The sequence below is a fragment of the Brienomyrus brachyistius genome, unplaced genomic scaffold (assembly GCF_023856365.1).
Source record: "Brienomyrus brachyistius isolate T26 unplaced genomic scaffold, BBRACH_0.4 scaffold104, whole genome shotgun sequence".
NCBI lineage: Eukaryota > Metazoa > Chordata > Actinopteri > Osteoglossiformes > Mormyridae > Brienomyrus > Brienomyrus brachyistius.
Window position 1 is genome coordinate 12,443 of NW_026042379.1, and position 60,948 is coordinate 73,390.

The following is a 60,948-nucleotide window of genomic DNA, read 5'->3' on the forward strand; positions in this document are numbered from 1 at the left end:
GTCTGGAATACTCAGACATGCATTAATACCGACTGGCAACCGCTTAGCGAGCCAAAAAAAATCAAGTACTCGGCCCGTAATTGCTAAGTTTAAACAGTGAGATTGCTGAACCTTTATTCTCCGCAGAAATATGGTAGAATAAGCCATAGAACATGTAGGCAGATAATTTCTCTCTCTCTCTCTCTCTCTCTCTCTCTCTCTCTCTCTCTCTCTCTCTCCCTCACACACACACACACACACACACACACACACACACACACACACAGGTTAAAATAAAAAAGAAGTAGGCCTACAAAGACCGAAGAAATGAATGCATGGTCGATTTTGTGTTATACATAAGTTGGCTACATGTGTAAACTTTATATACGGCAATCGGAGTTACGCGCAAGTTAAACGAACCAGATTTTCTATACAGCTGTTTAATATAACATGATAAATTAATTTTACTCGCATGAATCCAGCTTAAACGACTATCGGATAAAATCATTGTGTACAATTACTTCGTATTTAGGGACATTTTTCACAATCAATAATTTTAACACGAAAATGATTGTTCTGCCCACATTTTGGTTACAGAGAACATTAACACTTTAACAATTAAGGATTTAACTCTTTACTGTATTTTCAGTACATCTGTTGACATATAGATCAAAATCTTGGCCACTAATTCACAATGATTGTATCTTCTTTATCACAATGACTTCTTCCTGAGAACAAAATTTTAATGTCTTTGTCTGGAATTTATATATGCTGCTAAAACGATAAGCACATGCAAAATATGTCAACATCAAACGATATATTTGCCACTGTTACTCTCTCTACCTCAAACTCTGCAGCGTTTAAGTTTTTAAAAACAAACTTTTTATTGCAGTTATTTTACACGCAATTCATGATTGCGCCACTGCACGCGTACTCAATTCTTGATTTCAAACTAATGAAACGCATTCCACACCAATTAGCGCTGTTTTGCACGCCTCTTTCATGTTATCTATTAAAGGATATCACACTGTGGCAAAAAAATTCTGCAATATGATACTCAAAATTATTTTTTCCGTAAACGGGTATTATTTTCAATTTGGATTGGTAGCGGGGACTGTACATCTGGAAGTTTCTGACTGGCAAAAGTTCATATTTTAATGCAGGTATTAACTTTTTATTCTTACCAAAGAATGATTTTTAAAAATTAAACCCCTTCAAATTTTTATTCAAATGTGCCTTTTTGTGCATTTTCCATATTTTGACAATGTATTAATAAGCAATGCCTACTACAAATAGTTACCTTTCAGCTGGCCATGGGGTACACAGAAGTTAAACTGGTGTGCGCTTGAACCCTGCGCCCAGAATAGTTGTTTTTAATTTGCAAGTTTGGTTTAAAGCTATTGCTTTTGGTGTATTTCATATCACACACTTGCTATAGTTCGCCTCGAAGAACGCTTAGCATAACTGGCCAGTAACGAGATATAGTACTGCCACTTCTGTTACTGAGTAATTTGTCTTCGAAATACGGGAGTTTTAACACTATGGTGCTGGAAAATTACCGTCGGAAAGTTTACATGATCTATTTCTTCGTCATTACCCATGTTACCAATGTTTAGTTAATGTCAAAAACTCAGAGGGCTATATGTAGTGTTTTAATGTACTATCAGCACTGGCTCTGTCCTTGGTGCTGAAGCGTTTTTTTTCCCTCAGCAATTGTTTCGATTCAGCAACCAGCCTCTCGTGAAAGTGCTACAGTTCACAGCAAATTCGGAGAATAAGGCTAATTTTGGCTGAAAAACAGACAAAATAATATATCTTACATGTTAGCTTTGTTTTATCACAAGAAACACAATTCAGACTAATTAGGATTTTTTTCTGCCGGATAGGTAGCTTAAATGTAAACAGGAATATATAGTTTAATGTCATTCCCAGGCTGTATAATTCGGAAAAAAATAGTTGCGTAGCATATTAAACAGCGGAGTGACTACCGAGCCATAGCACGAGGTCTGCCAGGAAGTCTAAAGCAGTAAGAGGCAGCAAAAAAACCCTTTCGATTGTAACCTGGATGGATGAACTGCAGAGGTAAAGCAGGGCCCACCAAAAGGCAGGAAATAATTTAACTAAAGAATATCATATCCGTAAATATGTACCAAATATTTCAATCCTGCATACAAGACACTTCAGCTACACTAGCGATAGAACGGGCATTTCAAGATGAGGACACAAATGGCATATCAAATCAAATAATAAAAATAAAATGTTCACATTATTTCAATTTCCATTTCTCTTTTTTAGGATATTCTTTTACAATATTTACTAGACCTATAGGCCTAGATATATACGTAGGCCTATATTTGATTCCTGTAGTAGGTGCAACCATGACGTGCAGCTCTGTTAAAGACGGGGAAATAAATGAAAGAAATAACTACTTCTACCCATGCATCTACACTATAATATATAAAACGGATATCAATGTAGGATACAGTTTTTTTTTTTTTTTTTTTTTACAGATAATTCACACAAGGGTACAGCAAATTCGAACAAGTCCGTACAAAATTATTTCGGTGATGTCACCACACGTCATGAATGTTCTAATCTGCAAACCCTCGGACTGCCAATATGTAGTCCCATAAACGCAGAAAAATGCAAACAATTATTGAAGGACCTCTTAAGGGAGGGGCAATTCTTTGTCGGGAAAGGATGTTGATCACGTGTTTCGCTTTTCCATCATTTTAATGCATCGATTTGCTACACTTTAAATATATGCTTTGTCTTATTTAAATTTTCCTAATACGTCATTTGCCTGTGGAATGATAAATGACCACTTCGATGTAAATTCAGATATAAAACATATAAAAACAAAAACATGAATGCCGAACACTACTCATCATTTAAACGCCACATGACGTTAAAAGTGCTATATTTAGCTCACGAAACGACAGCCTTCATTTTCAGCACCTGTTGCCCGTAAAATATGCATATAAAATACTCTACATAAAAACTCGACAATTTCTCAAAGAAATAACAGCGAGCAACTTTACTTGTTTTAATGTTATAATTATTGATGTTATTAATATCACTTCAGCTATTATACGAATATGAACTATAATATTTACAAGCAACATTTCACAGATGTTTTAACTGAATCCTTGAATTCCTTAAAAACCTCACATCTGTCATTATTATTTAAAAAGAGGAAATTTTGAGTGTACACATTTCTCAAAAAAATGTAATGAGAAAGTTCATATAAAATTGGTGATATCGTTTGTTCTGTATAATATTTGAAATCACACAGGCACGCTCTCCCCATTACACACAGGCGTAGACCCTCATTTTCGAAACCGTTTGGGAAGTTCATTGCAACGTTTGAAGTCCTGTATACCATTTCGAAATCCACAGCACTGCTCCATTAATAACTAGTAAATAACTGTGTAGATCGAGAAAATAAAATACAAAACTTTCAAGTCGTTGTTTTGAAAGAAAAAAATGCATGCTATCAGTGCAGAAACCAGTTTAACCCTAAACAGACACCCAGGAAACGATATATTTTGGGTCCTTTCTTAGCTTATTATAATAAAATATATATTTTAAAATACTGATCTTTTGTACCTTTCCACGATCCTTTCGGTTCTATTGTTACCCTTTCCAAAAGGCCCGATTAATTAATTTCACACTGTAGCTCTATAGAGAAGATTTTCCCACAAACAAGTGACCGAGAAAAATGTAGTCCGAAAGAAAAAAGTCAACATCAAGTTCAACAACGCGCTGGCGCTCATTACCATGACAATAACGTCTGGGAGCACTGAAGTCTTCTTAACAAGAGGGTCTGGCGTCAAGACACTCCACCTCCCAGACCCTGAAACATTTTCCCAGGCTCCTATAACAATCGCACAACTGTTTGCTTTAAGCGCGAGCGCAGAGGCCACCAAGTTCGCCTCGTGATTACTTAGCAAAGGACTTAGAGAAAGATTTGGCTAAGGCTGCATTATTTATTGTGCCACATTTCTCTGACAAGAATGACAAAATCACAAAAATAAAAATAACATCAACAATGCCAGCAATAAACTGAAGGATAAACACCATTCATACATTTTACTACAAGCACCAGTAGCGGAAAAAAATGTGCTCACTCTTTCCCACTAAATTTTTTAATTTTGAAATTCAACTATTCCTTTCAAGTTATTCTGCATATAAATGCATAGACTTGTGAATCTTATCAAGGCAAGGGCATAGTCGTTACCAAAAAAATCTGTTATTAAATTAAATATAAAACGCATATACTTACTCGTCGAGGCGTTTTGGGATAATCCACCATAATGTGCATTATTGAAATAATGTCCATAAATAACACAAGTTTGATATTTTTTTCCTTACTGTTAGAAATATATATGAAAAAAAATAAGCGGCGTGTGTAGTTTACTAGGCTGAACGTGAAAATAACCAATGACATCCCGTGTTAGAAGTTCTCCGTAATCGATGAAGTGCAAGACCCCAAAAACTATATTGAAAAATACATCCCATCCTGAACAGCGAATTTTGGACTCCGCCATTACTTGTGGCTGACTGACCTGAGACCGACGAAGTTGGAAGCAAAGAAGACTCCCTGATTTCTGTTAGCATCCGGCCTGGCGTTATGTTTTCCCATAGTCGAGCAGAGTATCTGTCCAAGTCCGTTATTAGTGCCCTCCACTGGCCCGGCTGCTGTGAACGTGTACAGAACCTCAAACAGCGCAGCTCTTCTATTCATTGTCCATTGTGAACTGATGCCTATTGTTCCAACTCAGCGTGAACGGTTCCCCCTCCTCTCCCCCAAGTACGCCTTATATCTTTTCATTATATCTTATCAATCATTTAGAAATAAGAAAGAGAGACAGACATATAAATAGGCAGACAAAAAGACACGGCATACATAGATATATCAGACATAAATATAGAAAGGGTGGAAGGAGGAAAAATGTTACATTAAAAATCGGAAATGAGTAACGTACAAGGCATCAAGCGTTGCAAAAATTTACAATTACCCACAGTAGTATGCCTTAGCATAGTTCATCTTTGAGCGACCAGTTAAGATCATTTATATACTTTCGCGCCTCCCCTAAATTTATTTCACTTGAAAAAGAAAAAACTTTATGCCTTTGCCATCATACGTAAAATAAATCATTTAACCAAAATATATAATTCACCCGTCTTCTCATTAGGTTTCCCGTTTACTTTATTTCTCCATTCACTGATGACGGCTGCCGTTGCCACAGGCGTGGCGGCACTCTTCCAAGGAGCTGATGGTGAAATTACTCGTGCCTTAAGTCTTGCACCAGCGCAAGGACGAAAAGGGGGCTGCCGTGTACGTCGTCTGCATTATCTGCACATCGTCGCCTAAAGTATCACTTGCATCAACTGCACTTTGAAGACCGGAATCACGCAGAGAACGAAATGATCATAACAACGGCGACGAATCGGTCCGGTTATAAACGACGCGCACCGTCTGACTTATGAAAAGATGCGCAGGATAACAGAACGGTACAGAGAGCTGCATTCCAAATAAAATAAGGGCGGACACGAGAGCCAAGTGAAGGTGCTTGTAATACGCTTCTGTGTCAATACTGCAAGATGGCATTGAAAACTATAGGCTCTGGACAACGTTGTCTATCCGTAAGGAGAAACACGCCGCATTATTTTATAGCGCATTCGTGTGCTGATTAACACTAGTTTTATGCTCTAATCGCGCACGCTACCCTAGCGATTCTTCGTCTCAGCGCACAGCAAAAGACCTGCGTTTCGACTCACCGTTGACTTGGCAGATACCAAAATAGTGTTGACTCAAGATGTCCACATTTTACTACGTGCGTGATTGCGTCCTGACGTCAAGCACTGGGATAGGTCATTTTTATCCATAATTTTACAACATTCTGAAAGGTGTGTATTGCTTAAACCTCGTACATTAACGTCGGTCCGGCATTTATATCTGCGAAAAGGCGATTCTTACCAACTTACCAGTTTGTTTTTTATATAAATATGCATAATAACGGTTTTCAAATTGCCATCCTCTGATATAACATGTATTACAAAATTATATATATATTTTATCCGCCTTCACACGAGAATGTGGTTAAATGTGGTGATTTCGGTATAGTAAAGACAGCTTTTAAGTTACATTTTCAATGGTTTAACTATAGTCAGTTAGTTTAAAATTTCAGAGTATCTATCTTAGGTTTATGAATCGTCTTCCGAACTTTGCAAATTGATTTTTTATTGTGAACCGATTTAATTTATAACTGTACCTAAACTACATGATTACTACATTACTTGCCGCATAGATTCTTTACAAGAGACCCTTACAACCCTAAGATAACCTTGGCGATAATAACCGGCTCTCTCTCTCCCCCTCTCTCTTTGACACACACACACACACACAGCTATTAAATCACAGCCAGCACTGTTTTTAAACATTACAACACTGAGATCCGCTTGAAATTGAGCAGCCTTCAATCATACTAGCATGAAACCGAACCGAGTCACACGGATTTGAATGTGTATTCGAGTATGTTGCCGAATATGACATATGTATAAACTGTCGTGTAAAAGACGTGATATAATGTAAGAAAGAAATAATAATGAAAATATTTTATGGGGCAATACAGACTCACATACGCATAAAATTGATAGAAATTTCGGATGTGTGCATTACCCAGCAGTTCCTTTTTGACGAAGTGTATTTTGATGGCTACAGTGCACTGGTACAGATATCCACGCAATTTATGATCACAGTGATCGCGCGCCACTTTATTTCAAGTGTGACTAGAAGCACATTGATTTAAGAGAGTAAAATAGTTTTAGTAAGAACAGGACAACCGCAAAATACGTTTTTACTGGAATCGTATGATTTTTTTTACTATTATAAACCTCTGCCTGCATGCTCAACAAACAATGATTTCAATGGCAGTGACGATATAAAAACAACTCATAACGAATTCCAGGAGAATTAATCTATTAACCCAAATTAAAGACGTTTTTTGTGTTCCCTGGAAGTGTAGTGTTGAAGCACACGAATAGATGAATTCCAGGCCCGTTTTTGCAGCAATTTTTGGCACTGGATAGCTTGGTTTATTCATTGGATGCGTTTTAAAATACGCTTTACAACCAAATTCAATTCATTCCATATTATTATGCTGTTATACGATAGCTAGGCGCCAGAATCGTCTGTAAATTGAGCATTACTTTGAATACTATAAAACAACAGAACAGTGTCCAGGTGCGCGTCACTGTGAAAAGGCGCCAACTCGCTGTCCAGACAGAAGGTTCGTCATACATTTGTGTACGAAACACAAAGGAATATGAACATTTCAAAATAATTCCAAGAGTTACCCCCCGTGGAGACAAAAAAAATATATAGTGCTTGTTTTTTTCCTGCAGCTTTCATAAATTAATGTTTAGAGATATTTTCTACAGGTAAAAAAGGGCAATCACACTGCCGTAAAATTCCAAAATTTAATTAGGATGTGGCTTCGAAATGTGAGAAAATGTTTAGTTGTTAATGTGTTATACTAATTTAGTTAAAAAAAATTCACCATTTAAAAAAGCATTAGCATGACATGTCTCAGCTATAGGAAAAGATGAACGGTAACGAAATGAATTCATAAACCAAACTAAATAACTGGGCACGATTTACGTTTAAAAGCATGGCGACAAACGAATGGCTCGAAAAGGACCAAAATTTTGAGCTAGTCACGTTCGAAAAAATCTAGACAACTGCAACTGGTCAAGACTACCTAATGAAGTAAACCTGCAGTTCTATAAAAGGCACAGGTGTTAAAATATTTTGCTCCTGTGAGAATCTGTATTAATATAAACACGTGTACAGATGCACCTTAGGAAAAAAGGCTAAAATCAACAACGTCCAGCACAGCTATCAAAACTTTAATAGTTAAACACACAAAAGTATCATTTAAAATTTTATTGTGATTATCCATTTCAAGCGTACAACTGAAGACTGTTACTTAGACTGACATTTGGTGTGTTTAGCGATTAGGCTACACCTGTGATTACTCTGATAGATTGTATATACACTTGTTTAATTGCACCCAGATTTTTATTGAAAATTGCATTAATATTTTAATTGTAGATAACTGCAGTATTTTGACTGAAGTAACAAGCTAAAAGGTCAACGTGTCCTTACTCGTTTCTTTAATAACCCAAAAGTGACCGCTGAGACGCAACAAACCGCCGCCTTGGATAAGCGATCTAACCGGGACATTGTTACAATAAAGAAACAGCGACACTCTATGGAAGTTGCCGTAGTGACCATTTAAGCCCCATTCCACTGGATAGCACTCTCGCAGTGCTTAAAAACTGCAATCTGGCGTATCTGAAAGCTTTGTCAATATATCAACCAGCATACAGACTGTGCCAATCAAATCTCAAATATAGTGATAAATGTAGGTCTAAGTACGACGAATTCCAGTATCCTAAACAACGAAGCTATGAAAAGCTATAACGTTTGGATTCTTTCACTTAGAACGTCGTAGTTGTGGAAAAATAGATATTTTAAAACTACATTAAAAGAATTATTTTATTTAATGGTGACTATGATTTCTTATGAATCCAAAACTTCAAAATTACTTGGAAAGATGGGCCTGTGGCAATGAAAAATATATTGTGTTGATATAAAATTGTTATATTGAAAATCTCAGTGACGCAAAATAGAGAAATTCATAGTCCCAGCTCAACAGATAAGTTTAACAAAGACAACCAATTAAAAATAAAAGCTACGTTTTGAGAACGCTAAACTGCACGTGTTTACTTCTGAAGGATTCCATTTTCATCGGCAATGCAGCAATTACGTTTAGCGTATCAGATTTTCCTAGAGCAAAACTGAAAGCATGCAATAGTTTAATTTAAAATTGCTAATAAAAACTTTACATGGAAATTACGCTCGTTACAAGAATTAGAACGTCACTGAGACGTACCGTATTTTCTGCTTTTAAGTCACTAAAACATCTAGCACAAGCAAAAAATAACGCGCATTTTACCATACAACATTTGAGAATTCAGTTTCAATCGAAAAATGCGTTATGCAATTATGTAAAAGAAAGAATTGCTGGAAATATGCACTAAGTAAACGATTCATAAAGATACACATGAAACCCGGTTTTTAAATCTATTCCGAGCCCTTATTTCTGTATAAAATTAAGAATGTCAAAGATTGAGTAAACAAAACTATATATAGAATTTCAGAGCTCCTGTAACAGATTTTTAAACATTGCACTTCATAGATTTTAGGCTTGACAAACACGCTATTTCCATGGATATTCTAGCAAAGGGTGTTATAGGTTTGTACAAGGATACACCGCGGCATGACTGCCTGGCCACTATTTATTTTGTTAGCGTCGAGATAGCCCTACTCAATTATGCGACGTTGGTTTACTCGGTTGTTTAAGATCATGGGTATTATTTAAACAGTATTTTAACAACTGGTTTAAGATAGGTTGCTTGTTATAACAGTACATTTGAGCAGTACATAATATTTATGTAATATTTACTCCTGAGACTGAGACCTTCAGGCAGGTGGAAACTATTCTGTTTCGGAACTTTACAGTGTAGCTCATTTCTGGAAACGGTAAGCTTGAAATGCTGCAACCAATCACTGATTAAAGTTTGCGCCCCGAACTGCAGATAACTTAATTCCACTTTTCGTTACAAAACACCAGGTATTTCCCAGTTCCCCGTGCGAGATTCTTTGGACAGTGAAAAAAATGAAAAACAGAAACGGGATACATGTCTTGACAGTGAATTTCGTTCCGAATTTCACTACATACGGGACTCTGCATATTCTGAACTCTGTCAGTCCGTCACAAAACGCTTTCCTTCATCAGGTTTTCTAACCACTAAGGGGGCTGATCAGGTCACCAAACATTCGGTGCGTGGGTTTGATGGCAGAGCCAAACCCTTGTCTTCAATTACACAAAACGGGTAACTCGGGCCACAGTTACTTAATTCAGATTCTCTTAGTCAAGTCCCACATTCTGCATCAACAGGAATCTCAAGCGAGGTTTCCATTTCTGCCAATTCCAATATTCGGCTACGTCATTCAACTATGATCACGTGGAAAAACATTTGCGAGCTACGTTAAGTAGTGTCAGTAGTTCTCCAGGCTATACACGTGCAGAAACTCCCCTGTGGCTCCCTTTCTGATATTAGCCTTCTAGTTACACACATGATGCATCTCAAGAACATTGCCATGCTAAAAAAAGAATAGGAAAAAATATTCCATGTAAACTTACTAATACATGTGTAACAAAGAAAAAGTAACATTTAATGGTATTGTAATCCAAGTAAAATCTTTCAAAACAGTAAAAAAAAATGTTAAATACAAATGAAAGTATTATGTAGCCTATATATCAATGTTGCAGAGCGGTATTTCTCAACCCAGTCCGGAGACCACCAGACAGTCCACATTTTAGCTTCCTCCCAGTTTCCACCGCACCTGTACAAGGTATTAAATGCTCTTGATTGGCTGCTTTAGGGGTCCCCGGGGACTGGGTTGAGAAACACTGTTGTAGAGCAAGGCAGCGTGTATATATAAAGGAATCAAATTCTGATCATCATCTTAACATTGTGACATCAGAAATCAGGGTCTGACAGAAGACCGACTTCGAGTTAATATATTAACTATTCTTTTACATTTGCGCAACACTGAAGCCATCAAAATAAAGTTTTATGCAAATTTACAGTACTTAAGACAACCAAACAAATGGCAAAATCGCGCAGAAAATCGCGGCCGGCATGATGGTGGAGTGGTTAGCACCGGGCTCGAGTCTCCGCCTGGTTCACATGCGTGCGGAGTTTGCATGTTCTCCCCATGTCGTCGTGGGGTTCGCTCCGGGTACTCTGGTTTCCAAATACATGTTGAGGTAATAGCTGGAGTTGCTAAAATTGCCCATAGGTGTGCATGCGTGAGTGAATAGGGGCTGGCCCACCATCCAGGGTTGTTGCCCATTGATTCCGGGATAGGCTCCGGACCCCCGCGACCCAGTAGGATAAGCGGTTTGGAAAACGGATGGATGGAAAATCGTGGCGTGCACAACCAGTACCTCTCTCCGCCACGTGCGGCGCTATGCCATGTTTGTCATCAGATCAGGCAGGATAAAACGTTTTGCAAGGGTATCTAACAATCAAAGCAAAATCGGTCTTTGTGGATTTCTCGTATGCATGTTGTTTTAATCCATTTACCAACGAGAAAAGTCGGCCTATATCGATAACGCATGTATTTTCGTTGATCAGACGTAAAATGAGCGAGGGATGCCAACACCTATCAATTATAATAGGAGACCAACTGGCAAAATTATACCAACATGTTCATTCTTTTCCATTATGGCCCTGAGGGGAGGAGCCACTGTAGCCAAACCAGTTAATAAAAATGGATATAATTCTTTTTTTTCTCAACTTATGACAATTCATTTATTGCCAACCCCCCCCCCCCCCCCACGTGCTGCACGAGGGTTCCGTGTCTGTCAATCTCAGTGCGACCATCACAGGTCAACTACTAAATTTAAGTTACTCTACGCAAATAATTATATGTATCAAATCTTTCGACTATAGGCCTTAGAAGCGTGGGAAATCTTGTATTCCAAAAGGCTTCGAATATTTAAAAGAAAAATGTCGGGAAATGTAACAGTGAGTGAAAAGTTTGTCAACGAAATAACATTCGAAGACGGATCCTACATATTTCATACTTTTTACAAATTTATTTATTACCTATAAAAGCATGAGTCATAACTTATAAAATGCGTAAAGGCGTCCGGTATTGTAAGTTATCCGAAAAGTTAATGACTTCACATGTATCACGCGGAGCAGGAGTTAGTCTCACTCATTTGCAGAAATGTATACCTTGCCTGCACCCATCAGCTAATTGAACTGTCCCACTAAATTAACGGCGTTTATAAAGAGACGACTAATTAATTAGTACCCACACAACCATTCCCCTGGTTGGGAAGGTAAAGTTCAGGTACAAAACTGACCCTTGTATAGTAATAACAATACTTCTGAAAAGTACTCAATGTACTCAGCTGGGAAGCAGCACACTTGAAATATGACAATTAAGCAACAATCAGCGTTTCAACTCCACTCCAATGGTGATAAAAGAGAGGCCATAATATCACAATGATACATTTACGTACGGGCTAACTATAATTTACGCAATTAGCCATAATTTTGTTACCATGCCTTCTTGTCAATTCAAGCTTTATACGACACAGTCACACCAATCACATGGTTAAAGTAAATAAACTTCGTTATGCAACATCTCCCGATCATGCGCGGATTTCAGATAAATTCTTTATAAATATGCCCTAGAACGTAACATTTTAAATAATTATAATGCTACAGCAGTTTACCAAAATAGCGACTATAGCAAAAAACTATGTAGCCAGTGAATATTAAATAGTTTGTGGCATAACAGAGAATACCTAGCAATGTATCGAATCTGTTTTTACAAACTGACAAAAACAAGTAATGCTTATTTTTATTCCTGAAATTAATTAAGCAAAAACATCTATAAATTTGATTAAATACACAAGCAAACAATAACCTTTACTTCTCTGATTTCGGTAGCCTCCCGGAAATGACAAGCAAGTGGTCCGGTAAGCAGCTTGGGACAATTTTCTTACAAACACAAATAAAATACATTATTACATACCGGTAAAAATATTTGTTACTCCGATTACAAAGGAACAAGTCGTCGTAGCCTGCAATTTCGTGGAAAAGACTAGCGCCCAACTGCTTGTGCCTTTTAATTGAAAACAGGCTGAATTTTATGGTAATTAGGATCCCCATCAGACTTAACAACATGTTCGGAAGAAAAGGAAAGAGCAAGGGGCAAATTCGCGACTCCGGTTCCCATTCACATCCGACGGTCAAGTTCAAGCGCACAGTCTTTTGACTGCAACTTCTGGCCAATTGCAATGCAGACCGCGTGCGTGTAAAAGCCCCCGGCTGCGTTTCGGTAAACTGCAGGGAGGGATGCGTGACAACGTGGTCGTGGTGGTGGGGTGAGGAGGTGGGGGGGTATTACGGACAAAAAGTATAAAGAGTATAAATTAATGCCATGTGGCTGCCCACCAATGTACTGATATAGACTTATTAATATATACTATACAAGATAAACACTTATATATAAGATAAACACTACTATATATAATATATATAAGATAAACACTAATACCATGCAGCCAATGAATTTTATTAAATGTAAAATTCAGGACATGCGTCAAAAATAAGTCGCTACTCTACATATGAAGTATATTCTAATAAACCTCTGTAACACCACAAGCACATAAAAAATGTCTACGTGTATAATTAAACATCGTGACCTTTACGGGTATGGGGTACCTTATCCACACTCATTGCACTAAATGAAGATTTCCAGGCAAAACAAACAGACAAAAATAAATAAAGTTGTATTTTATAAACGAAACTATCGCGCACGATAGCAAGCATAATCATAGACTTCTGTTAATGTTTAGCTACGTTTGCATTTTCGGTTACATTTGCAGAAAATACTGTGTCAATGATGAATGAATCTTCTATAGTCAAATTAACCGGAACAAAAATCCAACCATGTTTAAAACAAGACAATATAGGATAAAGCTGAAATACTTTCCCTTTAATCTGATGATGATGAAGGTGATGGTGATGATGATTATGGTTGTTGGAGTAGTTGCTTTAGCTCAATAGACTGTCCATGTGACTATTCCCGTCTTGGAGTAACGAACATAAAGGATTTGATTAACATTATGAATGCAGTGGGGAAAAAACAGTATCAGCGATAAATATTTACTATAAAATGTCTAAAACCAGAGGGAAATTGTTCCTTTTATGTCTATAATATAGACATATAACATATTAAAATTAGAACTGCGATAGTCGCCATCTTTATAACGAGCATTATCTAGTATTTTAACAGGCTATAATGCTTATTGTTTAATATTCTAGTAAATTATATAGACCCGGTTTATCTTAAATAACTTAATTTATTGAATATATGCTTCTCGAGTTTGTAATACAGTAGTACATTGCTACAGAGGTTAATCAATAATCCACTACCTTGGCCACATTCCTCCACAAGCATCCTGCGAAGTGCAAGAATCTGAGATCAACAGAAATTCGATTACGAAATAATAATGGAAAAAAAGATAATGAAACGAACAGGGCCTTTACTTTCCAAAACAAAATATACGAATACCGATTATATATTCGTCTCGCAATTAATAAAACGAAATTACTAAACAAAACAACACTACCTTTCCATGAAAAGCAAAAGTTACAGATAATTTACAATGAAGTAATAACAAAATGGCAGAATACACACACACAAACACACACACACATATATGTATGTGTGTGTGTATGTATATTATATATATATATATATATATATATATATATATATGTGTGTGTGTGTGTGTGTGTGTGTGTGCGTGTGTGTGTGTGTGTGTGTGTGTGTGTGGCTGACAGTGAAAATAGAAATGGTCAGGCAGTATCACGGTGCAAGATGAACACTGGCAGTCGTCTGAAGCCACGTCAGCGCGTCGCTAGAATACATTACATGCACAAGGAACAATTCAGAATACGTCATAGGTTGCTTCCTAGAATATACAAGAAACATAACAAAAAAGCTGACGAATTAAAGTTCGACCAAACATTAACAAGTATGTATTCAACTGTAAGCAGTACACCGCAGTCAACGTCTTTACATTCGCAGTATGTTGACAAAAACGGTGAATATTGCAACCGGAATATTCAATTTTTTTAAACAGAATTTGTTACTGCATCTTGTGACTTCTCTCCAGTAGCCTGATAAACTGCATCCTTTCTATTAATCCTGTCCTCTAGTTCAGCTACTTGGAGAGAAGCAGCACGACGAAGGACATCAGAGAAGCGCCCTCTACAGGCTATTCATATGTAGCATCCTATTAAGAACAGATTAATCGAATGAGCATCTTTTCCAGGTAGCCTAAGAGAACTGAGGGCTACAATTAGATTTGTAGAATTTTGTAGCAGTTTGAAGATACATGGCTGGTAGCAAGGACCATGCATGTTAGTATAATCGCTTGCCAAACGAGTATAATTTTTTTTTTTTAAATATTAATTTAAAAAAAGATTATAGAAGGTTTGACTGGAACTGGAGTATCTGTGTATTGTGCCTGCATTCGCAGTGATATCTGCCACCTGTCTGTTAGCTGGTCCCAGGGGTGTCAGAAGCATTTGAATGTGTGGGGGGGACACACTGAGATAAAACTAATATTTTATGTTAAATGTGGGGGGGGGGGGGGGTCCAAACGAATAATTATGAAATGTGATGGGTACATTTAATGGCGGCGACGCTCATGGCTGGTCCTCAATAAATGAGACCTTCAGTGCACGTCGAGACCAGCTTACGGTGCCCGCAGCAATGCAGAGGGACGGAGACCCGCTTCCCCGAGACCTGTCCTGTCTCGGCCTCCCTCCCTCCCTCCCCTGTCCCCACATCTGCTCATGTCTGTCTGGTTGCCATGGTTATCCGCCGGTTATGCACACGTGGCGCGACGCGAGGGGCGCGCGAGCGAGCGTGCGAGCGCAGGCGGCGGCGACAGAAGGCGGCCCCTCGCAGGCTGCAGCATTTGCATATACACAGATGAGGCGCGGAGAGCATGCGGCCGGGACACAAAGGGGCGGCGGGGGCGCCGTCACTCAGCCTCTGACCCCCGTCCCGAATGCGGCGGCTCCGGAGTGTGGGAACCGCGAGAGCCCTGAGGGAGGAGGCAGGACGCCGTCTGCGCCGCGTGGAAACGCTGCTCTTCCCAATGCCCCGCCCCGGTAGCCAGGGCTCATTACTTGTTTACAGACAAAGCGGTTTTTAAAAAATACAACCAGACACACAAGACGGATAGATGGATGGATGGATGGATGGATAATGAAACTCCAGAGGGAAAATCGGAGTTAGAAACATCAGATGTAATGAATATTACTTGCAAATGGAAAAGTGCTAGAATTAGAATACTGTTTATAAATGCATTTATAAATCAATCAATGAAATTTATTCATTGAACTAATGCGATTCCATGTATTTAAGCGTGACATGAACACATGATCAGGTCTGGCGTACATGTTCCAGAGAGCACATGAGGAGTCCTCAGACGTGCAGCTTACGTCATTCAGGATCCAAACGCATTGTTGCGGCGTCTGTCAGGAGAAGCATGCATCGTGCCGTTTTTTTTTTTTTGCTGCCTAGCTTGACCGCGATAGCACCATTTGTTTGGATAGCCTGGGGTGTGATGTGGACCCTTCTTCCCGATACTCACCGAAGGCTGTCCTCACTGGTCTTGATCAGAAACCTTCAGGGAGGATCAACAATGTTGTACAATCCTGACAAAAGCAAGACCGAGGGAAGCAGCCTCCAAGAGTGTATATATTTCTCTAGATTTATGAGTTTTGCTTATCCAGGGAACAGATTTCACCTGTATCTCGTGCTGGAGGTGTCCTGTGTTGCGTTCATAGCACTATTTTCTTTGTGATCACACAGTGAGTGCAAAAGGAAACATCTTTCTAAAAAAGTGTGCAATTTAACGGTGTTATTTCGTCTTTCTGTCTGCCAGTAAAAAAGTAGTTGTTTCATAACCCTTATGTAACACTTTCTAGTATGTACGTTTTTTCATGGTTAACATCATGCACTTTGAAGATATGAGAAACTCTCAGTGAAAAAGTCCAAACCTAAGTAGACTGGGAAGTTGAAAGGTAAGTGACGGTTATCGGATACCAGTTAACAGCCCTTTTTGGAGCACCCTGTGGCCTCGAAATCCACACACACACAGCGGTAAGTACATCGCCGGTGTTTCATGCCACTCAATGTTATTACAGTCCTGTAAATGCTCTCCTCGCTCCCCAAGCATTGCTGCTTTACGCCAGATCAGCCATTCAAAACCCAGCTGCTGGTCATATGAACATTGCGGGATTAAAACCCCTGACACCGGAAGTGTATGGGTACAGTGCCTGTATTTATGGGAGAAATGTAAATGAAGGGTAGCTTTCCCCACCTAGCACTCTGTGTCTGAGCTAGGTAGACTCCCGCACTAATACAGGCGATCTGAGTGGAAATAAATAAGCAAAAATCAGGGTCTAAGTCCCCCCTCCCTCTATCAGTGTCACCTCACTGCTGCTGGAAAGCCATTTTCCCAGGGTACGTATAACAGCAAACCTCCATCACTCCTCCGCTTTCTGCCATCAGCCATTATAAAAGTGCATCCAGGATCTCCGAGACATCAACACGACCTCCTACCAAAATTCCCGGAGAATTTGAGCCTCCGATAAACCTCAATAGGTCTCCAGCTCACCCCCGGGAATCTGCTGCCACCGCACAGCCTTCCATTGGTGCCCTTGGTGTAAATCTTCTGTCTTTCCAGATATCATTCCAGCCTCCATTAGCCATCTAAGCCTGGCTGCTGCATGCATTCCACAAAAACAATCTGTTTTGCCCTAAATATTCTCTCTCTGTCCCTCTGCAGGGCAGGTAGAGAAATCGACTGCCATTATGGGAAAAAAGTACCCCGGAAGATGGCCCTCCACCTGTCTATGTCTCACTCGTCATCCTACCCAGCACGTAACCACGTAAAGGAGCAGTATGTAGCGTAATAGTTAAGGGAACAGCTGAGGGTGATTGGCTCCAGTGCAACGACCACATCAACTTGACTGACACATTTAACCTGAAATTCTACCGTTGAGTAAGACTCTTGAATAAAACTGGAACACTTAACATAAAGAGGATGTACTAAATTACAAGAATCTCATCCAAAACATCACTGATGCACAACCAGTCCCAGCACATAGCAGTAAGTGCAATCAGAGAACAACTAACAACTTTCACTCTGGAGATACAGCCTAACTGAACTAGGCCTGAAATTCTGCAGGAAGAAATTCTGTTTTTTTTTGTTTGTTTTTTTGTGGTTTTGACTAGCAGAGTGCTGTCTTGTGAGTGTCCAGGGTTTGCTAGCCTGTAGCTTTCGGGGGTTCGGGGGGGGCTAGTTCCTGACTGAGAGCCCAGCCACTCAAATCCAGGAGTGGCTCACATCTACCTGTCTGTACTTAATAATTTATTCCTAAGGTAACACATTCAGAAGGGAGGTGAATGGAAATTCATATCCTCCAATTATCAGTGCTATTCAGTTCAGGTATATCATACATCTGCTACATGTTTGAAGCACAATAAGATGTAAATAAAATTACTGTAGGCCACACTAAGAGACAATGGTTCTGACATAATATAAGAAAAAAGCTTCTCTGAACCTTAAGCATCAAAATGTCTGTTGTTTTTTTTTTTCTTCTTCATTTATAAGTGCTTTTTAAGCATTGATATTACATTCTTCTTGTGGCAAGCTTCTCCGGTGATGGACCAAGCTGACAGCAGCCGAGACACCCTGGTCCAGCTAATTGACAGTTAATGTGCTATTTCAGGATAGCGACAAGCGGCTAATGTGATTCTTTACGTGAGACGGGCCATTTAAATAATCTTCCTGAGAACTAAAAACCACAATCAATGTATAAGTTCAGATAAACTCCGCTGCTCCCCTTTACTGCAAACCCACAGAGGCAATAAGCAGTAACCCAAATCAAAGAACAACAAATTACATATAAATAATTATATTTTATTAAAAAAATTTAATCTCAATTAATTTTATGCATGTTCTACGGGCCCAGTGGAGGGGGACACACAGCAGTGTCATGTGACTTCTGACGGGGAAGTCAGCTGATCTTTTCTTTGATGGGCGACACTAGATGTGACAAGAATTTATCTCTTGACCGCAAATTGGCTGTTGTTTTTTTTTTTAGATGACAATGGTAACTTGGTGTGTCGTGTTCTGCCTCTTGGCCTTTCAGTCCATTAAATTTAATCTGTCTACAAACCCCCCTGCTTTGTGACAGCTTGGATCAGGCCACTGGCTCTGATACATTTATGGCAAACGCAGCTTCTCTATTTGACTTTCCGAAACGGGGATGCCCTGATGCTGCCACTGATTAGCTTTGTCTTCGCTTTTGTTCCGAAAAATACGCTCATGTTGAGTGTCTGCTCTGCAGAGAAGCAGCCCACTCTCTGGGTTACAGCTATAGACTCACAGAACATATGTCTGGAAAATGGCATGATTTATTAGGGTTATCATTTGATTCCCACACTAAACCAGTAAAGGCACTCAGCTTTTGGCCAGTGGTCGGTGTGTGTTTAGACAGTTAACTAAGTCAGCTTCATTACGTACAATTATATACTACCTGTCAAACACTGAGCATAACAGACAGTTAGTGAGTGAGTGACAAACAGCCACATCCCTGGCATCCAGAAACTAATAACAGTGAATGGTGAAATTTCATTCATAAAAATGTTTTACTTAAATGTTTTAAAAATGATCTTCATCCATCCATCCATCCATTTTCTATACACGTTTGTTCTTTGCATGGTCGTGGGGCTCCAGAGCCTATTCTGGAAACTACAGACACAAAGCTGGGAACAGCCCAAGATGGGGCACCAACGCATTGCAGGACACACACACACACACATTCACACTTATGGACAATTTAGCAACTCCAATTATTAATATTTCAAATATATTGAGATTTTCCTTCTCTGTAACAAATAAGTCATTGTCGGCAGTGACCTATGACTGCATCCTCCAGTTTGCGGCCTTCCTGGACACCTGTACTGGTTTCCTTAGCTATCCACTGTGGCTTTACTCTCTGATAGTATGTTTCCTAATGGGATCACAATAAAGTGACATCACACTGCAGGTGTGGGAGACTGATGTGACCTTACACACATCCCCTTTAACATGGACTTAATCCACAAGGGTCTGTGTCCCTTGACCTGCAGGAATGTCCTGCAAAGCTATGAACCCTCCAGAGAGGTTTTACTGGCATCCAATAATAATGACCAGATATTCAACCATATCCTTTTTTTATCATTTCATAGGTCAAGCCCTACTTCCCCCCCCCCCCCAAAAAAAAAACATAATAAAATCTAGAAACACAATAAAAATATTATAAAATGTACAAATCGACTCGAAATAACACAAAGGTAATGCTGATTGTTTTTACCCAGTACGTTTCACTAAAATTGCTAGCACAGCATTGGTAAGATAAATGCCACAAAATGTACTACCCCCTCCGTATGTTCTCACATTCCCGTGATTGCATATGCACGATGATAATTAAAAGATCGCTCACACTACCTGCCAGGCCGGATTCTCGGGTCATTTGACGGGATCCTTGATGATGCACGGCTGCCAGCTCTCGTGTACCTGGCGTGGCAATCACGCTCACGCAAGAAATTTTACGCAAAATCCGTATTATCGCCATTATAAACCTAAAATTGCTACGTGAAAAGCGTTGGGTAGTTTGCAAACCCTACTGACTATTTACATGGTAATAAAACTGTTACATACATGTAAATCAGTGTACATGTGTGTGCAGACGTATCTGGATTTGAAAAACTCACTCCAGCCAGCTGACCAAAGTTGGCAACCATATATAAGCCTTTTTGATTATTTTAAAAATAATAATAAAATCGCACTTCGAAGTGTTCTCCAGGCGTAAATGGCGAACCTCAGCATCTGACAAGAGACGAGAACCACGGCGTTAAGCGACGACGTTACCGACGAGGCAGTTAAGCGGCGTTAAGCGACTGACATTTTATTACGGTGGAACCTGAAGGAATTTGGAAGCGAGGATATTAAGATGCCGTACCCTTCGACAAAGAAGAGCAAACAACTCTTCCAAGCAGGCAGACGTTTTTCTTTTTGCGCATCTCTCCTCCTACGAAGGAAACTCACATGCCCCCTCGTTTTATAAGCCATATATTGTATAATGTACCCCGAGGCAGAGCAGAGCATTTCCGCGAAATCAAGGCACTCGTGACAGGTGTGGGAGAGTCTCTCGCTTAATGAACTGGAAGGTGACAGGGCTGACATATCTATATAATTACATTCATTATGTGCATCTGTTTGGAGGTCCCGTTTGAAGCCTGCAGCGGCCTCGGCTGTTGCCATAGAGACCTGAAGTGGAGAATGCAGACATCTCGTGCAGACCGCCCCTGCTCTCGAGGGAGGAGCCCAGACACAGCCCCCGTGGCTTTCTTTTAACTTGAGGAAGGAAAGGGGTGTAAATCCATGTTCGGGGAGAACAATTTGATTAAAAAAAGAAAGATTTTTTTAAAGCTTAATATAGACGTACAGTTCTGTGCAATGAAATACAAGTATATCATATTCCTGCAGAAACTGGAAAAAAAGCTTTTCCTTCTCCTGAGAGTTCATAGGATATGAATTGTCCATGTTGATATATGAAATATTAAATTATTTGACGTCCATATAAACTGACAAAATCCCTGAAAGGCGCAATGTGGACCTAAAGATGACTGCAGATGTATTTCAACAAATGTCAAGTAGAGACGTAATCAATTAAGCACTTAATAACAAGACGTTTGCTTAACACATTAAATAAAATATAAAGGTAGATAAATATAGCATATTACTTCAGACTCTTTTTGTAATGTTACGACCAATATATTTTTAAAGCATTTAGTTGTGTGTAATATTACTAAACGGCAAATTCAGTTTTAAAACTTTAACCATTACAGTTATAATTATAGTGTTAGCGGAATGGCACACTGTGTAGCCTCTTTAATTAAACTGCTGCTATTAGTTTCAAGTTTTTTTGGATATCATGTGAACATTGGGTTGTTTGCGCCAAATATATCTTATTCTCTGATGCTCCATTAATAATAAGAAGACATCCACCGTGGTAAAGCAGGGTTGAATTTCCCCAGGCTGTTCCCTCATTGTCTCTTTTGTCAAGAAAAATGAAGAAAGTATTAATGATACGCATGCTTTTATCCGACAGGGACTATTTTCGTGAAGATTCGCGGCACTATGAGAAAGAGTAATAGGGTGACACCAAGTGGCAAAAACTATAAACCGCAGAAGATCACACGACCTGCTGGCAGCCGCATGTTTTATTACCTACCAGGATGACGAAGAGTTTGATTCACACAGACGCCGTTCGGCTTATGAATCTGACTAGGATGGAAATAATGATTCTTTCGAGTACGTTCAACGAAGATTCGTTCAGAATCCTTCACTGATAGGCAGTGCCGGTGAAATATATTGGCGGCCGACTTATGAGGGGGCGCAGACTTAGCCAAGCGATTTCATATTGTTTCGGACGATGAGCGCTTCCGCACCGTCTGAGGCTTCATGAAACCGGCTGGTTAATTCGGCGCCCCTGGTGGGACTCGCGCCCTCTGCAGGCCTGGCACAGAAATGATTCGCTGGGAATCTTGCTTTGATTTGCCCTGCTGATGTGATCAGGGGTACCCAACTCCAGTCCTGGGGGGCCAGAGCCCAGTGTAGCTTAGTTCTTTCCCTTATCCACCATAAACGATTCCGCTAAAGAGCTGTGTGGTAATTAACACAAGGAGTTGAATCGGGCGTATTAAATGAGGGGAAACCCAAAAATGTGCAGGACTCTGGCCCCCCAGGACTAGAGTTGGGCATCCCTGCCTTAAATATTTACTACTGGCGGAGAGCTGTCGCTTGTAAGTTAATACAATAAAACTGTATTCAAACTTAATTAAACTGATATATTGCATTTAATTTCATGTTATCGAAATGTATTTCACATTTGTAATTAAATATGGTATATATTTCTAATGCACATTTTGTATGTTATTATATCCATCCATCCATTTTCCAAACCGCTTATCCTACTAGGTCGCGGGGGGTCCAGAGCCCATCCCGGAAGCAATGGGCACAAGGCAGGGTACAGGGAACAACCCAGGATGGGGGACCAGCCCATCACAAGGCACACTCACACACGCACACCTACGGGCAATTTACCAAGTCCAATTAGCCTCAGCATGTTTTTGGACTGTGGGGGGAACCCGGAGTACCCGGAGGAAACCCCACGACGACACAGGGAGAACATGCAAACTCCGCACACATGTGACCCAGGCGGAGACTCGAACCCGCGTCCCAGAGGTGTGAGGCAACAGCACTAGCCACTGCACCACTATGCCACCCCTATGTTATTATATTTTATACTTAATGTTATTTAAATTATATTAGCCACATTGAGTCGATCATTACATCAGCAGATGACAAAAGGGAGGGCAACTAAGTTGTGAACGAGGGATCCCTCATTGAACGCATCATTGCAGTTTCCCCCGATGCTAAACCATTGACAAAAACGATAAACACCAGCTCTTGTAAGAAAGCAAACACAAGCAAGTTTCAGCTACAGATATTTCTTTCTTTCCATAGAAAACAGAAAAAGAAATATGCAGGCATTTTATTTGGAAGCAGAGCACGAGTCATGGTAATCAAACGCCGTATTACAAATTGGTAGATCAGATGCATTTAAAATCGCTTTGTTCATTTAAAAATGAGATATGAGGCTGGCAGGAAGTGTGATGGTGAAAGCCTGGTATCTTCTAGTGCATTTTTCAGAAAACCCTTATTGGGACACGTGAAGTCGTGAAGGTAGGAAAAACTAACAAAGAAAAACAATCGAATCATAACATTAACGTGGAACCATCATTATGTAAAAAGTCATTTCAATGAAAAAAAAGATCTAAGACTAAAAAAAATGATTTTATAATTTACTATTCATGGCATGGTTTACTGTACCCCAGCAGTCATTTCAGTTAAGTTTAGTTTACCTGAACTGCTACACTTTGAATTTTGGATTTCCAAGGGGGCCATTTTGTGAAATGTAAAAAGACGCCACACACAGTGACATCTCCGACTGGCGTTGGGGGGGGGGGGGGGGGATTATACCAATTCTCGCTGACACACGACTACCGCGCAGAATAAAAACTACGATTAAGAAGCAGGGGGGCTTTCAGGTGGCGCTGTGCTTTTCTGAAACGCAAAGCCTTTGGTACCCTGAGAAGGTGAAGGGGACGTCCTGAGCTCAGCTCACCTGCTCAGGCTCCACACGGCCGTAAGAGGGATTTCGATTCCTCTATCCAGAAGCTGTATCTAAAACCGACAAGCCGACTCGAATTCTGTCCCATTCCGGAACACAAAAGGAACTGTGTGATCCCACATGGACGAGTAGAACACTGGGGCTTATCCTTTGGGATACGCAAATGAAGAAGCCAGCCCCCCCCCCCCCCCCCAACAGGCTGCCTGGCTATCTCTGCCACCCATCCACTATCTCTAGCTGCCGAATCGGCATCCCGCCCTTGTCCTCCGCCGTGGGCCGGGCTGAGCCGTGTTGACACAAATAGCCTCCTTTCGGCACATCCTCCCTCTCCATGATTGGGTATGCCTCGGGGTGGGCGTGGCCGGCCTCCTCATGGTTGCTGATAGGCGACTGGTGCTCGACGCGATGGAGGGGTGGAGTGGCCGGGGAGCCTGAGTGCTCGGGGGAGGCGCGCTCGGATTTGATGCTGAGGTTGAGGGAGGAGCGCAGATGCGGGGGTGGCGCGGAGCTGGGCACTGGGAGGGAGCACCCCCCACTGGACATCCTGCAAACAGAGCAGGGGTTATGAACACATTTCGCACCGTTCAGCAGTCCCCTGCAAGAGTTCTGGCTCATACTTTTACTCCTCTAACAATAGCATGTTATTATTTTTATATGCAGTTACATAAGTCCCACTTGATCTGAGGACAGCCACGCATCCATCCAGGGGTGCTGCTAGAAATTTTAGGCCCCAGAAAAGCATTTAATATTGGACCCCTCAACCAATACAATTTTCACAGCCCCTGCCACTTAGGGGCACTTTGAATCATTCTAATTTCCTCCCTTTAATGGGACCCCTACATCCACCTTGGGGGGGGGGGGGTGCGCAGTGTGAGATGTAAAGGCTTTGTTCAGAAGCCCAATGATGACATCAGTCTGCCAGCCCCAGGATTCAAACCACAGACCTTCTGGTTATAAAGACAAGGCCTAACCGGCTGAACCACACACCACCCCGCAAGATGGCACAGAGTGAGTTTGGAGTCAATCTGCAGAGGTACAGGGCCCACTCAGGGGCCCACTGTAGGATGCCAGTTCATTGCAAGAAATCCAGCGAGATATATCCATTAATCAATACTGTATTATGGCAGCAATGCCAGGATTAGCCTGTAGGTGTCACTTGTGCACAAATATTAGAACCAGGTTACACTACAAGGATAATTCACTGGCAGTGCGGACTACAGCAGAGAAAACTACCCCGAGATGTCAGGCATGACCTCCTGCCGCAGCTTCTGTTTTGTCAATTGGTCAGGCACCTTATAGGGGCACCAGCTCCTGGACTTATCCTGGAGCATTAATATTCCTAAAATAGCACAATGAAACTGGTTTTGCTCTGGTCTTTGGCTGAGGTCAGTTCCGGCCACATAGGACTCCGAATGGACTTCCACATAGCCCATCGCACAGACATTTCCTGTCACATGTAAGCAGGTTCTCACTGACTGATCTCAGACAGCCTCGGCTATGGAAGATGGGTTTCAAGAAACAGAGCCCATCAGTACCGGATCTCCTGGTCTGCATCAGCAATGATTAACTACTAAAGTATTAAACTATTCAGGTAATACAGGACTTTAGACCATCTGCCAAATCTGCACCCTTACCACTGATAGAAAGTTAAGGTCCATCTCATGTATTTGCACACATTTTCATAAAATGGCTGATTACCTTTAATTGTCTGTACTGGGTATATATGTTATTTTTGCATTTGGCTTGCTTTTAGTCAGTTTTCCGTTTTAGCTATTTTTGAGTTAGTTGTAATTAGTTTTTAGCTGCGTTTGTATTTGCCTTTCAGCGCTGACACATGCTTACATCGGTTGGCTCAGATCCTGCAGTGACAGAGTTAAACGCACTCAGGAGGTGCAATCAGAACTCCCCAGGCCTTAGCTGTCTATGGTCAACAGCTTCTAATGTTTCAAACTGGTGATAGAATCCAGCTCTGCTTTCCCATGATGCCTCTGTCACTCACGCATCTGCAATGCTGTCTTTATTTCTGTATGGGGTGGCTGCTGGTCCATATGTTAAAATTAAGATCTGCTCAATGGATGGTCAGCACTCGCATTTTCAGCGCCTTTTGTTCCCAAGATGGGGGACAAAATTACTTCAAATAGCCCCCTTCACGAGTATAATGAGTCACAGTCACAGAGTTCGACTCGTTGGTTGAAACAAACCTTGGTCTGGATTTGTACTCTCTGGACCTGATTTACCCACCTCTGTCTGTAAAAGATTACTTTTGCGAGTAACTTCCCCATCATTGACTTTGAGCTGCCTGGCCTGTTGAAGGCTGTGTGCTAAATGGCTATATGTGACCCAAAATTCCTGGCAAAGCTTTGGCACTATCAAGGTGGTGGGCATGAAACCTCTTACCCGTGGGCAGTGTCCTGGGGGGGCGATGGCTGCCAGGGGCTCATAGCATATCGGTGTAAACTGGCAGGGTGGGTGAAACCCCCGTAGGGATACTCTGAGGATAACAAGAGAGATTACATCACAGTCATTCCCGAAATGGTATAATAAATATCTGTAGGGTAACAGTCTCACTATTATCTCTAAGTCATTGTTTCCCAATCTGGTTCTCACGGAGCCACAGACGGTCCACGTTTTTGCTACCTCCCAGACGGTCCACATTTTCGCTCCCTACCTAATCTGTGGATCTCCGAGGACCGAACTAGGAAAGACTGCTCTAAGTGCAAAGGGCTTTTTTAATTTTAAAAAGGAGAACATTTTACAGTTACAAGGATATGAGAGATGTTCGAACAAAGTGCTGTTTTGAACAGTGGATTGAGGAAGGTGGGCAAAGGAAAAACCAGGAGTCTCAACAAGAAGCCCTGCAGGCGAGAGCTCCGGCTGCCAACGGCGGCCAAAGAGAGTTTCCGTCCAACCTGCTTTCCCCATGGGTATCATGTGGTTTCCAGCATGGCCGCCTTGGTACAGCACTCTCTGTCGGGGGAAACAAAGAGGTGGTCAACGCCAGGGAGATCCAAAGATTCGCCACGACACGCCACGAGCGGAGATCGCAGCGACTTGCAGGAGGGCGCAGAGCGACCATAAGCCGCCAGGAAAATTAGTGTCTTATGATGACAAAGCTCTATGATAAAGATCTGAATTTTTTTTTTCCACGAACAAAGTCACAGTCCATTGGGTGGGCGCAGGAACAGCTGCGGGCAAAGCGTGGTCAAACGTCTGAAAAAGATCCGGTAACCAAGGAAGCCATTCTTAGCTGGGGGGGGGGGGGGGATACAGGAGCCAGAGCGGCAGATTTGACAGGAAACTCGATTATTGATTCGACAGTTTTAGCTCATGACACCTCCAGCCCCACCAATATGGCAGCTAGGTGTGAAAGGCCCTTGAATCCCTACCTCCGGCGACCAGTCGCCCCCGTTAACATCGCTTAGCATTGCCGGGCCATTGGCTCACCCCGCCATTCAGGTTGGCGCGGCTGCAAGGCAGACCGGCGTGCGACTCGACGCGCCGTCCGTCGCAGCCCAGGTTCAGCGGAGGTGAAGTCTTCATGTCCAAAGTTCTGCCCAGGCCACCGTGTGAGAACACGGAGTAGCCAATTCCTACAGAACAGACAGGAAGTGAAAGACAGGAAGTGGTTAAAATGGAACTTCTGCCAACTCTGGCTCAACTTTTGCGTGCTTTAACTCTGTTTCTAAGAAAATTGTTTAGCCAGTCGCCAATGCATTGTGAAAGGGGACATTGTTAACTAGGAGCAGCGTGTTAATTGTCTGGAATACACAAAAAGACCTGCGAGTTCTCCAAAGCTCACTGCACTAATACCCGTGAAAATGGCAATGCAGGTCTTATGATTCATTACGGCAGACGGAAGTCTCTGGATGAGGCACAGCGTGCGGTGCACGAGGCCTGTTACACAAGCTAGACCATGGGCCTTGCAGCCCTGCACCAGCGGCTCACTATTAGTGCCTCTGAAAGCGAGGAGGTGTCAAGTCTGTCAAGAGGTGAGCACCCTGAAACCGCAAAGCTGGTGCTTTTTTTGAACATGGGGTGGCTATTCTGCACTGCGGAGTCTGAGCTCATAGCTCCCTACACGCCATCCAGCATGCAGCCTGGGGCACCCACCGAACACGCAGCCCTAGCAGAGCATCGCACACGCTTAACCTTCCCCAGCGGCCATGTGCAAACTCAGGGCTGAGGGCTCTATGTCCTCAACCCAGCACAGACAGAAACTCACTGTCAGCTTATCAGATCCTTTGCTGCCCCGAGTTCCTCACAAGCAACATGTTGAGGATCCAATACCTCAAGGCACTGTGCATTCAGCCTATCAGGTTCACCAATATTGTACTCCATAGGCCTTGCCAACCAATCACATTTGCACCTTATGCCACTGGACTCATACTGCCTTTTTACTACACTGTACATTTATTCCCTCCTATATTCTTGTTGCTAGTCTAAATACTTTTCCTCTCAGGGGCATGAATAAAATTACTTACCAACCAACCAACCAAACAACCAACCAATCATTCAACCAACCAACCATCCAACCAATCAACAAACAATCAGTCAATTAACCAATCACATGTGTGCTTTCCCTCTTTGGCTAATAGGTGACCTCCTGGCGATGCCAGTGCTCTCACCTGTGTGCGGCGGCCCAAGAGATGAGTGGGCATGTGATCCCGTCGGGCTTGGCGTGCCTGGTTTGAAGGAACCAGGCTTAAAGGCAGGGGATCGGTGCGGCGCGGGGCCCGGGCCGTTTCCCGCCGAGAATCCGTTCTCCGAAAGCAAATACGGGCCTTCTGGGGGAGGAGCAGGTGGCGGCTACAGGGACGACAATTTGGCTCTATGTAAGAGCAAGAACTCGGGGAAGGGGGGGAGGGAGACAGTTTTTCGGTCAATTTTGTGTCTGGCTGTTGAAAAGGCCTTTAACTGACAGATTCTCAGGGCAGATTAGGGCTTAAGTGGTAACTAGTATAGAGCCTAAGAAAGGTAGGTGCATCACAAAGCAACTTCCGCTTCAGCACCAACAAAGGGCTCCATCGCTGTACAGAGCAACAAGCTGAAACCGCATGAGAGAACCACCCCCCCGGCTATGCTGATGGGTGCAAGTCGAGCAACACTGTAAAAACACTATCTTTGCAACAGCTAACACTAGGGATGATGACATCATAAGCCTGACAAGACTCCAGACTACTGAAGATGGATGGAAAGAGTTTGTGAGTTAATTATATGGAAACTACGGTATGGCCTGCTGACATCCTTAAGACCCCCCGAAAACAGGACCCTCGACTGGGAGGGTGGGGGTGCCACTTTCAGGCAATCCTGAAACACCCCCCTGAAGTTTTGTTTTTCTTCTTGATTTTTGTCACGATTACTGCCAGTGCTACTCCCTAAGCAGCTGTGTGTCTGCCCTCGGTTCAGGATGGACCCTGAGGACATGGACCCAGAGGACATGGACCCAGAGGACATGGACCCAGAGGACATGGACCCAGAGGACATGGACCCAGAGGACGGCCCGCCTTCCCGCGCAGACGCGCCACCTACATAGTAACGCTGGCGTGCAACAGACAGGTCCACACTCTCCTCAAGCTGCTGGTACTTCCCGGCCGGCACTGGGACACCCTCCTCGCTGTAGACCTCCACTCCTTCCAGCCCCAGGCCCTTCCTGCGCAGAGTCTGCAGCCAACAGGGGTGGGGGATAGGTGGGGTGAGGACAACACAGACAGTAGGGCGTTCAGAAAACTTGTCGAGGTAACTGGTCAGAACAGCCCATGTCAGCGAGGTGTGGCCTGACTTGTGAAGAAGCAGGTAAGACGCCCTGAGCTGGGAACATGAGACAGCCATGAAAACTAGCCAACGCCCCCGAAACTCGCACGGGACAGCAGGGCAGTCAGAGGGCAAGTCAGAGCCAAGCCGGGCAGTGAGCCAAGAATCAGCTGCGGGGAAAAGGCTACTTTGGGATCTTAGGGACGTGTCACCCACCCTGTCAGTGAGCACGATCCTATTACTTAAGTTTATTTTTACTAATTGGTGTCTCTAAGTGTGTAATAGGGTTTGTGTGCCATAGAATGGACTGACATCTTGTCCGGTGTGTCCTGCGACATGTGCAGTGACTGGAAAATGGATGGATGGGCAGATGAAAGGATGGATGGATGGATGGATGGTTGAACAGCAGAAGCGGGGGCTGCACCTCCAGGATGTCGGCGTTGGTGCGGCTCTCGTGTGGCTCGCTGTACTCGGTGTACTTCAGTAGGACCTTGTCCATGTCAGTGCTGGCGTACTGGAAGAGGCGGTTGGTGCTGTTGAAGATGATGAGGGCGATCTCGCAGTCGCACAGCACGCTCAACTCATAGGCCTTCTTCATCAGGCCGAACTTTCGCTTGGTGAAGGTAACCTGGCGCGTCAGGGGAGGGGTGAGGACGACACAGTTACCGCAGCGCTAAAACTGAAATGAACGCACTTCAGCGGTCAAACGGTAATGGGTATTAAAGAGCGAACTTCATAGCTTCAGTGTTAACACAACACAGATCGGCTGTATGACTGTAAACAGCAACAGGATGCAACAGGGCTCTTGGATCCCGTTTACAAAGCTGGATGCCTGGGGTGTAAATTACCTAAAACCACAAGCGTGGTTTAATACTTTATTTATTTTCTGACTCCCAAATCCCCCCACCCCCACCATCACTTTCTATCTTCGGTATTCAAACTAAAAAAAGTCACTCAGAAATAAAGCAAGAACCCCACAGGCACAGAGAAACAGGCTTACCTGCCGATTCCGCTGGTCCAGGATCCGAGAGATCTGAATTTTTTTCCTGCCCATCTTCCTGTTTTCCTCCTGTACGTGGACAAAAAAACCAGCATTCCGTACCATTATACCCACTCTTCCTTAGCTTTTTATTCATTTTATCAACCAGCTGAGACATAACCACTTTTATCCAGTTATCGAGTTTTTAACAGAGTATTAAAAGTTTAAACAGAAAAGAAGACATGGAAACTGATGTAATTATATATATATATATATATATATATATATATATATATATATATATATATATATATTTAAATATGAACAGAATACACACACAGGGCAGAGAAGGACAAGGTGAAGCAGATGTATGGAAGCTGAGCAAAACAGTAACGTACTGTGGGAAAATGTCATCGCCTTTGTTTGACAGACATTATAGGACGATATAGGTATTTATACCGGGATGGAAATAAAACATGCTAAAGTTAGCCTGAGCCAACGCCCACTCAGTCTGGGCTTCCCTAGGAACAGGCCGCCATTAACAGCAGGAGTAGTATTATTGCAGCCAGGATTAGAAAAGGCGCATTTATAGGGAAAAGAGACGCTGACAAGCCGCCCCCTGCTCTCCCATGTTAGATGGCAATGGACACAAGTGACGGGTGGGCAGGGGGAGGCGTTAAAGGGACAGTGGCACACGTGGTAACCAGATAGCGTCACCGCGCCTCCAACCGGCTACGGTTATTAATGCCCACCAAGGCTGTTAAATACGTCGATGAACAGTCAATGTCAGTGAAGAGTCAATGTCAGTGAACAGTCAATGTCAGTGAAGACTCAATGTCAGTGAACAGTCAATGTCAGTGAACAGTCAATGTCAGTGAACAGTCAATGTCAGTGAACAGTCAATGTCAGTGAAGAGTCAATGTCAGTGAACAGTCAATGTCAGTGAACAGTCAATGTCAGTGAACAGGAAACGGTCTCTCAATACAGATTTGTATATGTATGACTTTTTCATGTGACTTACAGTTTTGCTGAAATGTAAATCAGTCAAAAAGATAAAGGTACGGATATGTCGGGACTCGGCGGAGAGTGTTCGGTCATGTGATTCTTTACTCGAGAGTTCCATGTGTTTTCGAGACTGAGGAAAGAAGATCTGACCAGGAGCGATGGAACAGGTGAAGAGGAGAAACTAACAACAGGTACTGAGATACACAGAAGTGTCTATCCAGAGGAGCTAACAGGGATTACAGATGACAGAAGGGCCCGGGATGCGATTTGGAGAGCTCTCAGCCCTTAAGCACTACGCACCAAGCCGCAAAGCATTATGGGTACTCCCTGCAACGCCATGTCTTCCACCATGGGCAACCTGGTCCCACATGCCGACCGGCCCACAGGGATCGCTTGCCTATTTATCTTCCCCATGGATCGGACGTGCACTGGCCTCTTCTATATTTAGGTCCGCCTTCCTACTGGCTTGCGGACAGGGTGCCCATGTTCCCATGACCCCTGTGGTGACCGACGCATCCCCCCACCCCCGCCCCCCACCTTTTGCTGGCATTCGGGGCATTTTGTGAGGTCTACTCCACGTGTCACCATTCCCTTATAAAGTATTTACAGTGGCAGGCCTATGCACTCCCACCCGCGCCTCCGGGAACAAAGATGTTTTTGTCCTACAGGGGGCGCCATGTATAAAGGGCATTCGACAGCCATTCTAAATTTACTGGAAGTGTAATAGCTTAATCCTTCTCGAACATATCAAATATCCTTTTATAAATCCTTCCTCTTTTACTGCTCTGTGTGTTTAACTAAGCGTGGGTGTCACCGCGGTGGGCCCACAGATTAGATTTATCTAGAAAACATTGCCCTTTCGTCCAATCAAGCTGACAGAAATGGTATTTCCTGAAACCACCAACTATAGATACATTCAGCGTCTAATATCATTCTGTTTCAATCGGATAGGCGGATACGTTCATGCACCCCAACCAACACTTTTTATTTTCATTGTGGTTTCACAGCTTTGTCCACTGGAGAGCTAACCTTTACCTTCTCACGGGTCTAATGGCTGCAGAGTCGTTGCTGGAGCTAAAGCTTCTCCGCTCGGATGGAGGCGAAGAGGAGAATGTTACCGTGATAGAGTGAAAGGAGGCTAATCGAATCTGTGCTTAAAGGGGACTCAAACAGCTAAGGTGTACTGAAGGGTTCACATACCACACGTAGCTAGCAGAAGCTCACCTGCCGTGCTTGAATACGCTCATTTAAAAAGCACGTAACGGCACATTACCATGGCTCAACGTAAAAAGCCATAAGAAATCTCCTTAAATATCAGTGTCAATATATGTGTGCACCTGTTTTTATTTTTGTAGCAATTTCTCATTCTCATCTCTCAATTTCATATGAAGTAGATAGAGTGTATTCTTTAAGGAGAACGATTATACAGAAACGATATGGAAAATTCTGGATCTGGAGAACAGGAAGCCCTGCAGGCCGGAAGGCCGAAAGCTCTTAACCAGGCGTGTGCACTGCATGGGGCAAAGGGAGTAAATCACGCAACAACGCCATAGCGCAATGATTGCAGCAGTGTGGCCGCCCCCAGCCCCCAGGTGGGCTCCTGGTTTCCTCTGATCGCTTCCCAGAGGCCAGACAGTGGAAAGGAACACACAAACAGTGCAGGCGGGGCCCCCACACCCCGGCCTCCTGAGATGTGTGCAAGCCTAATTGCTGAATGACTCACCGGGACAACACTGCCGGCGATTCGACAACAAACAGTGTTACGGGAATGAGCCACGCGCAGCCCAGCATCGTCCAAGGATCCAGCGCATGGGTGCAGCAAAAACACCAGCAGCTACTTTTTTTAACTCCCTGTTTTAAAATTACATTTATTTTTGACCAGCAAAGTACCGCCGTTATACCCTCATCATGCGTCAGATTAGATGCAAATCAGCAGCATTTCTGCCGTCTCCAAGGGTGTAACAGTGTGCAAGATGGATAGACAGACAGACAGATAGATGACCTCTATATTTCATTTAACTGATACAAATGTTGCAATATAAATAATACATAATATTAATATTACAATTGTTTTGGAAAGCTTTCCGTCAAATCCCGTTTAAGCTATTCGAAACCTGTCACAGAACATTTCTAAGTGTTTATAATGGGCATCAGTTTAATGTTTTTTCATTAATATTGGGGCCAGTTATCAGTTACTGTCCATCTAGTCATGAAAATATGCAGGCGTTCTGTAATATTAAACTATTTGTTCAGAACAACCAAAACTACACATAAAAATTCAATACACCCTATTTACAAATGGCACATATTCCATGAATAACTGTAATCTAACATAAACATTTATTATTCATGTTCTAAAAGCATTGGCTACTTTACAATTATGTGATTTATCAAATTCTATTTTTGAATAATTACACTGATACTGATTTATAAACCAAATTTCTATCTACCTGTTACTATATTTGAAAATCTCGTTATTTTAAATTGCACTGTGATGCTGTCCTGGATAAGTGGAAGATGGATAGATTATCTGAAATTGTTAATTTTATTTTTTAAGTCCAGGATTATGCTCAAAGTGATGTGCTTTAAAAAGAATGTAAAAATAAAAATTAACATTTATTTCTTTAGCAGAGACTTTGTCTGAAGTGATGCCGATAGTACATTACAATTGTAAGTGTACAGAAATATCTGCATATTTAGACCACAGTCATACATGGATTTATTTCCAAGAAGTTTCCTGAAAAAAAATTAATATTTTACATTTTGGATCTAGAGCCAACCAAAAAGTGGTATTACTTGAGGAGAATTCCTTAATACGAGCTAATGAGGATGTTAGCGATCCACGGTGCACTGTCAATAAGTGCCTTTCCGTTTCGAGACATTCCGGCCGAATGACATTCCGGAGTCTGGCAATCACAGGACACCAGGCCAGGGTGTCCTGCCTATCAGGCTACTTTAATACCACAAGCACATCAAGAGATCCCAGCATTCGGAACTTTACATTTAGCTTGCAGCTTGATTTATGGCCAAAGGACAAAAGACCAAAGGTCAAGATATTAAAAGAAATATTGTGAATGGATGAAAATATAATAATGCCAAAAATAAGAAATGACATAATAATGTGTTTGTGAGAAGCATCATTAATATTTTATACAGAATTTTACCTTCAGCCAAGAGCATTAACGGCAAATTAATTCAAACTGGTCATCACTTGTAGATTAAATTGAATCATGGATGTTCGTAGCGGCTATACTCTTAATTACTTCTTCTTAAACAAAAACTATACAGATATCACCAGGAATCCCATAGAAAAATCTGACTATGGACCTTATTAATCATTCTTTAGGAAATAACTCGTATGAGATGTAGATATTGGGAAGGCTGTGGCTCTGCCTATTTGCGTTTCAACGCAACATTTGTCAAAAACTTAAAATTAATAAACAAAAACCAATGTGTTCAAACCAGTCCCCGTCATATACGGATAATTTAATAGTATCATATAATACAGTCAGATGCTATCATCCAACAGTTCTCTATATCAGCATTCAATGAGATATTCCCTACAATTTCTGGCGAACAGGTATTTATTTACCCATCTGTTTATTGTTTTTGCTGTTGTTGATAATAATATTTTGTATTTATAGGCCTTTCATAAATAATGGTGCACTTAGATCTGCAGAAGAAAAAAACTGAAAAGAAGATACTTATAGGGCTTTTCTTTACGTTCGTTAAGTATGACGTGAGGTTCGGGAGACGTGCGGAAAGATCCGCAGGTTGTGATTAAATAATGATGAGAATAACAACATTAAGTATTTTCAGTGACAGTGTTTTTCAAGGCCGCGCACACGTATCATATGTATACCATAATTAAACCTCTAAAAATAAGAAACTTTTACAGATCCACGCGTTAGACTGCAAGACATAAATACCCACCAGAGGCACTTTGTTGTTGGTGGTGGTTTAAAAAAAATACTCAGAAGGAGTTCACTGCAGATCGAGATAAAAAATAAACTGACTCGTGTCATAACAGTAACAACAAAAAAACTGGGTTTAATAATGACTAATGTTGCGCCAGTAACTTAAATATCCCAGTGCGGCTACAAACACACGAAACAAAGTCCACAAATATTTACGCTATTCGCCGATTTTCCCGTACAGTTATATACAATCAGGGGTCGCTCACCTGTCCTTGGGATACTTCCAGTACAAAGTTGTGCTCGTCCCCGGGATATTTAATCTGCAGAGCGCATAACAGATTTAATCATCAAAAGCAAATGGCTATTTATCCCTAAAATAAGAGGGTGGAGGTGTCATCGCTGCATTTTTCTTTCTCGGCGAACTGAACTTCTTTTTTAACGTGATTATTAAAAGCTAAGACGTTTTGCAAGCTACGATGAGCTGAAATCCTAGGCTGCTTGTGAGTAACCACCTGACGCTGCTGATGCACGGTGGTTCTGCGGCGCTAAACGCAAATCCCAGGCTATCAGCTGCAGTTGGCCGCAAGGCGCTTCCCGTTTAGCATGAATCGGCCCCTCGGAAAGCGCCATTGGCTCATCCCAAAGCCCCGATCCGCCGCCTACTTCTCATGTCCCCGCACCTTTACGGCAGAAGCTAAAATTACTCTTTTTCTCTTGGCCCCTTGCTCACGTACGTCCACATATATAATACAACCCGCTTTAATGGAGAGCGTTGTAAGAGATCAGATAAGCTTGAATGTGCAGGACTCTATCTATTGCTAGTTTAAATGCTAGATATAAAATATCGATTAATTATGCGATGAACTATTAAGTGCCACTGTGATTTACAGCAAATTAATCACGAGCCGTGAAGAAAAACTTAACTACTGGTTTCTGAAAATCTAGGGGGATGAACACTGAGATTGCTTAATTTCGTGGTACCTTTGACTATTTTGATTACGAAAATCATTATTATTGAATGTAATCTTTATTCTGAAATACAAACATTTATAACCAGTTGTCAGAAATATCTTTGAGTGCGGAGTTTTATAATATCTCGCCACGAATGAATTTAACAAGAACTAATATGGAATCAGCAATTAGCCCTAAACTGAAACGCAGAAAAGGCAGGTTAATACTATGTGTTTACATTCCTATGTATATTTAATGGTTTGTTTTGTGCACGACAGAAGTTTTCAATGACTCACATTTCCATTAGCCATATCCAGTAATCATGAATGAAAGTACAGCTCGTTATCTAGGGATACGTGTACACACACAAACACACATACACAAATTGGCACCATTACCAACAATATAAATAGCACAGTCCTAAATAGTACTGCTTTAATAGACACTTGGCTCCCATTTCTCAAGACTGAAAATATTACAGTTTCCGTAATAGAGATTAAAATGCCCATTGCTGATTAAAGGACAAATTACGAAGCATCACCCGAAGTATCTGACGGGAAGCACATGTTAATGTTGCGATAGTAGAGCTCTTTTAGCACATGGATGAATGAAAGTGCGACGCAACCGTTATTACGGCCATTCCAAGATAACGCTGCTCGATATTTACCGTAATACTCCGTATACACTGAGAACAATAACTTCCATTCCGTTTTATACCCACTATCTCCGCTGTATTATACGTACAATACCGAGCCTATTTTCTCTTTAGATCATCTGCGCTGTAATTGCTCAGACCTGGTGCTTCTTTAAACAGGCTGACCTCATACGGATTACAACCTCTAGTTTAAACAATCACATATCACAAGAGGACCTAAAACGGCGTTTTTTATATATTATCGTTTGGCAATATTAGCCCTTTTTGCATCAGAACGATTCGTTTAAAGGTTAAGTAATAAGTAACAGTAGATATAAAGCCAAACTCATCGTCTATTATGAAGGACTCATGATACATCGTACAGGCTTTTCCTGTTTAATGTTTAATGCTTCAAAACCTGAGGTGACTTATGACAATTATAGGCTGTCCGTACATGGTAACATATAAGAGTATGTATGTGAGGGTACTGTCTTTTTGAGTTACATTGGGATACGGACATGCCACACATGTACAAGCTGGCCCTGCCGAAAGGCCTTCAAATGAGGCTGTGGGGGCCATCTCCCACGTGGGCTGTGAAATTCCTCCATCCGCAAGGTGAATCCCACCACTGTGCCCCATGCAGTGCTACATTGAAATTCACTGAAATTTACACGCAAAAAAGCCGCTTCTGCAGAAACATGCATTTGCTCTGTAGGTTTATGGAACTGAACCGTACTTTTAATAAACAAATGTTTGTCTTATTTGTGGCAGTAGAGAAGAGAATCGGAACCTGGTAAATCCTATCTGTGTTCCTGCCATACCCCGAAGTTACAAAACACATACTGCATAGTCATGAGTACTACGAATGTCCAGCACTGTAAATTATTCTATAAATAATAATAATAATAATAATAATAATTGTTTTATCTGAGCATTGCTTTGTTTATGTACCTCCAGTAGATTTATTTGTAATCACAATGAAAAATTATTATTATTAAAACAATACTTTGCATGTGACACATTTTACGGATAGCTATGTTGTTTTAATGTGTGCCCCAAATTTACACTTAAGAGTCAGAAAAATGTAAAGTGGAGGGATTCTGAGGTGGGACAAAGTCTGGTGACAAAGCCACATTGTCTGATCGCGCTCAGTCATCTGTAACTTAAATCCTGTCCGTCTGCCCACAAACAGACTGGAAGTCTCCAACAGGACACCCACCAGTGCTACACCCCTAAGACCTGACCCCTGAGTGTAACCCCCCCCTCCTCCTTCATATCATCCCTTAGGAAGAGAATTAAAGTCCATTTCCAGTCACCCAGCTCCACGTCACGGTGATTAGATCGCCGGCTAAAGGCTGCTACCCTTATAAACATTTTGCTTCATACTGAGACAAACGCACGCATAATAAGACAGTCAGAATGATGCTGGATGATGGTCCGGCAATATTTGCATGTTAATATTCCATTTACTACAGATCTAATTCTACGCATTAACATTACATTGGCAACTCGGAAACTAAGTGGCGACGAGGAAATTGCTTTAAGAATAAAGTGCATTGTTTCGCTCTGTGCAGGAGGGTTCTGGATACGGTTCAGAATAAGGTCCGTTTTTTTTTGCCTTCCTGACACGGTTCACTTCTGCTTTTCACTGCATCGGCGGCTGACATTTTGGTGTATGTGGTGGGGCCACCTGACTCAGAAATAGCCCCTATGGTTAGCGTGCACGTATGAATACAGTTATTTGTTGCATCTCTGGCTTATCTCCTTCACAGCAGGCCTGAGAAAAACCAACACCTCCTCTGAGGCGCCAAGCCGCCCGGTGACAGCGCCGTGTGGTTTAAGGGCTCCAGCGGGTTACTTGAACCTCGGCCCTTTGTTTGTTGCCAGCATGACTGTAGTGATGCAGTTGTCATGCTAGGGTGAAGTACAGCCGTCATGACGAGTCGAACGGAGTCTTGTGTGATGGTGGTAAATAAGCAAAGCTAGGGGGTGCTTCTAATGGCCTCTACAGGTACTGATTGGATGACAAACTGGGCACGTACATTAAAACAGAATCTCGCCTCTTCGTTGCTACCGGCCAGCATTATTTTCCATCCTACCTACAGTCCATCGGCGGTAAAGATCGCTTATACCAGCAGAATACATATTGCTGCCCCAAAACATGCTCTAGTCTGAAAATCTACAGCAGGGAAGATCCTCATCCATCTCTCTTCCTTTACCTTAAAGACGTGTATGCCCACAAAACAGGTGTCACATCCTTAAATAGGCCGCCGATCCAAAAAAAAATGCTGAAATAAAGGATTTCACCATCCATTTTTCTAGACATTTTCCAGAAAACGAATTCTGCGGCAAAATTCGCAAAAGACATCGGAAGCTGGAAAAGTGTCATAAGAAATGCTAAGAAGTCGTGAGTTATAGTTATTTATTATGAAAGGAAACCACTGCAAACTACTTATTCTTTTTATGGCAGTGATGGCTTTACCAGTTACCTATTTGTAATTAATTTTACAGAAGAAATAAAAATAGCACTGCTTTTCTAAATAAAATTTGACGCAGTGTACAGCTGGGCTTTGATTCAGATAAAGTTACATTTATTGAATAGGACAGCCATAAATGTATCTGTTCGGTTTCTTTAAAAAATACAGCAAGATCAGAAGAAGGGTTACTATTTCACTACATGAGAATGTCACAGCTTAAAGAGGCGCGATTCCAAGCCTTATTGCAGAAACATACATTTCCTCTGTAGGTTTATGGAACTGAACTGTACTTTTAATAAACAAATGTTTGTCTTATTTCAGGCAGCAGAGAAGAGAATCGGATGCTGGTTAATCCTAGCTGTCTTCCTGCCATTTCCTGAAGTTACAAAACACATACTGAATAGTACAAATGTCCAGCACTGTAAATCCATCCATCCATTTTCCAAACTGCTTATCCTACTGGGTCACGGGGGAGCCTATCCCGGAAGCAGTGGGCACGAGGCAGGGAACAACCCAGAATGGCGGGGGTGGGCAGCCCATCGCAGGGCACACTCACACACCTATGGGCAATTTAGCACGGGGAAAACATGCGAACTCCACACACGTGACCCAGGCGGAGACTCGAACCCGGGTCTCAGAGGTGTGAGGCAACAGTGCTAACCACTGCACCACCATGCCGCCCCTGCACTGTAAATAACAAGTATAATACATTATAACAAAAGATCTATACGCTATTTGTGGTTAAAACTATCTGTTGTATTGTTATTATTATTTATTACTAATTTTTTTTTTATTTGACCACTGCTTTTCTTGAAAATGTACCTCCAGTATATTTAACCACCTGTATATTTGGAATGATGATAAAAAAATTATTTTAATTTTAGAATCGCGACTGTAATCTTTTTACAGATTACAATACTTTGGATGTGACACATTTTACAGATAAGTATTTTGTTTTAATGCATGTCCTGATCACAAATTTATAATTAAGAGTCAGAAAAATCTACATGGAGTGGAGGGATTCTGAAGTGGGCTATAGTCTGGTGACAAAGCCGCATTGTCTCGTCCATTATAAAGGCTGCTACCCTTATAAACATTTTGCTTCGTCCTTCAAAATACGTTCCCACTTCTAAATGACTTACTAACCTTGTAACCGAATCCCTTGTAAATCAGCCTTACATTTGGTACTTGAAACTTAACTAAGATGCAAGTGCCTTCACGCTGGGGGGTCATTTGCCATGCAGAAGCCTCACAGCAAGGATGCGACCAGCTGAACGGTTTGGCTAGCTAGAGACTGAGTATCACAGACAGGTTCATCACAACAAACATGCTATATTTGCACAAGTACATTGGAAATGCTTCTTTTCACTGAACCCATCTTGCTCTCAATAGCTTGGGGGTAAATATGGGGGGGCAGCCCAAGTGCTGGGGGGGGGGAGCACAGATATATGCCTATTCTGTTGAGGCCAGGTCTTGAACTAGCAATCTTCTGATCACAGGCATAGAAATTCAGCCCACTGAGCCTCTCACTGCCCCCAGGTAAATGGCTACTGGTCCTCCAGTCCCAGAACTGCACAAATCCAGGCCAAGCAAAGTCTAGCAAGCAGAGCTGTCTGGTTTGGCTTGGGTTGTATTAAGGAGAAGGACCATATGACGAATCTCATTAAGAACTAGAACTGTACCATGTACCTCACTGTCTATTACCCTTACTGCTGGGGGGTAAGTACAGAATCTATGCTAGCTTGTCTCTGTGGAGCCCGCCGAAGAGCTGCATCTTGTGTTGTGGTATCTGAAGTATGATGGTATCTAAGTCTCTTGGTGGGGGTTTGTTGCTGTGGGACATCAGGCTGGTGCTTGATGTCATTGCCAGCAGCAGTAACAAAGTACGATAGCGGCAACAAGGGCCTAGTCCCATACTGTAATAAGGGGTCAACGAGTCATAAAACGCCATGGGGTTAGTGCAGTGACGACGGGACCTACCAACTTCTGTCGGGCATTTTAAGCGTGGAAATTCAAGCTGGAATTAAACAGGTAAAAATAGGTGAATAATATAGCATTTCCATACAGGCTCAGGAATAGAAGCTTTGGGACTAAAATAAGTAAAGAACATTACCCAGCAACTTCTATATACAGGAGGAGGACAAAATAATGGAAACACCACATGAAAAAGTAATTTAACTCTGTAGCAACTAAATTGCATTTAGAAACAGTGACAAATGTGAATCGTATTAAGTTAAAAACCAATTAGCAGTATGTGGCAACTATAAATGGGGTCTGATAATTACCACTTTGATATGTAAGTTTTCAAGGCTGCAAGAGGCAAATAACAAAGTCCAAACAGCCACTGCCCCAACTGAAGGTGTTCCAACCATATAAACGGCTAAATTATTGAGTGTCCCAATGGGAACAGTCTCAGAAAACATGACAGCTTGTGTCACACATGAGTATCAGCAAAGAGGGCCAGCAGGCCCATGTCGAGGCTCAGTGTGAATAGACAGAACCGAACCAGCACCTCTGTGACCCAGTGTCAACAACAACTATGTTGGGAGTGCCACAAAGCTAAAATATATTTTACGAAGGGGTGTCCCTAACGATTTTGGGCCCCATAAAAGCACATTATACTGGTCCCCCAACACAGATCAATCAGATTATGTTCAAAATATCTGAGGGCCACATTCACTCAGGGGCCCCTGGAATTGTACTATCTTCCCCATGCTTTCCGGTGCCCCTGACTGCACGGCTGCCATTTTGGACCCTGCTCGTACCCAAGGCTAAAGGCGCGTAACGTTGCGTAAGGAACAGAAAACCTGAACCCCTGAGCAACGGAAAACAGATTAAAATGGTCTGATGAGTCATTTTTCAGTCTTTTTTCTATATACAGATGGGTTTATGTTTGGTGAAAGCCAAAATGATGATGTTTGATGAGGGCAGCCATCTTGTAGGAGTTATTAAGCATGATGAGTACTGTACGTGGTCATATAATGCCTAGGCAATTTTACCAGATGTACCCTATAGCACAGAAATTGTTCCCTCATAATGTTTCCATACACAAAGACGATTATGTCTTCAGGCAAGTTCGAGAGTGTTGTCATGAAGGCCTGGATAAAGTCAAACACCTTCTACGGCTTACGGAAACACCTGATCTAAACATCGCCGAACACGTATGGCCCTCGCAGACCTGGATTGCTTTCTGCTTGAAGTATGGTCCAATATTCCACAGCACCCTGCTCAGGACTGGAAACCAGTCCAGATTCAGGACGTGATGCAGCATTTCCACAGAGAACTGAAGCTGTTCTGTGGGCAAAAAGTGGCCCCACTCTTTATAAGCTCCTTGATGTTAATACATTTTGTTTTTGTGTTTCTCCTTCATATAATTGGATTACATATTTGTAAAATTTCAAAAAATATTTATAATGTTTCCTTTCCTGGTTACAGTTCACGTTTCAATATTTAATAGTGCGGTTAATAAATCTAAAACCATTTCTTTTTTTTCTTTTTTTAATCAACACCCTGCTTCACTGCACTTTTACCCAAACATGTTTTTCTACTTTCTTCCCATTTTCTGTCTAAGCATTGAATTAGTACTAAAGTTGGTAATAATTCGTATTAAAGTTCATTGTGTAAAACAGAATATTAATAGTAGTTCTGGTTTATTCTTTTGATTAAATTAACCATTTATCTGTTACCTAGTTCCCATTCCCAATTTCAAATGTTAATATAAACGAAATTATCGGCTTACTTTCTTTAAAATGTTTGTTGGATATTACTGCCTCCCAAAGACCATTAGAGAAATTGCAGTTTTTCCCATGATCACCTAACAGGAGAGCAACTACACAACAACAACAACAACAACAACAACAACAATAATAATAATAATAATAATAATAATAATAATTCGAGCTCTGTTTCATTGTCATAAATGACATGGGACTCACTTAGGATTCCTACAATACAGTATAAATACAAGGGTCTGCTGTCAGGGTTCCAGAAAGCGCGCTAATCACTGTGCCGATAACACGAGGTGTCACACAGACACACAACAGCTACAAAAACAATCACAAAAAAGCTACAAAAACAAAAACATTGGAGCTACAACGCTGCAGCAAACGCAGATTTGTCTGAACATTGAATCATATCTGCAGCCTGCCAAAAATGATCTGAAATGGACCACGTTCACCATGCAACTCTCAGCTTGGGAAAGAAGAATCTGTTTCCAAGGCAATAAATAAGTTAATTAGATTATATAAGGAAGGTATTTTAGTGCTGAGAAAAGAAATGTAACTGTCGGGGAATTGTGGGTAATTTCAGATAGATTGGGCATGTTGGCCTTTTGCCAACAATATGAAGCAGTGCAACCGGAGATGTAAATACTAGATCAAAATAAAGTATCAGTTTTCATGAAATCTACATAGATCGAATGAAATATATTATATATTCAAAACAACTTCTAATTTATTAGTGTTTTTGCTGAAGTCCTAACAATTGCTAGAAATAAGAAAGATTAGTTTGCTTCGAAAGAATAGGCATAAAGCAATGTTATTTATATGTGTTTACTGCATATTTCCTAAATTAAAAAGAACGGATTTTGGGATATAAAATAAACAAACTAAGTTAATAATAACACTAAATGTAGCCATTGGACGCAAAAAACACAATTAAACCTTATTTCATCTTATTTTATTCTTCAGCGCTATTGAAAATGGCTGGACATAGAAAACGTCAATGCATTGTGGAGGTGAATCCGACTGAAAAGTCCATTGTTGCTGGGAACTTCTAAACTATGGGATTTGAAATACATCACATGCTCAGTCCAAGCAGCAGCCTCGCGCTCCCTGGCATCCGCTGCGCTTAGCGTTTTTAAGGGACACGTGAATCCATTAAAGCATCTGAATGTTGTTAATGGTAAACCGTATTTCGACAGAAAAACAAATCGGTAAAGAGAGCTTTGCTGAAGTACAAATATTTATCATTTTAACAGAAAAAGTTCTTCGAAGGAGACTAGAAGAAACTTATCCCACCTCAGGAAAATGGCGTGTACCTACAGCGAGCGATCTCTAATCGTACTGGCATTTTTGGGGATTCTCTCTATAGTTATGTCCTTATTGTCAGTCATCCTGATTTTTCAACTGCAATCGCATTACGCGGGAATTAAGGATAATGCTGCACAGTCGTCGGTTTTTCCCACGGAAGTTTTGGCTGCGCTTATGCCGGTATCCGCGGTGCTCTCGGCCTTATCTCTGATGCTCAACCTCAGTTCTGTGGTGGTCTGCCTGCTTCACAGCTACTTCACTGCCGACATTTGCAGAGATGAGGAGAATACCGGCAGGTATTGTATGACCTAAGTTACTTTTTAACCGTAGCATATATTCCTCTACTAATAGTATTTTCATTGCATTTCGGACTACAGGACAATATAGTCTAGATATTTTATTTAAGACATAAAATACATTGCACTTATATATGAGTATGCAAATGTTATTAAGTTTTGTTTGTTTATTTATGGATAAAAACCACTGTTTTAAGATGCCCCCTGGAATAACTGTTTCAAGTTTTGCAACTTCGATTTTTAATCATAGATGTACGAGATCATGCAGAATGTTCGATTTTAAATGCTTTTAAAATGTGGATTATGCTGGTGCCCGTGCAGCCCTGCAGCCTGGATCCCCTCTCCCCGTCTAACCCGAGCCTCCCGCAGACAATGGCCTTTCTCATTAGGCTGGCAGCTCACGTCCGCTGCCTCTTTCTCACGCCGCTCCGAATTACAAACAGAGTCGAGGGCAGCGCGTCAGATGCGCCAAAGAATTTCATGCTCTTGCCTTCGAGTAATATTCACTTCGCAGAAGGTTGTTAAACAATTAGAAAAAATCACAGTGCAAGCAAAATGAAAATTTAAAAACAGTGTACAGCGCACTACTGGAATGCTAATTAATTAGAAATCATAGTTGGCGTGTTATTTCTTTTTATAGGCAACTTGAAAGAAATAATTTACACCTATTTGTAAATGGTCACTTGTGAAGGTGAAAGGCTTCGAAAAAGCCCCATATCTTCACAGGAGTACATTTTTCAAATATTTTGTGTTAGTTTTTCACTTATTTAATTGAAAGTGACAGGTTATTTTATCTCTCCGCACACAGAGCGGACTGGTTTCTGTTGGACAGCAGGGCCGTCCGGCATGTGGCCATTGGACTCTTTTGCCTCGGTGTCTCTGTATTCCTGGCAGGTAGGACAATCATTTGAACGTTACCATACGTACGAACACCATATAAAGCATATCGTATTTTTTTTTAAATATTTTTTTTCTACTTAGAAATTAAAATATTTGCAAATATAACCCTTAAAATAGTCGTAAAAAACTAATTCGGCTGCTGTTTCCACATCAAAACAACGAAGTAACTGAGAAAGTAATTGTTTGACCTCTAAATGCAGCTGGTTACAGCGACTGGATTTCACATTACTTAAGAGGCACCTTTGAGACACTAGTGGCTACGTGCTGGCCAGCCACCACATCCTTCTGAACTCAAAGCTCGGTGCAGTGTCACATTCTGCCTCTGAGGAACCGTCTGCCACAGAAATCGGGTGATGTCCACACCTACGCTCCGGCTCAGCGCTCTATAGCAAAGGGTTGTTTCCCACGACGAACCACTAGGGGGCGTCATTGAGTATCAGACATCGTAATTATAGCTAAGGAAAACTACTTGTATAAACTGAAACTGAAATAAGATGAATGAAAGAACTACAACAAAACGAAAACTATGAGTATTGCTTCAGAAACTAACTGAAATAAAATAAAAACTTAAAATACTTTCGGTTATAGGGTGACCACCTAACCCATGTCAGGAGAGACACGATGATCTACGACAGGGTTTGTAAACCACCATTTCAACCATTTCCATTAAAAGGACCCGGATTTCACTTTAGCACCGAGTTCTTGCTGTGTGCTGATTGGTCAGTCTCCTACAGTATAACCATGCATGTGTCACTAATGTTAATGTGAAACAGCTGGATGAGTTTTTCAATCAAGGAAACTAACCAGTAAAAGTACAAGCGAACCAAACAATTTGGCCGAGTTCAGGAGTAGTACTGACAAAAGTACAAAAGTAGTTTGTAAAACCTGAAGTAGTTCGCAGAGTCTTCCGTGACATGAATTAGGTGGTCACCTTATTCAGTTACCATTTTAAAATACTGTCTAGTTAAAATTCTCCTGAAGTATCTGCTGCCAGACGTCATCCCCACTCATGCAGCGTGATAAGATCTTCTGCTTGCAGGGACAAACTTTCTCAAAAGGTTCCTTCATAACACTGAGGAGTGTGTTTCCCATCTGCCCTGTGGCTGTGTGACGGTGTCACAACCGTTTTTTGTGCAGATCACACGATCGGTGATCTTGCATGCAAACACTGTTTCTGCTCATTTATCCACCTACCAACCATTTATAGAGCATTAAGTAGCAGGCAGTCTAGACAGCATGAGGTAGCAGAACAACTAATGTAGGATGTCAGTCTAATGTAGGACACATGCACACATACAGGGGTTCAGCCCTGGTACAGTTTTGTTCCCCCAAGGTACAAACAACAATAATATACCCCCAAATGTAAAAAAAAAAAATATTCCCCCGAGTCCGTTTCTGTACCTTAAAAGGCACATTTACCTACAGCTAGGGTACAATTGGGGGGGTACAGCTCCAGTGACAAGTAATTGTACCCTCAAAGGTACAAATTGGTACTTTTTTTCTGACCCTGTACAAGCAAGGATCCGAGAGCCGGGTCAGTCAGTCCATGGAGCAAAAGCCTTGCTCAAGGGCCCAACAGTGAAATTACTCTGTCAGCTATGAGATTTGAACCACCGACCTTCTGATGACGAGCCTGATCTGCAATTTAAAGATGGTGGCTCCTTTAACCATACTGTCAGAAAAGAGTACCAATTTGTACCTTTGCTTGTCACTGGGTCTGTACCCTCAAGGGTCTGCCAATTATACCCTATAGTTATAGGTAAATGTATCTTTTAAGGTATAGAAATGGATTCTGGGGAACATCCCAAGGTACAAATAACATTAATGCACCTCCAAAGGTACAAAACATGTTCCCCAGAGTCCATTTCTATACCTTATTTACCTATTTAAGATTACAGCCCCAGTGACAAGCAAAGGTACAATTTTTTTCTGACAATGCACATGTTCTTGGACCGAAACCGGAGCACGTGTGGGAAACCTAAACACGTGGCCAGCATGCAAAAGCCGTGCACTGTCATTATAAGGAGATCAGTTGATTTCAGCAGTTCGCTCCCTCCATCCCACAGCCATGTCCATCTACATGCTGCTGGTGTTCGAGATGGAGACGGGCATCGCCAGCGCCTGCGTCCTAGCATGTGGCATCCTGCTGCTGCTTGCCGCTGTGTCGCACTCCTTAGTGTGCGCGGCGAACACGGCCAGGCAGTACCACGGCGACCTCCCTGACACCATGTACCGGAACGAGCATGACGACACCCCCGGCATCCACGCCTCTGATGTCAACGTGGGAGGCGAACCCAAGCAGCACCGCCGCCGTCCCAGCCTCCAGCGCCAGCTCTCCTACCCGCCCTGCGCCGACCCCAAGCCACTCAAGCACCAGTACTCACCGTCCGGTATCGCCCAGAGCCGTGGCAGCGATAAAGAGGGCTACAGCAGCGCTGTGAGTGTTCCCAGGATGCACCGCACCCTGTCGGCCGAGTCCGGGCTGCTGCAGACCCAGTCCAAGCCCTGGAACGGAGTCAACAGCGAGATGAGGACTGTGCTAGCACGGAAGACAGGAGGTGCGGGCAAGGACTCCACTCTGGTGTGACCTGGGCCGACCCTGCAAGCGGCACATCCAGGAAACACGCCACGTCTGAGTTTCGTGTTGGCTGGCTAGGGCATCTTCAGTGACACTCTAACCGGTATTCCCTGAACTCTTGGAAGTTTGTTTACACCTGATGAAACTCCATTTCAACTCTACAACTGTTGGGCAACTAAATTCCTATCGACATACTCTAATCGCCTTGAGGTATACAGTTAATTGTCTGTCGAACAGGACGATTGGCAAACATTTCCAGTGAAGTTCTTCTTTTGGGATGTTACTGCGAGGCTCTTCTACTGCGAGTAGAAGTGAAAAATGCATAGAAGGATGATTCTTTTATTGTATTAAAGTGGCCGCGCATTTAACGAGCCAGACTACAAAGGTGTTTGTCAATAACTATTTCCAATAGTTGGAGAACACGATGTGTGTGCTGATTAAATCAGGGCCTGCCTCTTGCCTTATTTTGATATACTGTGGGAACAATAATTGTCGGAATGATTACACTTAAAAAGTAAGAAGTATTAATAATAGTGTTAAGGTTTTCCTTTTTCAGTAAAAATTGTTGTTCTGCTGTACTGAGCTCTGCTTTATTTTAATGTAAATCATGTAGATGAACTTGAAGGCACTATTTAAGTAGCAAAAAGTAAGTTCATAGTTAGCAGTTAAGGCTTTATGTGTTTTCAGTGTTGGTCTTGAGCTTTACAGACCAAGGGTGGTCTACATGAACGGCAATAAAACTATTCTATTACACAATGTGTAGATTACATAGTATAGTATATTACAGTGGTTACTATGTGTATTGTAAACCTGCTTCTTTAAAGACAATAAAATTGAAAATGTGGCACCAAAACTAGCAGAAAAGATACATTTTTAAACATCCCAAAAGATAAAGAGAGAGCCTTGTGTTTTGACATTTGAACTAGAGTTTTTTAAATTATGTAATACGTTTTGGACTTGGTTCACTAATAGTATTTTTATATTAACTCATTATGTTATACCTGAACGAATACTTTTTCTGCAATTGGTGGAGGTTTATGTTGCGCCATGATTAAATTATGAAGGGATGTATGCAGTTTATATCATTATACATGTTGCGCCAATAAGCAAATGGGTGATTTCAAAACATACCGATCAAAACAATTAACAGAAGTAAAATACCTGATGGAGCAAGAACAAAGACTTCCCGTGGATGCTGAAGGGGGCGACTGAAAACACCGCTTCTAATAGTCATTTTATAGTAATTATCCATCTGGCTGGTTATCCAACAGTACATAAACATTAAAACATACACTTCTTATATGGCTCGTTGCCACCGCTAATGTTGATATACTTCTGGTCACTTTTTCCCTGCATGAGTAACATTTAATCTCACTGGGCAATGCTTTCATTGTAGGCTATGTGGGACCAGAATATATATATATACACACATACATTTTTTTAACTGGAAATAGCAAAATAACTACTAAAGATACCTATGTGTTTTGGTTTGACCGGGCAAGCTTCATAAACCCCTGCAACAGCCTTTATTTTTCACTTAAAAGCGAGATGTCAAAAGTGGTGTTTGTGGCCCCGGTCCAGGGGGGCTTGCGTTATCTCATCTGATTTATTTGTGCGTTGTAATAAACAGCCAAAAACGTAAACGGTGACCATCAGCATGAGCAAATGCACACTTACACCGGGGCTTAAATGTAGCGCGATTGTGAATCGGTAAATAATCGTGTTCAAATGCATCATGGGATTCCTAGCTAAATTTATTTAGTTTCACTTTTGGTGAAAAATCAGGAAGTTAATGGCAGGAACCTACAATGATCGGAACTGCTGCAGTGAGTGCGCTGTCGCTGCTGCCGATCTTCGCCGACTTTCACGCCCCATAGGTAAAAAAATAAAATAGAATCTATAAAAATAAGTTAATCATTAACTTTGAACGCTATTTAGCATAGCATGCTAGCTCGGCTGCGTAGTTGGTTGTCGTAGCTGCGTGAAATGGCCAGGCAGTGCGCCCCAGAAGCTGGGAATTAAAAGGAGAAATTATATTTATAAATCATATTCGCCACGAGACTGATCGCATCCTTTTCGCACGGGCTAAAGATGTCTTAGGCATATATACCTGATGCACATGATTTAAATGTATGTGTGGGAACCATGCCGAAGTTAAATTATTTTTAAACTATCGTTTACCAATTTGGATGAATCGTTGTTTAGTCTCGGCTGCGATCGAGTGCATATACCATCCTTTTTGCTCGGCCACGGTTAGAAAATTCTGTAATCGGTTGCATGTTTTTAGGACGAAATGGAAAAGAGCAGCGGAGACCAGGAGTTTGCGCAGCCAGCATGCAGCGACCAGATCGCGCAGGATGCCAGCACAGAAACCTGTGATGAAACACTAGTACTGCACCTGTATCCCATCGAACCAGCAGATATCAGCAATGAAATAAACCTCGCTCATTCGTTGACCGGCGGATCGCCAATCAGCAATAGTGAGTAGTGCTATTTTTTACATGCACTTAATAACTGTCTTGTGTTGTAGCTCAAAGGCTATTTAAAATATTGTCTTCGAAGGTTTAATAACGTTTTACTGGGTTCCCATCAGTTCAATTATACAAGCTGTTATGAACATTTTGTCTCACGATCTGAATAAGTTCAGAATTAATTTTTTATTTCAGTGCAGTTACCAGCTAACAGGGAAAATTTGCAGAACTTCAGCCAACGTCATGTGAAGGTTCCCTCAAAATTGGCACAGAGTGTTCATACTATAACGTTAATATTTATGATTGTCAATGTCAGATCGGTAACATTATTACCTGAGTAACCCTTAAACGTAATTAATGTTGAAAAACATTTTTATACACTTTTTTGTATGTGTATATTGCTCAGGCGCCATCCAGCCTTGAACCCGTTACCTTTGACGTGTAAAGTGACCCGCTGCCTTACCATTTCCTTCATTTATTTCTACAGTTTTCCAAATTTTGTAGCTGTAGGTTTTATTCTCTGTACCTACATCATGCTTGCATCAGACCCTTGAGATCTGAACTTGTAACCTTTCCGTCAGTAATGTGAATGACATACATTCACTTAATAGTGTCATATAGAGGTTTTCTCACACCTGTTATTTGAGCCGATGTCACACAGGATTTGCTGTATCTGATACGCTTCTGTGAAACCTGTGACTTCTGTTTCCACCACAGGCTTTATAATCTCAATCCCCACTGAACAGGTTTAGCAGGCAGTTCTGAAACCCCGAAAGATGAGGGAGTGTTTAAACATTCGACCACCCTAACCAACAGACAGCGCGGGAATGAGATCACGGCACGGCCCGCGAATCTGGACAGTAAGAGGCAATAGCCTTCTCTTTAAGACAAGCCAGTACACTGTCAACTAGCTCACTGTGACACAATAGTATAATTTTACCTACAAAATTTATGTTTTTTTGTTCTATTCCTCATAGAATGTCATATTGCTTTCAATATACTTCTTATATATGCAATTTAGATACTTGTCTAATCGAGTTTAATTCTATTTAACGGTAATTATTTGGTCACTTGAAAGGCTCATTACACACCCTAAGCGGTTCATACACTGATTGAATCCCTTAATCGATTTAGCTAACATGAAAGTGCTGGACCTCATTCTGCTTAATTATTCAGACCATTTCAGTTGGCCTGATGTGGATTGCAATAGCTTTATTTTATCTGATGTCATCACGGCCTACATGCATTCAGAGCCTTTTGGTGCCGTATTGGATTCCATGGGCGGCTCCTTACATCACAGGCCCGTTGCTTGGTTTGTTCGCGTTCCACTTAACTTCGTCCCTCATGTCCCTGTCTCTCAACAGCTCTCTCAGTGCACCAGCTGGCGGCTCAGGGGGATCTCACACAGGTGGCAGGACACCTGAGCAAAGGTCAGCCCTGCAGCTTCTCCATCTGACAGCCGCTGGCGTCACGGCGATGGTCAGGCTGAGCGGCACTGAGCTCTGGCCGGCCGAGAGCGTCAGACTCCATGCAGCCAGGGAACACTGCAAATGCAGTTCAGCGCTCTTTCCAAAACTTCACAGTGGCTACATTTCGTTTAAAACTCGTCATCTGTTTTGTCTCTCCGTAACTAAGTTTACAGTGCATTGGTCATTCTTGTAACATATTTTAATAGCATTCATAATAGTATTTACAGAATGTTTGCAGTTTTTTAATAAGCACATATTTCAAACATTGTTAATACAGTAGCAGCTTCTTTAACCATTAGTAGTTATATCACATTTTTTAAGCTGTTTTTTCAGCATCAGAGAAAATTATGTGCACACGTGTGAATAATTAATACCCCTTGGGTACAGGATGAATTTTATCTGTGTGTCTGTATTCATTTTTCAGTTGTGGTTTTCACTTTGTGGTGTTGAATCCTGCCTGTAGCCTTGTAACGCATCGTACGACATTTCCTTCCGAGTCCTCACAGCTGTCTGACCGCTGCAGCATCGCATTCCCTCATAAATCCAAGTAACGTTACATGCAGTTTAGGACACCGCTTGTGTATTTAATGCTCTGCCACTGACAGATGAACAAGAATGCTGCAGCGAAGCATTTTTTTTGGGAGGGGGGGGGCATGAAACTATAAATTGGCCAACGAAATGAAAGTGAAACGTGGAAAGCTGTTTCTCAAGCTACCTGCCAATGAATTTTGGATTGTCAAACACACAAATGTGTGACTGCTCTGATTTGGATGGCTAGGGATGGACGGTGATTGGTCGTGTTGAATTTGACACTGACAGACAGCTCCCTGGTGAACAGTCCGGATGAGCGGGGCTTCACACCACTCATGTGGGCCGCAGCATTTGGTGAGATCGCCGTGGTGGACTTTCTTCTAGAGAAGGTAAGTCCTTATCCTGCACTGTGCCCAGTATCACCAGTTCATGTGTACCAGGTTCACATCCTGCCCTAGCTGTGTCCGTGTGATGTTTGTGTGTTTTTCTGGCATTCCATTGGGTACTCCAGGTTCCCCCCCCCCCAGTCCGAAGGTGTAAGTACGTGCTAGTAGGAAAGTCCTACTTCCCACATGCGAAGTCAGAATTAGGAGATCATATTCAAGTGCTTTGTTGTTGGCGGATGCTAATTTTTTGTAATCTGTTTCCTGGGAAAATCCTATTTTGATTGAATGCACATGCCGCACGAGGAAATAGATGCAACAAAACACAGACGTAAAGCTGATAATTTTGCACCGCGCTAGCAGTCGCATTTGCTGTGCAAACAATGATAAATAGCATTGTTGTATATCAACCAAAGCGTATACAGATTACAGAAGTGCACATGCAACAGCTAACGACGTTGTATTGCAAAACATAGACAATTGTGTACCATCCATAACTGAAAGGGTCCTCTTTTCCGCCATCTTGAAAGGTCGTCCCAACTAAGGAACCTGGATACCAAAGTTATTTTGTGAATTGAGGAGACATTCAAGCGCAACTGCCAAGCAGCAGCTCATATTTACCGTAATTCCTTTAGCATGTGAAGGCTGCAGTATTTATGACATGACACCTCTACATTTTCCATAGTGTGCGAGTCTGTGCCCTGTGATGGACTAGTACCATATGCTGCCTGGGATAGACTGCAGGCCCACCAAGACTGTACTGGATAAGCAGAAAGTAGATGGATAGATCCCGAAATTGTGCTTTCCCTCTGAAAAACACTGCGACGTGTGCGGTTTTGTTCACCAGGGAGCTGATCCCAAAACACTTGCGTGGGAGCGGGAGAGTGCCCTGTCTCTGGCCAGTTCCGGAGGCTACGCCGACATCGTGGACCTCCTGCTGAAACACGGAGTCGACATCGACACTTATGATTGGGTAGGTCTGTCCATTCTGGGTACAGTAATAATTAAAAAAAAATTAAGAACGTGATTGGTCAGCAGTTCCCTCTTTAGAAATCGTAGTATTTTGTGTTATCCTTATATGGTCATAAGCCACAAAAATAGCAGCATGCTCAGCATGTGCTGGTAACACACATGTATACGTCCACAATACATTGCAGAATGGCGGCACTCCCCTCCTCTATGCAGTACGGGGGAACCACGTGAAGTGTGTGAGCACCCTCCTTGGTGAGTGGCTCCATCTTCCTTGAGGATCTCTACGGTCTAGCCCTGCTTGGTGGCACCTCCTGATAGAGAATGTGGTCTCCCCCCAGCTGGCGGCGCTGACCTGACCGTCGAGGCGGATTCAGGCTACAGCCCCATGGACCTCGCCGTAGCCCTCGGCCACAAAAAGGGTACAGAGCCGGCCTTTCTCCACGTAGAAGTGCATTAATGACCAGGTCCTTAAGTGAATTGGTCGATAAGCGAGGAGTCGCCCCTTACTGATATTTCAAGGTCACTGTACTGGTAGTGGGTTTGTGTCTCTAGATATTTTTTTCATGCCATCTTCACGCCATCTATAACATCTTTATATTTATATTTTACAAGACTCAGGAGATCCCTTATCTAGCATAGCAAAGTTAGAACAAGCTGGTCGATAGGCGTTAACGTGAATCAACAGAATTGCGTATAAATGATATGCTAAGATATATAGGCGTGTGTCGTGAATTAGCATCGGTGCAATCCAATGAATCCAATTAGCATCTTTGAGCACATTACCGAACTGAAACAGCGCATAGAAAGTCAGCCATTTGTACATATTAACTAATATACAAAACAGTTATAAAAAAAAATAATAACTTACAGCCATTGCTCTCGAAGACGTAGGAAAAGTACAAGACAGGAAAACTTTAACCTTGCACATGTATGTGCTTTGCGTGTTACTGGAGGTTCCCTATCCAACAATACAAAGCATTGGCATCAAACTAAAGGCAACGTTTCGAAATAAAAGTCGATCGCAAGCCCCAGTGTAAACTGATATGGCCTATCAAAATAATGGACAGTTACTGCAAATAATATACAACCTTTCTACGCTGCCACAAATACATCAGAGACCAGAACAAACACAATAGAATAGAATGTTTCCACAAAGTTCTTGTACAGTGAACTAACCGACCAGCTTGTCACAGAAATTAATTGCTGCTTTTCCATTTAAAAAGACAAGCTTGCATGTCAGTAGATCATGCCTTATAATAGAGACTCCATAAAGGTAACGGGCGTTTTACGAAAATGTTATGTGCAGATGATGTCTGTAACAATACAAATGAGTGCTTTCTCAGCGTATACGATGGGTACAAACAGTTGGTGCTTTGTGGTTACAGTCCAAAGGGTGATCGAGGATCACATCCTGGCACTGCTGAAGCAGAAAGCGTGACAACAGGAAGCTGCTTCGTCATAGGCGAGGAACGACTCGGAAGAGAGGGGTCTGCAAGGCGCTTGGCCACCACCATCCGACACGGGGGCAGTCTGCTGGCAGACTGCGGGGATTCCGTAAACAGCAGTTGTAGTCCATCAGTCCTCAGTAATCATGCATGGATGTGTCTGGCCGGTCAGATGCGAGCACATATGACTTATTTTATCTTGGCATTAAAGTGTCAGCTCTGTACACTATGGCCCATTGTGTTTGAATTGAGAGATCAGTGGTCATCGTTGACATACCACAGCACGCAACAACGAAATGTGTCCTCTGCCTTTAACCCATATGTGACATCGTGACATAGCAGGGGGCAGCTAATTCAGCACCTGGGGAGCAGTGTTTGGGGGGGGGGGCGTACCTTGCTCAGGGTACCTCGGTGGTTCCTTGCTGGTCGGGAATTCAAATCTGCAATTCTTTGATTACAAGTGCACTTCCCTAACCCTAAGACACAATGGACAGGGTCTATTCTTGTAAATAATCAACATTCATAATTACAAAAAATATTACATACCTCATTTTGGTTTATTTCACGTTGTTGTTTTTTTAAATCACATACAAAAATTAAATTTCCAAAAGACCATACAACGGTACCAAGGCGCATACTGTGAAGTGTAATTTAATGTTCAGTATGAGTGAGCATGTTCTCTAGTCAGCCAATACAAAACATCTCTTTCAGCAAAACCATGCAGCCAATCTCACATCCGGTTACTTTTATTTCAGCAGTCCTGAGGTCTCCCGCTCTCGTGTTCCAGTGCAAACAGGCCCTGCGCCCTTCACTCTATTCTGATCTCATGGAAACAGTTATCAGGCCCGTTCTCCCAGCACATCCAAGGAGTAAACAATTATTCTTCCAAAAAAGTCTGTACTGTTCTCAAACACTATTTTTAACCTCTGCACTGAGGGGGTTTCTCCAATGGGAAAGCTGTGGGTGTGCAGTCAAGGGTAAAAAAAAACATAGTAAAGTCTGACTTATGGGGTAGTAGCAGTTTGTGAATGGAGCATGTTAAATGGCTGTTTCTAGGGCCTGGTCGTAGTTCCTGTGGTGAAGTAGAGGCAGAGCACAGTGTGGATAAAATCACCATAGTTATTGCAAAAAGGTTCTGGTTTAGCTTGTAAATGTAGCCTGGGCTTTCCAATTCCTGGTATGAATTTAGTTCATTGCAACCATAACAGAAGATTTTATTGTATATATTCAAAATGTGGAGAAGCCATCCATCCATCCACTAACCGCTTATCCTATTCAGGGTGGGGGTGGGGTCCGGAACCTATAGGCACAAAGCTGGGATAAACCCAGGATGGCGTGCCAACGCATCACAGGGCACATACACACCTACAAGCAATCTGGCAACTTCAGTTAATCTCAGCATGTTTTTGAACTGTGGGGAGAAACCAGAGTACCTGGAGGAAACCCCACCCCCCAAAAGACACACGGAGATCATGCAAACTCCACATACGGGCCCATAGCAGAGACTCGATCCCTTGTCGCAGAGGTGTGAGGCAGCAGTGCTAACCACTTTGCCATGTTTGCAAAATAGAATTTATATTCTGAACACCCAAATGCACATCTCATAATGACTATGTGGTAGGTGTACCTCTTCCACACACTGATAATATGCCAGGTACACATACACTATAACGTTTAAAGGATATCTGGACGTTGTTGTTGTCCTCAGGGTAAAAAACCGTAAGGTTTGCAAATGCTTCATCTTTTAGACTACCTGAAACGAGAAGCTTATAAAAGTTTACAAAAATGATCCACGTCACTTTTTGCCACAATATAATGTCAAAATGAAACGCATATTGTGTGATCAGATCAAGGGAATCGCTCAGTTAGTTTTCAATTATCTTGTTAATCAACAGCAGTTGTACGGTTTAGGGAAATCGCGTTGATTGTGGGAAAACAGATTTGTTAATGCATTGCCTGGATTATTTTAAGCGCACGTGCATTTACCTTCCAATCGACATGTTTTCCCTGCAAACCCACCCTGAAACTGCACATTCACTGTGGATATTTTGACTGGCCCTGGAAAGTCCAGAAGCACCCACTGAAGGTCTCCCTAAACCAAATTAAAACAAAAGCTCTTCAATTGCATTAAAGAAAAACAAAGTGCTCCCATGGACCAGCAAAAAGCACACTAACACTTCGTCTTCCAAAATGAACAGCATTTTGATTAGCTTACTGTATTGTACCTGGTCAGAATTCCAACACGTCTCTTCATTGCAGTCAAACATATGATGCTTTCCAAATTGTTTGACGTCCCTGTTCAGAACTGAACTCACCCTAATAAATATAAAAAAACAACGCCGACAGCCGTGAGGAAATTCAAAGCACTGTTTGGGGTACCAGGCAGTATCCAGTATGCCTGTCTTGAAGCGTATTACAGTTAACGAAACGAACAAAACGAAAGAACGTTGTATGAAAACGTGTCTTTAACTTCACGGTTAAATATGAAGAGTATTTGACTTTCAACTAAAGTGCCGCTTTCCTACCTGGTTACCGTCCCTTTGCAAATCAATGAGGTTGCCATCTTCGTGTTTCTAAGGCCATATTACCGTATTCAGAAACGCATCATTTTTACGACAGTGCTGGAATCGCACTGTCTGTGCTCAACTACCTCGAATAACAGTAAACAATAGGGGAGAGCAGACTTAAAGAAATATTTAAAAATTAATTGTATTTAACACCTAAGCAAGTTTATTTAAGTTTAATAAGGTTGGTTATTATTACTATTATCTCACATACATTGTTGACGAAACTATAAAAAACAGTTGGCTATGTAATTTTTTATCACCCATAGGTGGCAGTGTCACACTACTTTAAAATCCTTTGACGTTTATATTAAGAATGAAATTCAAAAATAGCATGTCCATTTGTTTGGAGTTAACCAGAGAAATGTGAAGGTGGTCGAACTTTTTAGCTGATACATTTACTTTTCCTTAAATTACAGCGGCACAATGGATCGCGGTCACCTTTACATCCGATTCCAGTATTACGTCGGTCCTTTGTATGCAATTAAACGAAGAATAGCCAGCATTTTCTTAATCAAGTCACACTGTCTTCAAATTACAGGGATCTATTCAACGTTAACGAATGCTAAAAAATAGTGCAACGCTTCTTGGGTGACAATTAGTCTGAATAAGTGCTGACTGGCGATAAGTTTTATCTAATTGCTTTGCTGATTTACGAAGGGAATCCTGCGACATAAAAGCTATGCAAAAGAGCTGTACCGGAGTGGTGGAATCATTGAAATACCAAACTACCACATAGACAGTCACATTAACATCTGTAATTAAACAATGGAGTTGCGTTGTTTTCCTGAATTAATTAATTCGAAGTACATTGACCCTTAAATCCTTACTCATCTCAATCCCATGCACTGTCCATTTAATCAATATCAATTCCTGTAATGTAGGCCTATGTGGTAAAGGTAATTGGCTCCAGGAATAACAAAGAAGTAACCTGACTTAGAACTGCATCTTTAGGATCAACAGAGGCCGTGTAAAACGATTGTGGTATGATGTGCGCTCATAAGGAATTCTTGGGTTTTTAAATGTGTTTTCGCAGCATAATAAATATTTTCTCGTTTCCCAACTCAACAATTTCAGTACGTTTCTTTCATCTATTCTTTTTCCCTGGGACAGTGAATATGACAGTACCTTTTGTGTGATTTATTGCGGCAATCAGTGAAACTCCATAGACCAGCTATGTAAAACAGAGTCTCCATAGTATAGTCAGCACACGCTGTGCAGAAAGTTTATTTCTTTCTCAAATGTGGGGGAGATACGATGGAGGGTCTGGCCATTTTTTACTGGGTGTCTTTATTGATCTGTTTCTTAACAGGCTGTCTTTACATCTCTGGGACGTGTGGAGAACAAAGGAGCTTGAAGTTTTGGGGCTGACCTCTGTTTTTTGCTTCCCAGGATTTATGAGCAAATGTCATCCACTGTTGGAAGAGGGCTGAAGGGGGGAAGTCTTTGTTTTGCGATCGTTTTGGCGCACTGCTGAGAAATGGCAAAGCTCCAACTGAGGTCCGGTCACGGTGTGTGACCTTCTCTAGGTAATCAATAAGCCCGAATTACGAAACCTGATGGAAGTGAGCTCTTGTGAAAATTGCCGGTAGAGTCACAGGGTTGGCGGGTCGGCTGAGGGCGGATCCATCAGCCAAGTCACCCAACGTTTCTATAATGTGACAGGCAACAACTGCAGCTTTGTGATTTGGATTGTTTGGGAGGGTGGAGATTAATTGTCCGTCACTGGTGCCCCCCCCCCCAAACCCTGGAGATGCGGTGCATTAAGCTGATCTGACAAAAGGAGAGAAGGAAGGGAGGAAAACGATAGAGTGAGAGATTGCATGAGATTTTCTGCTATTTATTGGCTGAAGGGAAGTAAATAAGCTGTTCCTTGCAGAGCAGTTTGAACCATTCAAGGTTTACGAGCTGAGGGCAGATTGTGCCGATGAGGTGGGATGAGGTTTGTTCTTGGAAGGCAAGTTAGTAAGATCTGTCTTGCCAAGACCACAAGTCAAAGTCTTTATTTGTCAATGCTGCCACATGTACAGGACATACAGAGGATTGAAATTGTGTTTGCATCACACCCAAATGTGACAAATGTGATCTTTGCATATTTGGTATTGAGAAACAACCTAGATCTGCTGTTTCCACGTCTAAAAGACAAGCAAACTCACCGAATGTGCATAACACGTCCTTCCAGCTTAAACGGAAGGTTTGTGTTTGTGAGCAGAATGTTTTTCGGGCTTCTAAACACTGTCGACCAGGAACAATAGGTCGTTACAGACCCATTACCCTCAAATCCCCTAATTGAGTTTGAGGTTTTAAATTCTCTCAACCACTTTGATGGGAAATCACTTGATATACAACATTTTAAAGATCCTTAAAAATTCCCCCAGTGTATTCATGGAGGTGTTTTTGTAAGAAGTAGATGGTCAAATGATCCACAGATAGCGGTAACCTTGGTAAGCTGATTGCTTTCAGCAACATTTGGTGTGCCTCGCACCGCCTGCAATATAAACAAATGCAGAGACTCTGCCAAACATGGGCACAAAAAAGACACATCTGTTTGCCCAGGACCAATTAGCTTAGTGCCTGAGCTGTTGCCGTGCCACTCATTTATGTTAGAACCCGAATCTCCTC

General features: G+C 41.9%; 4 protein-coding genes across 4 annotated transcripts; 2 read left to right on the top strand and 2 right to left on the bottom strand.

Annotated features, from left to right (window-relative positions):
• Nucleotides 1-22,617: 22,617 nt before the first annotated feature.
• Nucleotides 22,618-36,270, bottom strand: LOC125727616 (myocyte-specific enhancer factor 2B-like). Its single transcript, XM_049004461.1, has 9 exons — nucleotides 35,892-36,270; nucleotides 30,725-30,793; nucleotides 30,149-30,352; nucleotides 29,503-29,634; nucleotides 28,599-28,779; nucleotides 27,418-27,563; nucleotides 26,883-26,940; nucleotides 26,371-26,464; nucleotides 22,618-24,517 (listed from the first exon to the last, which is right to left on the bottom strand). The coding sequence occupies exons 2-9, from the start codon at nucleotides 30,776-30,778 to the stop codon at nucleotides 24,181-24,183; spliced, it is 1,206 nt and encodes a 401-aa protein (XP_048860418.1). The 5' UTR covers nucleotides 30,779-30,793; nucleotides 35,892-36,270; the 3' UTR covers nucleotides 22,618-24,180.
• Nucleotides 36,271-44,517: 8,247 nt separating this feature from the next.
• On the top strand, nucleotides 44,518-49,275 carry LOC125727603 (transmembrane protein 221-like). The gene is made up of 3 exons (XM_049004444.1): nucleotides 44,518-45,013; nucleotides 45,822-45,907; nucleotides 47,980-49,275. The coding sequence occupies exons 1-3, from the start codon at nucleotides 44,715-44,717 to the stop codon at nucleotides 48,498-48,500; spliced, it is 906 nt and encodes a 301-aa protein (XP_048860401.1). The 5' UTR covers nucleotides 44,518-44,714; the 3' UTR covers nucleotides 48,501-49,275.
• Nucleotides 49,276-50,228: 953 nt separating this feature from the next.
• On the top strand, nucleotides 50,229-55,986 carry LOC125727610 (DNA-binding protein RFXANK-like). The gene is made up of 9 exons (XM_049004457.1): nucleotides 50,229-50,368; nucleotides 50,779-50,971; nucleotides 51,709-51,822; nucleotides 52,327-52,392; nucleotides 53,251-53,351; nucleotides 54,193-54,318; nucleotides 54,503-54,569; nucleotides 54,656-54,736; nucleotides 55,703-55,986. The coding sequence occupies exons 2-9, from the start codon at nucleotides 50,785-50,787 to the stop codon at nucleotides 55,753-55,755; spliced, it is 795 nt and encodes a 264-aa protein (XP_048860414.1). The 5' UTR covers nucleotides 50,229-50,368; nucleotides 50,779-50,784; the 3' UTR covers nucleotides 55,756-55,986.
• A 314-nt stretch (nucleotides 55,987-56,300) lies between these two features.
• LOC125727611 (nuclear receptor 2C2-associated protein) lies at nucleotides 56,301-58,430 on the bottom strand. The gene is made up of 5 exons (XM_049004458.1): nucleotides 58,288-58,430; nucleotides 57,988-58,078; nucleotides 57,749-57,854; nucleotides 57,447-57,515; nucleotides 56,301-56,720 (listed from the first exon to the last, which is right to left on the bottom strand). Exons 1-5 carry the CDS (start codon nucleotides 58,323-58,325, stop codon nucleotides 56,602-56,604), a joined length of 423 nt encoding a protein of 140 aa, XP_048860415.1. The 5' UTR covers nucleotides 58,326-58,430; the 3' UTR covers nucleotides 56,301-56,601.
• Between the last annotated feature and the right edge of the window lie 2,518 nt (nucleotides 58,431-60,948).

What these genes read in the sequence shown, in the direction of transcription:
- LOC125727611 (XM_049004458.1), bottom strand. Translation starts at nt 58,325, where the DNA reads ATGGCAACCTCATTGATTTGCAAAGGGACGGTAACCAG. An exon ending in TGCAAAGGGACGGTAACCAG is followed by an intron (nt 58,079 to 58,287) that starts GTAGGAAAGCGG and finishes TATATTTATTAG; the next exon opens with GGTGAGTTCAGTTCTGAACA. An exon ending in CGTGTTGGAATTCTGACCAG is followed by an intron (nt 57,855 to 57,987) that starts GTACAATACAGT and finishes AATTTGGTTTAG; the next exon opens with GGAGACCTTCAGTGGGTGCT.
- LOC125727616 (XM_049004461.1), bottom strand. Translation starts at nt 30,778, where the DNA reads ATGGGCAGGAAAAAAATTCAGATCTCTCGGATCCTGGACCAGCGGAAT. An exon ending in TTGCACGCCAGCGTTACTAT is followed by an intron (nt 28,780 to 29,502) that starts GTAGGTGGCGCG and finishes TCGTCCCTGTAG; the next exon opens with CCGCCACCTGCTCCTCCCCC. An exon ending in TCTTGGGCCGCCGCACACAG is followed by an intron (nt 27,564 to 28,598) that starts GTGAGAGCACTG and finishes TCTGTTCTGTAG; the next exon opens with GAATTGGCTACTCCGTGTTC.
- LOC125727603 (XM_049004444.1), top strand. Translation starts at nt 44,715, where the DNA reads ATGGCGTGTACCTACAGCGAGCGATCTCTAATCGTACTGGCATTTTTG. An exon ending in GATGAGGAGAATACCGGCAG is followed by an intron (nt 45,014 to 45,821) that starts GTATTGTATGAC and finishes CTCCGCACACAG; the next exon opens with AGCGGACTGGTTTCTGTTGG. An exon ending in TGTCTCTGTATTCCTGGCAG is followed by an intron (nt 45,908 to 47,979) that starts GTAGGACAATCA and finishes TCCATCCCACAG; the next exon opens with CCATGTCCATCTACATGCTG.
- LOC125727610 (XM_049004457.1), top strand. Translation starts at nt 50,785, where the DNA reads ATGGAAAAGAGCAGCGGAGACCAGGAGTTTGCGCAGCCAGCATGCAGC. An exon ending in ACGGCCCGCGAATCTGGACA is followed by an intron (nt 51,823 to 52,326) that starts GTAAGAGGCAAT and finishes GTCTCTCAACAG; the next exon opens with CTCTCTCAGTGCACCAGCTG. An exon ending in GTGTGTGAGCACCCTCCTTG is followed by an intron (nt 54,570 to 54,655) that starts GTGAGTGGCTCC and finishes GTCTCCCCCCAG; the next exon opens with CTGGCGGCGCTGACCTGACC.